Source organism: Amphiura filiformis, chromosome 2, assembly GCF_039555335.1.
Source record: "Amphiura filiformis chromosome 2, Afil_fr2py, whole genome shotgun sequence".
In the NCBI taxonomy this organism is placed as follows: Eukaryota; Metazoa; Echinodermata; class Ophiuroidea; order Amphilepidida; family Amphiuridae; genus Amphiura; species Amphiura filiformis.
Genome location: NC_092629.1, coordinates 57,079,816 through 57,141,447, shown reverse-complemented (window position 1 = coordinate 57,141,447; position 61,632 = coordinate 57,079,816). Strand labels below are relative to the sequence as shown.

Here is a 61,632-nt window from a genome sequence, read left to right as displayed (position 1 = left end):
TAAAACAATTACAATGTAATCAATTTGTAAAAATGTATGTTCATTTGTTTCAAAATAGTGAACTGTACAAAAATTATTTGCAACTAGGGGTGTGATTTTCGGGTAATTTTGTGCCCGGGTACCCGTCGGATTTTTCGGGCGGGTAACCGGGTACCCGAAATTGCAAAAGTTTTTTTTCGGTTTTGTAGTGTCTCTGGACCTAGACCTAAATGCTAGGATCATTCATGGTTGACCTAAAAAAAAAAATCAAGATGTTTTGTATTTTTAGGTATGCTAGGTGAATTCAAATTTGCCATAAAATTGCATCATTTTATATATCAAATTAAAGCCCTTGAGTAAACTAAGCCAAAACTGAAAACCTTTTTTCATAGCACTTTCCGTAGCAAAGTTACATCTTGTCAAAGATTGACTTTCATCAAAAGATTCAGCTAGCAAAATTCCCCAAAACGGCATTTCGGGGTGTTTCTAGATCTTAGTCTCATGGCGATAGCAGCTTTTTTTAATGGAACTGCTATCAAAATCCTCTAAAATTCCATGTGCGATTTGATTATCACCATAAAAAATCATATATTTGGGTCAAGTGAAGTATAGAAAACATATTTATGTAGGTTTCCTTCACCCACCTATTCTCTAAAAAAAAATTCAAATTTCTATGTAAATATGCATTGTGTTGGGGCCCCGGTCTCGGCGAATTCGCTGACTAGTAAATGTGTTAACTAAGGTTTGCCTAGGTTACCTATATTTTTAATATGAAAATTGATAATTTGTATTCATGTCATACTCTATTAATGATTTCAAAATGCATTCAAATTTTTTTTTTTTTTTTTTTTTTTTTTTTTTTTTTTTTTCGGTACCGGCAAGGAATTTCCTGCCCGGTAATAGGATTCTCGGCGGGACTCACTCACACCCTTATTTGCAACCAGTTTTATGCAGCCATGATGAGATCAGCTGTTGGTTGGATAAGTGTAACATGTGGATTGGATAATTATTTGTGATGCGATCAAGCAAAATCAGTCGGAACTCAGAAATATTGATTATGAGATATAGCCATACAGAGGAAATATTTGCTTTTTTGTTTCCTCTTGTTTTGGAAACTCTTTAATTGCTCATATCTTTGGAACTGGTTGTTCAATTTTAATAATATTTGCTGCAAAATCCATATTTATAAATGCTTTTTACTATCCTGTAAGAAACTGAAAATTTAATATTTTCGAGTTCCGACTGATTTTGCTTGATCGCATTACATTTGTAATTCTGCATTGAATGTCTAAAGTGCTACCACAGTTCGGGCACTCCTTATATACACGGGTACTCGTACTCATCGAAAACTTCACGAAATTAAGGGTATTTTCGGATCAAGAAAACAAAAAAAAGGGGTAATTTTGATACGACTTGTTCTCGAAATTGAAAAAAAAAAGGTGCTCTTCATTTACGTATCATACGAGGGGGTATCAAAAAGTTTTTGAAATCACACAGTAGTGAAAGAGCTATATCAATGAAATTTTGTCAGTGCAATCACTGGTCCTTATGTACACTATGGTGCAAAAATGGTCTCATAAGTATGTTTACTATTTTTACAGGCGCTTGATGTCAGTACCTGCCTAACCGCATAAACCAGCAAAATGGAGAAAATTGAGGCATGCAGCGTGATTAAGTTCCATTTTAAGGGTTACAGTGCCTAGAAAATTTGGTGATTAAATAAAAATTCCTTTCCCAAAAAGCAACAGTGACATATCACAATCACCACCGAAGCTAACTTTCATTTCATCATCGATTTTCTAGGCACTGCAACCCTTCAAAAGCAGGATCTTAATAATGCTGTTTGCCTCAATTTTCTCAATCTTGCACAGTAACTGGGGCAGCAGGTTATTGGCATCTAGCGCCACCTGTAAAAAAAGTAAACATACTTGTGAGACCATTTTTGCACCATAGTGTACATAAGGACCAGTGATTGCACTTGATATAGCTCTTTCACTTCTGGGCGATTTCAAAAACTTTTTGATACCCCCTCGTATGTATATAAATCATCATAGTTTCATGGAGTTTCATCAGTCTTCATTTTATGAATCCGATGCACAACTCATCTTGGTGAGTTTCATTATTCCATTTGGCGCACGCTACACATCACATGACTTTATATTAATATACAATGCATGCAAACGTGAGTGCCGTGCATTATATCCTATACGCGTTTCCATCAGAAAAGGATATTATCAGAAATGTCAATCATGTTTTAGCGAAAAAAGTGGCATTATTGAAGGGCCAACAATTCACGAAATCATTAAAAATAGGGGTGTTTTTATCCTAAAAAATTAGATGAAAAAGGGGGTGTTTTCAAAGTCCGCTGATGAGCATAAGTACCCACGAATACACGGATTGCTGGAACCGGGAGTGCTTCTAAAAGAGGGCAACAAAAAGATTACTCAAATGGGATAGTAACACTGAATTATGATATTTGAGTGCCATATTTAACATAGATATATATCCTTCTAAATGCTTCCGAGCATGAAATTCAGGTGTCAAAAGCATTGAAAATATGTTTTCCATTGAATATCACACATGCGCATAACAGAGAGATCCGGATAAGATGTCCGGATAAAAGAGGTTGGACTGTACAAGGATGGTAAACTTTTATAAGGGGACGGTCACCCACCTGTGCACAGTATTTTTGTGGGGCCTGTGAGTGCATCAGATACATGTACACCAAAAAAAAATCAAAATTTGTGAAACAAACTAATTTTTTTATTTGGCCTTAACACTGCTGAAATGTTCTTGTTTTTCAATTTCTTACATAAACCCCTTTACATCTCAATATTATCAGGCATATTCCAATCTGATGGCAGGTAGGGAAAGGATTTTTTGGCAAGCTGATCGGGAACAAGCTATTTTTGATTCCCCATTTGTGCATTCACCAAATCCACACACACACCCCCTATACCCCAGCAAAAGAGGACTTCAATGAGGACCAAACTTTATCCTATCTAACCGAGGACACACACATCCATGGCCATACCATGGACTTAACCGGAAACACACAGTCCATACTTTCTATCTACCACCCTACCTACAATACCCCTCGAGCGTGGACCTGCAGCATACAATGTTTTTACGTTATTTGTGATCTTGTGAATATAGTCATTTTGCCGGATACCTCAGTTGTTGACTGTACAAAAACAATGCATGAAATCCACAGTTGTTCTCTACACTTTCTGTACATGTCCTCATTTGGATAACCATACAAATGTACCCCACACATAATTATTGCACAGTCTCCAAAAGATCTACTTTTTAACTATCTCAGTTATCAAGACATCAATAATACAGACAGAATCAAGGATTCTTTTCAAATATTTGCAGTTTTGCATTGTTATTATTCAGTTCCCATTCTGTGTACATTATGTAATAACAACAAATTAGTACTACACTTGATTACAGTATAGACCATTCCTGTTATTGGCATTTTACTGCCGTTGATGGCGTGAACATCAATATGATTATGAAATACCGGTAATAAAAGAAGGGTAAACAAACTTGCAAAATTGTATATTCTAGTATCATATGAACATCATTATATACTTATTCATTACTAGCATAATACGAAAAAATGTCACATGGTATATCGAAAGGAGACACTTTTGGGCAAGATCGTTAATGCAGAAATAGCAAAAAATTCTGCCACGGAGGGGGGATTTTTTAACAATTTGGGTTTGTTGCAAATTTGTGATGTTAATGCTGATATCTCAATTTCCAATTCTATAATACTATATCTTACGAACTCAATATCTTCGCTAAGGAATGTCCGATTTCATTAGGGAAAACGGCGTTGTGGAGCAACATATTTAAGATATGTAAAACACTCAAAATTGTCAACCTGCCCAAAAGTGTCTCTTTTTGATATACCACGTCACAAATGTTCCCACATTTACGGTGTCTGGTGGAGTCATATATTTGACTTTTAGACTTGTTGGCCTCGCTTTCATTATTTTATAATCACCTGATATTGATATTCACCCCATCAATGGCAGGAAAGTGACAATTAATTATAAGAATGTTTATAATTCGAAAAAGAAAATTATACTTTGAGACATGTTAGTTCGAAAGACTTGCAAAGGACTGAAGGAAATCAAAATTATTTTAAAAATTTGGTACAATACTATCTTTCATTTGGGTAATATTCCAAGTTTCTTGCACAATCAGGTTTTAAACCCACAATTATTTGTCATCTGGAAGTAGTTGTAAGTACTTTCTTTGTCCAACATAAGGCCAAAAAAAAAAGGGTTCGTCTCAAAGCTCGCGCTCGCGTTTGTAAAATCCCACGATTTGACAAAAAACAAATGCGGAAATTTTTTTTATTTAAAAAAAAATCGGCGAAAATCAGACTTTTTTCTCAAAATACTAAAAAAATTTTTTTTTTAATCGCATTTCGCATTGGTTTTTAAATTTCTTGTGAGCTTTGAGACGAACTTTTTTTTTTTTGGCCTAATCGGGTAGATGCAGCAAATCCAATTTCACATACCTATGTGAGTGGGTCGCTGAGAATAAGCTTTTTTTCCTTGCCTACTGTGGCAATGAAAGTTGTGCAACACAGTCATATCCACACAAGGCTGTATCTCTGAGGTTCAGAAGCCTTAAAAGTTCAGTCACTTCAAGGGTTTGACCCAACTTACAGTGATCACAAGATAGTTGAACCTCCAAGTTCTCTCAGAGGGAAGTTGGAGGTTTGTGCCCTGTGAACACATGTATATAATTTTACTGTATGATTATGTAGTGATTGGACAATTCCTGTGTCTAGTTAATTCTACATCCCAAACAAATGTCAGTGATTAAGCTTGGAGTTTTCAGATGTTAAACTACCATGTGGACACAACAGAGGGAGATATGACTCAGGGTGACCGTTTCATATATACATCTGGGGTCCATTTTACTAAACTTTACAAAGCTTCGTAAGTCTCGAAATCATTTGTAACTAACAACTCGTGGTAAGTTCCATTTCACTAAACTTACTTACGAATGGTACCCTGTGTAAGTAATAGGGATTTACTGCAGGGACCCTTCATAAAGTTACGTCTAGTATTGAGTATTCGTAACTTTACGAACGGTTACTTGAGTTACGAAGGGTTAAAAGTTTAGTAAAAAAACCTAGAGTGTCAAAATCTTGGAAATTCAAGCCTGTTTGAACATGAGTTATGATATGATACTGTGCTTATGATATGATACTGTGTATTAATTTTGATAATGTCCTTAACATTAGGGTGTGGCAGAGAAGAACAATATCTTACACTTCCCACAATGCATTTCTTCCATGCAACGATTTGCTATTCAGTGCAACATGGGTCAATAGTGACAAGAGATATTGTCAATTGCAACTGGATGAGCTATGTTAATTGAGGGACTTTTTGTCACTCTAGGCCCATGTTACACTGAATAGCAAATCAGTACAGGGAAGAAATGCATTATGGGAATAAGATATCTTCCCTGAGGGTGTGGTATACTACATCCTCTGATTGTAATTCTTGTGACAGGTTGCTTGTAATTATCCAACCCATTATACCAAGGTGTTAGAGCACGAAACCCCTTCTGCAATAGCTGCCAGGTGTCATACATGTATCAGGTGTACAATATAGAATGCAGACATTTGTGAAATGTCTGTAAGGCAGCTATTGCAGATCTTAATACCCTAAAGTTACCTTTTCAGAGTCTTGTGTTGAGTTGCAACATAGTTTGCTACACCATCATAGCATCTTCATTCAGTATTGTAATTACCAGCGTTCGAAATTTTGGTTGTCCGTTCGCCTGGGACAACTAAAAAAGTTGCCGGACAACCAAAAATATTGATTCGGTTGTCCGTCGGACAACCACAAATCTAGCCAAAACTCACCTTTTTAGGCCTACGGACAACTAAATTTTTTAGATGGACAACCAGAAATTGTAATCTGGCTGTCCGTGGGACAACCATTTATTTTTCCTTAATTCGAACACTGGTAATTACCCACTAACAAGTAACAACAGTTCATTGTAACAGGCCCAGATAGATTCGTAATCTCCAGGCTTTGATGATTTTTGATTTCAAAATTGTTCCTTGTGGCGATGACATCCACATTGCAATGCGGAATGGAGATGCCATGATGGTGTCTCCCAGGCCCGTATGCAGGATTTCATTTGAGGGGGGTGCTGATTTTGAAAAAGTGGACTTTTTTTCCAGGGGGGGCAATTTTGTGAAAAGTGTACAAAGTTTTGACCTTTGTTGTCCAAAAAAGCATAAAAACCTGATTTTTTTTTTGCTCGCCTGGTGTCTCCAGCTATGGTACTGCTCCACATGTTCACACAAGACTCTGAAAAGATTTATGACATTCTGCTGATGTCCTCATTAACAAAGTTCCTTTGTTTAAAATCTCAATTGGGGAGGGGTCAGGTTTTCGTTTTAAAGGGAATTTTTATCTAAGGTTCAGTTCTAAATTGTTTTATGAATAGAAATTTGATAAAACCAGTTAACCAGAGATATATTTGCTTGCTCTTTGATATGATGATACACTGGCTTGAGGGCAGCCCTCGAGTTAAGGATCTGAAGGGGCACAGCAACTTTTTTAGGGCAAGTTGATAATTGCCTTGGATTTTCACTGAAAAGGCAAGGCAGCACGGCAGTTTGTAATATTTCAAGAGGGCATCAAGGCAATTTCTCAAAAGTGAAGAAAACACACACAAACATAGATAGATAATTCTATAATGAAGGGGCAGGGCTGGGGCACCGACGGCAACTTCATTAGAGGGCACGGCAAGTGACTGCTTGACATATTTTGAGGGCATTACGGCAGTGGAGTGGGGATGGGCACCCACGGCAAAATGCCATGGGTGCCGTGGGTTAATTCGAGGGCTGCTTGAGGGAGCCTGGTCCTATTAGGACCCAATTGTGTCTCTGAGCTCTGTGCCCGGAGAAACTGTTTAAACAAACAAACAAACACAGGCTGTTAACATTTTTCAGAACAAAACATTTTTAATTTGAACAATTAAAAAGCAAAATTGAGCTGACTCGCATTTAAAATTCCTAGCATGACCCAAGTGCCAGCACCAGGCATGTCTATCTTTCTATTTTTACAGAACAGATTAAATAAAAAACTTCTAATCACTACTAATACATGTAGTAGTTGTAATATACACTATACATAACACTCACTATACATTAAAACATGTTTAAAATTGAATGCGGCAATTACGCAAACAAATATGATACTAGTATTCAGGGTATGACAAGGAAGGCAGAAGGCCTATTGCAGAGAAGGTGAGCTTTGACAGGCATGTTGTAAATTCGCAGCAAAATTAAATCGCTTGGGGTTGGCATTTTTTTAATTTTAAAAATCAAAAAAAAAAATTTTTTAAATTTGATTTAAATCAGTTTTTTTTATTTCAAGAACTGCTATACCCATGATAAAGTCAAAAGAGACCAGTAGAATGCTAGACATATGCGCAATCCTATCTGGTATTTACAAAATCAAAACATGATTTTATATGTGAAAATTTCAAAGAAAATTTAGCAATCGATAAAATGACATCAAAGATGTATGTATTTTATTGTATCCAAAAGGTGCAGAAGCATCAGAAATGAATTAAAACAGTCAATTCAAGAAAAAAATTAAAGTGGATTGATCAAAAATAGTAAAAATTTAAAAAGTTGATTTGAATCAGTGATTAAAAAAAAGTCATTTGATTTAAATTAATTGATTTAAATAGAGCCAACTCTGCCACTAGTTAGTATTTGATAGAATTTTCACCCAGAGAGCCTACATTTTGAAAATTGTCCCCCAGATTTGCACCAAAACACCCCTAATTTTGGCTTAACCATTCAACCTTTTTGTACTTAGAAAAATCAATCAAGCTTGCCAAGCATTGAACAGAGCACCTTTGTCTTAAAACTAACTTATACAGAAAAATTAAAAGTAGAGGCCCCCATTGCAATCCTACTGGAAGGCTCGTAGTAACATGGGAAAATATTGAGGCAGCTATCAAGCACTGGCAGCCCTCGAATTAAGGATCTGAAGGGGCACAGCAACATTTTTAGGGCAAGTCGATAATTGCCTTGGATTTTCACTGAAAAGGCAAGGCAACACGGCAGTTTATAATATTTTAAGAGAGCATCATGGCAACTGTTAAAAATTTGAGAAGGGCACCAATGCAATTTCTCAAAAGTGAAGAAAACACACAAACGGTCTGATAGATGATAATGTTGAAAGGGCAGGGCTGGGGCACCGACAGCAACTTCATTAGAGGGCACGGCAAGTGACTGCCTTGGGTAAAGGACATATTTTGAGGGCATTACGGCAGTGGGGATGGGCACCCACGGCAAAATGCCATGGGTGCAGTGGGTTAATTCGAGGGGTGAGCACTGGGCTATTCTAGTTGGAAACCATACAACCCCTGGATTACCTAATTGGGTACATCCATTGGTCTTTCCTGCCTTTAATTCCGTAGGTGTATGGATTTCAAATGGAATAAAAGTAGCCCATTTTGGGACAGCCAAAATAAGGTTTGTGTTCAAAGAAATACATAACACATTTACTCACAAATTTGAGCAGCTGCACTAGCTTTCTACGACACTGCCCACTTTGATTAAATGGGGTAAATCATATGCAACACCAAGAAGTCTTCTAGTATATAATAGTCTGTGATCACATTGATTAAAATGACTAATCATAAAATTTGAGGAAAAAGGTTAAAAATAAAGACAAGCCTGGTGAGCACCAATATGGAATTATGCCTGCTTGGACTGAATGGACTATTATAGTGAATCCTCATCTTGTATTACATGTATAACAAAACGAAGTATATGAATGTGTAAATACTGTGAAATACTCCATCACAATCACTTTCTCCAATGTTATGAATCTCAACACATGCCGAGTCCTACCGAAGCAATTGGGTTCCCCTTTTGTAGCATGATACTGTTCAAGTGTAGCAATTCAGCACAATTGTGTTCTACTCTGAAGTGACTTTGTTTTACTAAGAGATTTTTATATAGAATATTATAACAGTTGTAGATCTTAGCCACATCAGAGACACATAGATCACGAGTTGGTCCCAACGTCCATTTTGTCCAGGAGACTAAGTGTTCCTCAGGATCAAGAGTTGGCCCAATGGCTGTTTTGTTTAAAGGAGTATTTCGTGATCCTAGCATCCTCTTTTTATGACATTTTTCAGTACATATCCACGAAAAAAGCATATTCCCAAAATTTCAGTTGATTCCGATTTTGCGTTTGCGAGTTATGCATGATTATGTGTATTACACTGCTCCATAGACAATACGTTGTAATTTCGCGATATCTTTGCTAAACGAATTAATCTGCAAGAAATATTTTGTACAAAAACATTATGTAACCAGAGTATTCCAGTGATATAAAAATCTCAACTTTTTTTGAGAAAAGTGGGGGGATGAGGCTGTGGATCACGAAGTGCCCCTTTAAGAGACTATATAAGGTGTTCCTCAGGATCAAGAGTTAGTCCCAATGTACAGTTTGTACACGTGACTAAACAAGGTGTTCTGCATTATCAATAGTTGGTCCAAATGTCCAGATTGTACGTGACTAAATAAGATGCTCCTCATGTTCAAGTGTTGGTCCCAACTCGGACTCAATATATCAATCAATTCACATGAATCAATTTGACACTCACTTGGTCCCTAGCTTCCATATGCACAGCAGCTTTATACCATTTCACAGTTTTGGCAGGATAGTGGGTTATAGAACTTAACACAGTCTCCTGAGCTATTTTTGGGAAGAGAAATACCGTAGTAGAGTACTGTTTATTGGACGGTGCATCCGGGACATGAAACACTTCATCACGATACCTTCGATACGAACTATTGTTGTAACAAATTTCAGTACTGCTGTATCGGGTATCGGTGGGTGCGATTCCTGGTTGAAATCTTACTTCATCTCGGTAATGCCGTTCCTCCTTGTACACACACTCGCATCCATAGCTAACTTGTTCATATGATGGGATATGTGTTAGAGCAATACTCTCGCTATATTCCACAGGACGAGGAGCCATATTGGCGTTACAGTTATTATGCTGACAATCTCCGGTCCAATACTGTGTGTAAGAGCCTGAGGACGGAATGTCACCGGGTTTACTGATATTGTTGTTTCTTTCGGATTCGGTGAACTCCTGAAAAGAACAAAAAGAAAAAATAACATTGTTATAAACTTTGATGTCACCTGATTGATATCCACATAATCATCCAAATCAACCTGCAAAACAAGTAAATAAACCTTTTAAATAATTACAACACTCTTGCAAGATTATTCACAATATTATTCAAAAGGAACTTTTTGTCCTCTGAGGGTACACTTAGGATCGACTACATGCTCATCTATCAAGGCACAGTTCTTTAACCCCAATACATTTGCACATTCATTGAATGACCTTTGAAAACTATTGAACTATGCCATTGGGATGAGGCCATTGTAGTCATAACCGTTGGTTCTTAATAGAAGAACCACATAAGGATCTTGGGACATCTGAAGATCTTGACTTTTTTTGGTTCTCTGAAACTCATGTAGAACTTAATCATGTTAATTGATTCAACAACAGGTTCTTGGATTTTCATGAGCCTTTTGAATTTGAAGGTTCTAACATGTCTAAGGGGACCTATTCAATCCCTTAAAAATGTTTATGTTTTTGGAGAACCAGAAAAGTTCAAATGTTTGAGAACCAAAAAAGGTTCCACAGAGTGTCCTTTTATGGTTCCTCCTAATGAAGTAGAAAAGGGGACTTTTTTCTTATAAGAAAATATGATAGTTCACATCAAATCTGAACATATTTGATGGGAATCAAGAAATTGGTCAAATTTCTAAAGAACAGCTATATACTCTAAAGTGATGGGAGAGTCTATCGGAATTGACGATGGCAGCTTGTCACTCCTACAAAAATGTAGAATCATATTAACTGTGGAGCAAAGAACATACAATGTAACATGTACAAACAGACAAAATGATACATAAACTTAAATTTGATACTCTTAAGTTTGATACTCTTAATGCATAATGTGCTTATAACTTTGTTAATTTGTATTCAGGTTGGTATTGATCATTGTAAGCAACTCTGCTCACCCACCCCAACAGTCTAACAGACCTGAAAATGTCAAAAAATGTTTTCAGAATCTTTCAGAGTTAATAATTGTTTAGCTTACCAGTACCATTTTGCTGTTGATTCCTCAATGTGGGAAAATCTTGTTTTTCTTACAGATCTCACAAGCTTCAACAAATGCAGCAACAGCAGGCAAATTGAGATGTCGGTCGAGACTGCTCTTGTGCCACATATTTCCCTGAACTATTTTGATGAATGAATTGAAAACCAGAAAACTAATGGTCTCATACACAGGGCACGTTTGTGGTACGACCTCACAAATGGTACAGTCTCAAGGGATGTCACCTTTGGCATTATTGTGATTTGTCAAAGAGGTAGGCACGAGTTCATTCCTTATAAGTTCATTCCAGGTCACTTCTATGAGTTAGTTTGAGGGGGAAACACTTCCTTTTTGTTGCCAAAAAAGTACTTCAACACTGAGAATCAACAGTATTACTTTGGAATATTGTATAGGCATAATTGTGTCTTTTATAAAGAAGCATAAAATTGAGAGTTTTGTGCAATTGTGCTCATTCGGAAAATCGCAAATTTCATAAAAAATTCATTTTTTGCATCTTTGTTTAGTAGCATGTGCTAACATAGCCTGCTACATGTAGTGGTTTAAGACAAAATGGACTTCACATGAAACTAAATCCATGCCTGATGTGTGACAGGTGTGTGATTTGCTCCACAGCGACGCCCTCAATTTTTCTGGCTGCCTAAACATTTCTGCTTCAGGTAGGAATTTAAAAATGGCATTGGTCAATCAAGCTCTGTCTTTTAATTTGAAATAGGCATCATGTATGTTTGGGCACCCCCCCCCTCCGCGCGCCACCACAGATTAGTAACAAAAAGATTTGCGTGTCAACTCGATCGGATATAATACACAAATGGTGTTTTGTCCGTCAAATGCCTATACAAAATACAAATATACCATATACAAATATAACGTGAATGGTTCACTGCCATGACTACTACTTGTACACATATGGTGCAGTAACTTCCTTGTTCCTCGTTTAGCAGGTGCATGGGTTTCCTTGTCGATTCGAATTAAGGATACATTGCTAGTTTTAACCATGAAGAAAATAATGAATGTAGGACTGTTGAATGTAAGTGGCACGTACTGTTCTTTCATAAATTCCTATAACACTTTGCACTGCACCTACCGTATACGCTATAGCCCTATTACTATAACCCTAAACCGGGCCCTAAACCCAAATCTGATTGTTTACATGTACAGTTGTCCTAGCCAGAAGTCTTTTAAAAAACAAGAAAAAAAAACAGGGTACAAGGTTTGAACTTCCCAGTTGAAAGTAAGAAGTCGACTTTTCCCCATTATTGATTGTTAGCGGACTTGTTTGACCAAAAGAGCAAGCGTCTTTGGCGGATATGACCGTGTCCAAACTGAGAGCAAACGTCTTGTTAGCGTACGTTTTTGGACTGCTACACAACCCCACCCCCTAGATTACTACGTCCCAAATGCAACTATTATGTAAGATGCACATGGACTGAGCTGCTATTATTTACCATTGATATATCTTTTGTTCTGTACACATTAAAACAAAGAAAGCGTATTTATACATCTTGAACAAAAGACAGCCATACAAACAACTAAATAAATCCGCAGATCGGAAGTCTGAAACCTGTTACCATGCCACAAGATGTTTTCCTTAATAGACTATCTGCATTGTGAGTTTGCAATTGTAACCTTTTGATGACTACGGTAACCCTGTTGAACTTTTAGAGATACAATTTTGATAAATATCATTCAAAAAACTTGTATCTGTCGTATGGCATATTATACATGTGTCACATACAGACTTTATATCCCAGTCCTGACTGTATATCAGTAACACAAGTCGAACAGGAAATGATTCAATATTGTTAAAACTTATTTCCACGTTTGTCTCAAAATATGAAATCATCAGTTGGCGGAAAAGTTGAAAAATCATAAATATATATTCTGAACATTCGAACAATACATGTCGGAATTAGGCCCATACCTTAGAGTCTATCTTCCATAGGCCCATATACCTTAGAGTCTATCTTCCAGAACGAATATACCTGCACATAAGCCTTGTATTCTTCATGTTGGATTGAGGATATACCGTAAAGATTCGCCTAATGGTGCTGCGGGTTCCTTTGACATAACTGGAATGTTAGGCACAAACTAAAAGTGCCCTCCCATAGAAATCTCATCCTTAATTTTTGTTGGGATTTTCAGAGGAGGAAGATCTCTATTTGTACATGAAATTTACCCCAAGGCAGAGCCTATTACTAGCGAACCTTTATGGTATATATATATTTTTTTTTAATTTTGAAAGCAGACCATTTAAGTTGCTCCTATAAGAAAAGGCTAATATATAGGCCTAGTATCTACTAAGTAAGATAATTGCTGTCAAGTTCAAGCTGAGTAAATGCACTTTATAGCCAGGCAATTATTATATTAGTATATCCAGAAACGTGACCGGTAAATATTGATTAAATATGCATGGGTTTAATGAAATAATGGATCCTATAATAATATGCATGGTTGTTGTGGTATAGCTTGAGACGAAATTTGTATCACTGAGCACTGCAGCATAGCCTATGACGATACTTGTTAAAGGTGTATGGCCCAATCGTAACACACGTTTTCTACCTTGCAATGAGGCCTATCTATCACCCAAACAAACCAAAATATACGGTATATCACAGTGGCCCATGATCATAGCCAGTACATATACGACTCAATCCGGGGGAGGGGGCACCACACAGTGTCATCGACCCTATATCTTCATGGCAGAAATCGCCATGGTAGGTTGAATCCACAGCCACGATTGGCCATTTGGTTCAGACCTTTGAAGCTCTTTGAGACGAATAATTAGTCGAGGGACATGACTAAGGCTACTCACAATAGCCGGGTAATTGATCTTGGTTGTGCGTGAATAAGCTTGTATACCCCATTGAGGTCAATGGTCATCGACTTTTATACTGCCTAGTAGTGAGTGCAGCTGTACTACACGCTGTAGTCCATACAGGACCAACGCAATATAAAACTATTAGAATTTTGGTCAGATTTTGAGTTCAAGACGCATGGCCGTTTGTCAAAGCGCAAACTAACGACTTTCATATCTGTTCAACACGTATTTTCAAGTGTATGAGACCACATCTGGTTTCTTGAGAAAAAATCATTTACGGGAGATATTCATCATTTTCTAACCCGGTATCCGAAGATTTTCGTCTGATATCAAAATCGTGCATAGCAATTCACGTGTATCGATCCCGTGTATTCATTTTAGTGTCTCTGATGCACCAATCTGATGTCGGTGTGCACCAACTACCATATTTTTGTTCATACCATCCAAACTAAACATATTTTGGAATTTTATGCCCAAAGTTTCACAGAGTGCGGAGGTGATGAGAAATATATGAGCTTCCCCGGATACCAAAATACCCATTTTGATAGGTTAAAGCGAGGGGATGGGGCTATCAGTTCGGGTCATACACCTTTAAAGTCTCATTATTAAAAGCATTAGACATAGACCATGACCTTGATATAGCTTTTCGTTAAATGAGCATGATTCGATAGATCACGAAGCCTTTTGTCAAGGACACTGTTTTAATTGATAGTAGTTCAAATTCAATGTGAAGATGACTGAGAAATAATGTTTTAAGTTGCGCCATCATGAGCTTCTCAGTTTTAAATCCAATTTAGTCGATTTTTATTATAGACTTATAGCAAATTATTATATTTTTAAAAAAATTCATTGTTATGTCGCCAAGAATTTCACAATTTTCCACATAAATATGCAAAAATCAAAATTGCAATCTATAAAATTGTTATAGACAGTAAAAAACTTAACTTAATGATATATATATATCCACAATTAATAAGGGTGATTTGTCCAGACAGGGCCGGGACCAAAATATAATTCCCCTCCTCCTCTGAGTCATAATGCCAAGTTAATACTGCATACTTTAAGTAGCCTACAGCACATTTTACACACCTTTTCGCACCTGGTGATTTGGTGTTACGTTAAACATAGAAAAGTCACTCAAAGCAAACCGTCATTAATATAGGCCTACCCGAGTTACAATTGGGGGTAAATCCAGGGTTAATCGCAAACCAGTCAATGAAACCATTTTTGATTGTTTTTCATGAACTTCCTACTTGCATGCTCCGAACGAAAAGTTATTTTTTCGGCAGAACATTTCAATGTTATAAACTATGCATTCTTTTTGGATACTACAAATATTCACAATTCTGATTTCACAATTCAATATAAAATCAAGTTCTCTTAAGATCCGTGTACATAAAACTGTACTTCATCCATCATACTCAAACAGTCATATATTTTATAATAGCAAACGTATGTATTTATATCGTGCAACATAATAGGCCCCCTGTATATGCCTATACATTCAAAAACATAAATGCGCGTGACTCACCATTTTTAGCGCGAATGCCTTCAATATTCCTTACATGAAAAGACACATGTGCAGCACCAACAAAATCCAACAAACACTGACAAACAATTGAAAATATTCCGATTTAGGGTTAAATCCACATTCAACTCAACCTGCCGGTATGACTGCCATTTGATTTGTATAGACCAGCGATATATAATACTGAACTACACTCTATAGTCTACTCGCACACATATCAAAACCTTTCTGCTATGACTAATGAAAATATACAAGAAGTGGCAAGTTGAGCTGCGCGAAGACGGATATCGTCCAAATTAGGAAGTTGTATACATGCGAGTTATCAGATTTGTGAGTTTAGTACCAAAATAATTGCCTTAACGGTGTCGAAGGTGATACTACACTCTCAAGGAAAGAAGGACCGAAAAGGGTTAACCATTATACCGGTAGTAATGCCATATTATAACATTTACATACTAAATAGATTAGTAGGCCTATTTCTTAGCCATAAAAATGTTATATAGCTTTTACTTAATTTTGAGCCGAACAACTATAGGAAAATTGGAATTTACTGCATGTCGCCAATACGTATCACTCCTTCGGACGTGATATCATCTCTGTTATGGTACGATCACTTGTTGTGTAGATCACCGTCCCGCACGCCATGTACGTACTGTGTTATGAACATCGCGTACGGCGTCCAACAATATTTCCAGCGTAATAATAAAACCACGGTTCCTGCGTTTATTCCAAATCTCAGATTTTGACAAAACTACAGCACCTATAGGGTCTTGATTTTTGCAGGGTATGTTGGTGTAAAAAACGTCCTCCTCAGCAAATGTTTAATGTTATAATATGGCTTTATTAACATGATTAATCAAAAGTCAAGTTAACTTCACTTCAGTAGGCCTACTTCGTTACAATCATGACAATTCAGTGGATAAAACTTGCTTGATATTGATGTATCTTATAACTCACTGATATTTATAACTCGGTCGCAAAGAACTCTCTTTTTGTAAATCCCCGCGGCTACGCGAGCTATTGAACCTGTTGTACGCTCATTACACTTGTTAACCAAACTCAATACCTATGTCAAAATTAACTACAGTTTTAATAATTCATGCTCGATTGCGCAAAACCATTTTGATGAAATATGTTTACAATTTTACAATTAAACATTTGATTTAAGGACACGCACGATGAATGTTCCATATCCCCTGAACACATTTTTATGATTTTCGGCTTAAATTTGGTACCAGTCCGAGTGAGAGTTGTAAACAAAACGAACAAGTTGTAAAACACTATAGACTATGTCATAGTCGATTTTAGCGATGACTATAACATTTTCCATGCCCAATGAATAACTTGATAAAAATGTTACAACTCGAGCGAGTCTTCATAATATTATTGCCATTTTTTTAACATTGCACGAAGATTTGCGGCATAGTAATAAGTTTGTATTCTATTATAAGGAAATTATTAAAGGAAGGATTCAATTGAATCTAAACGACCAGAAGGCAGGTTGCGGCTGCAGCGTATAAGTATAAAAATAAGGTCAAATTGAATTAAAACTGCTAAATTTAGTTTTATTTTCGTTCAGAGTATAATAATATAGAAACCCATTTGGGTAAAGTCCCATTTAGTGATCCCGTCGAAAGTATAAAATTAAAATTGTGTGTAGGCCTATCTAAATTCCTTAAAAGTGAAGGATAAGTCGTTCAAATTGTTTTGTAAATTTTTCAGAAATGAAAAATTTTGGCAAAAAAACAAGGGAACAGCATTATTGACAAAGTTGAAATACATGTAGGCCTGACCTAGCTAGTTTATAAATTACAGATTCATGTAATTCATGTAAGGCCTATATACACGGCTTTCAGCTGAACTATAATCGCAGGCTATCGAGATCCATGATGACACTGACAAAGGTACCAACAACCAACATTTAACCACATTGCCGTGTATGTGTTGACAAGAACAAATGCCTCAATTTGAAACTTGTTTAATAGCAATTGATCAAAGTTGAAGAAGAAAAACAAACCCACGAAGTTGAAAATTTAGAATCTCGACCATGTCACTTTTATTGCAATATATGCCTGCTATTCATGTAATCGTGGTTATTAAGCATACCATTTCGGAAAATTTATCTCCGGGATTCACTGCACATGAGGGGGGTAGTCACTAACATACAGTGTCATCGCCCCGATATCTTCATGGCAGAAATCGCCATGGTAGGTTGAATCCACAGCCACGCATGGCCATTTTGTTCCGACCTTTGAGACGCATAATGAGCCGAGGGACATCCGATTAAGGCTATACTGACAATAGCCTGGCAATTGACCTCTCTGTATGTGATGTATACGACATGATGAGGTATCTGCTTTTAGACTGCCTCCACGGGAGTGAGTGCAGCTAGCCTACGCTGCGCTATAGTTCGGCACATATAAAATCAGAATATTTTTGTCAGTTTTTTAGTTCAAGACGCACGCTTCTTTCTCAAGACGCTAGCTAACGACTATCACATCCGTTGAACACATATATTCAAGTGCAAGGAACAAAATCTGGCTTCTTTAGACTAAATCAATTACGGGAGATATTCATCATTTTCTACCCCGGTATCCAAAGATTTATCGTCTGAATTATATCAAATCGTGCATAGCACATTCAGGTGTATCGATCCCGGGTATTCATTTCAGTGTCTCTGCTGTATAATGTAATTATTAACCGGGCGATGTCGGTGTGTAACATGTAGGGCCTTTATATTATTTAGCCTGTTGAGGTTCACCTCATGCTTACATTCATGGAATATTAATTAGAGTGCCCTAAAAATTATCGGTTGAAAATCTTTCTTGTGATTTAAGATGTGTTTATTTTTGTTGTATGCCTATAATACGGGTAACTGTCGAACTTTTAGTGTCAAGTTTATTTACACGGTATATAGTCCTACTTATTATATCGTTTTCAAATAAAACAATTTTCCGTTAATTGTTTATGCCATCTGAACTGAAGGTCATCTCGAATCCTCTTTTATAATTATTGCTAATTGGTTACTTCTTCAATGTTTTGACTTAAAAACTATAATTAACGCAGCGGAATTCAAGTTTCAATCAACGAGAGGGGGATATGCAAGAGGATATGTTTGATAATTTTGAGTCATATTGAAATAATTTAGATTCTGCAATGATTGAAATGCTATAAAAGTCCAGATGGATTTCATTTCAACTATAAAATTGTAACCAAAAAATAAAAATTAGGATACAGAAAATTCTTCAGTGGAATTCTTTTCCATGTTTCTGATGTTCCGTTCTTTCTTTCCGTTCTTGTACATCAGGTAGGCCAACCGAAGCCCCAAATCATGAACTTTGTCTAAAATATAGGCTCCAAAAATCAAATATAGAAGGCCTGCTTTTGGCCACAATGGAGATTTCTCTTGAACATTTTGAAAAGGTCTTCATTTGGAAATTCCGCACCCACTTAAAATTCTGGCTATACCGGTGCCGGTATACGGGCCTGCGTGAGATTCAGTATCGCCCTATCTCTTACCTCTATACGTCACTTCGAATCGGAAGAACTTTCACTTTGTTGCGGTCACTTCTTCACCGGCTTCTTCACAATCAGAATCACTGACCAATTCCCAAGACGATTCCCGTTTGTACTTCCTAGAAACACTGGGGGAAAGTTTGGAGCGAATTCCTCGTAAAATACCGGCAATTTTGGCGCTATTTTTACCACTGTCTTGTTTCGTGTCTTGATCTTCGGATGGTAGTAGAAGATATTGATCCGATTGTCCCTTCATAGTTAACTTGCGGAGGAGTTGGAGAGTTGTATGAATCATAGATGGTTGATAAAATACGGACGATAGATGCTGTGACTTTATACCACATGCGCGCGTAAAATGATCAGCAAACTGATCTTCTGTCGTCTGCTGACAATATAGTTCCGTCTGTGTCGGCTGCTCGTGCTCCGAAAGTTGTAACGTTTCAAAATGTCTTTTTGCGTCGTCTGCTAACGTAGGCCTAGAATTTATATGTCGGCTGCAAAACTGTTTCTGATGTCGTCTACTAATATCGTCTGCTTTTAAATACTCCGAAAATCTATTTTGTTTTTTAATTTCACATCAGCTGTTACCAAGCAAGGTCTGAATCTGCGTTGGTTGTGTCTTTTTTCGTCGAATTTCATGCAGTTCTGATTGAATATCGGTATTGTAGCAGCTTTATATCCACGTAAATAGACACCATGTTGCGATATGATTATTATACCAATTTTGGAATATCATAATAAATAACCTGGTCATATCACAGCTAGTTTCTGTCCTAACCTACGTCATATTTAACCTCAGTTGGTGGCCATACTTTGTGAGTGAGTTTTGATGATATTTTTGATGGGGAATCCATGCTATGTTGGTGTTGCCTAAGGTTGTTTTGGAGACAAAGAGTCCTTAACTTGTTAAGATGCAGGCTGAGTTGGTGATAGTTTTGTGGGTATTTTTGGTATTTGTTATTGCATGGAATTATATAGCACTAAAAATATATCAGCTTAAGCATGCATCTATAACTACAGTCTATGTTCAAATTTAGATCCCAATTTTTCATGCACTGATTCCAAAGACATGTGTTCATGAAGACTAGGCGGCCTATACCATGCATCTTCGGCTCGGGACTGACAGCGAAATCTTCATCAGTAGAATCCACTATCTGATGATATAATTACACGCCGGCATTACACAAAATAAATAATGTAATTTTTATTATTTGTAAATGTAAGCATATTTTGGACCGAGCATTTTGTGCAGAAAATAACGTTGTTTGGACCTTGGAAAATGAGTAATTTTGCCAAATTTCGAGGATATAGTGGAATTCCTTACAACACTTCCTTTCCAAAAATATTCTTATAACTTCTATGATCCCCAAAGCATCTAATTTCAACCCGAGATGATGTATAGTCTAGGCCGGCTGGACACAGATTTGGAAACAACTAAGGAAATGTGCGAGAAACGCGCAAAAAAATTCTTATAGGCCTATTGAAATATTCACCAAAAAGGCAATTGGTTTGATTCCTACTCCCTCCCTCCCCTATAGCATCGGCGGTCTCTCGTAACTTCTTTCTGTAGGGGGTCATGATGTAATCCTACTTAGGAGTATAGGCCTAAATATCCAATGTCACTTTTCAAGATTTTTGACTTAGTATTAAATACTTGCACAATATAGTTTGACCATCTCATCTGTCATAGTCGAATCCAGATTTCAAAATGACAGATTGTAGCCCCGCGTTAGTTGTCATAATATGAGTCATCCAAGTTATATATAATTATGTTGTTCTATATATCGTTTTGACATGTTCATAAACATTCAAACTTGTGCTTGGCAATGACTCAATGCTGCATAGAATTTCAGCAACGACTGGTTGAAAGCAGAGAATTTCCTGTTTGTCATGAATGAACTTACGGAACGTTATAAGTGCCATCCTGATAATAAGCGTCCATATCCATATCTTGTCGACATGGTGAAATAATTATGTCGCCATGGTACGGTTAGGTAATTTCGAAGTAGTGGGATAGTCTATTATATAAAGATAAGATGATAAAATAGATGTCGACTTGACAAGATATCTCGTCCTAGTAATGAATGGCACTTATAGCGTTCCGTAAACTTGGTCATGCTGGTATAGGCTGTGTTTGCAACGGGCCATGCCAGAAGGTAGTATGAGTCATTAGACTCGACTGACAGCAAATGAGGGGCAGCGGCCGTTCTTTCAAATTGCGGGGCCGTCCACATGCGTAACAGCCGAGGGAAAGGGGGAGTCCCCCTCCCATGATAGTTCCCAGTTGCCCTCCCCGGCTCGAAATACCGAGACAAAAGCAAATTTGCGATGTCAACCTTTTTTTATCCTTACTTACGCCCATTTTAGCATTAATAAAATTGTTGATTTTCTTGCATTTTGCCCGGATTTGTCCCGGTAAAGTAACCCTAAACCTCTAGGATTTGGCTGAAAAGGGACCCCTAAATGGCGATGCCTCATGAAAAAGTACCCCTTTTTCAAAAAGACGTCGACGACGCTGTGTGGTGAAAAACATACCCTTTTAGTTTTAGACGTTTTTCTTGGACGCGGTGCGTAGCAAGGCAAGTAGTGAGTGACCAGTACATTGTATTAGGCCTAAAAATATATAGGCCTATATTTTTAGGAGACATATTTCCCTCGTGTGCTGTCGTAGGCCTACTCAAGCGAAACGCTCCTTTTCACCTCCATATTTATAACCAGACAAAATTCTGGTACAAGTAGGCCTAATGGCCTTTCGGTCAGATCACAATCAATGGGTCAAACTACCCAGCAAACAAAACTTTTTAATACAACCAAAACATGTTTATAACACGTTATAACGTTTTAAGAACATTTTTGTGTTTGCTGGGTAAGCGGTCAAACTTGGGGTTCAGTTGAGATCTAGTAAATTAATATAGGCCACCCGGAATAGGGCCTACATGTTGTAAACTTTGTAGTAAAATTAAACATTTCTACGGGATTTCTACACGGAAATCGTAAATGATCAATACCATCAAAGGCCTTATTTATTGCGACGAACAGGACAAACTTTATAATTCACATACATTTTGGCAACCTAAAATTAGGACAGGGTTCACGTGAGGTCACAGTTATAACAAGTTTGACCCTGAGGAACTCAAATGCATGCTGTTTATGCTGGTTCCTCGACGGTGCCGATATCCCCAAATGACGTATAATGTAGTTACGTCGTCGCCTGTATGGGAGACCAATTAGCCCCCGGCAAATTGAACTTGAACTCGAGCTAAAAATAACGTAAATCACGTCATAACGAGGTGGGAGGACTATTCAGTCCGGGTAATTTGCTACTAAATTTTGATACTGCTCAATTATGATTACAAAAAGATGTGATTTTATTTTCATGAATGGGCTAAAAATAACTCCGTTTTCGGAGTACAGACCCACTATGGAGGGTCTGTGATGTGATGTAGGCCTATAGGATGTGTAGGCAGTATGTTATCCATTTATAACGCGATGACGTCAAAGTGGTAATAAAGCCCAGAAAAGTTTATAAGGGCCTATTATTTATTATTTTATATTATTTTGAAACTTTGTCAAAACTGATAAATATTATATAAAGCTAAACATAGATCAAATTCAAATCATGGGTCAACATGGATCAAAGCGTCAATTACACCACTGACATGACTGGTCCGCTTTTCGGCCACAAACACTGAACGATTTTAGGCGATAAAATCGTTCAGTGTTTCAACGCGACTGCACCAGTGACGTTGCCAGGATTTTTAACGGGCAAGGTGGAAATGTGACTTTTATGGGCGAAATTGGACCGAAAATGGTCAAAAAGGTTATGATCTGTGAAAAAAATTTAATTAATAATAACTTACATGATTGCGCACAATTATTATCACTGCACAATGTACACTCTCATATGTGGAAAATAATGGTTCTTGAATCATCTAGAGACAGGGTTTTTGAAAATTGAAAGAAGTAACCCCGTGGTTTCTAGAACACTTTTCAGGTCTAAAATGGTTCTTTCTAACCTTTCCAAAACCCTTTCTGTTCTGTGTAGAACTATGTTTTAAAGGTTCCACATACAGGACAGCTTAAAGGGGCATTTCGTGATCCACAGCCTCATCCCCCCACTTTTGTCCAAAAAAATTGAGATTTTTATATCACTGGAAACCTCTGGCTACATAATGTTTATGTACAAAATATTTCTTGCAGATTAATTCGTTTTGCAAAGATATCGTGAAATTTGAATTTCGTTCTGGTGCACCAGAACGAAATTACAACGCATTGTCTATGGAGCAGTGTAATACATAATCATGCATAACTCGCAAACGCAAAATCGGAATCAACTGACATTTTGGGAATAGGCTTTTTCGTGGATATGTACTGAAAAATGTCATAAAAGAGGATGCTAGGATCACGAAATCCTCCTTTAAGAACCATAATTTGCAATGACCGCTGGTTGACATCGGTCAGCAAATCAGCATTCATAAACAATGTAGTACGGTATAATTATTTATAACAAAATTCTTCGCGATCCAAATGTGATTGTTGCTTATTTATATAACTATAAAATTATCATCATTTATCATAATCAAATTTATAAACAATTTATGAATCTATACGTTATCATCATCAGCAGAATTTCTGGTTTCTGAGGTCAAGACTCCATCAGTCATATCAATGGAATTTTGACTACATTAATTTTTCTCAAGATGACCCCTTTTTTCTATAATTATTTTCTATTATGTTCTATACGATAGGCCACGGTTTTGGGGTATAGGCCCTTACTGGCCCTACCTTTTCAGCGATGTTGGTGATCGATGAGTGGGTTTCAGTGCATGGAGACTAATGCGCCTATTGGGCTCATTTTGGCAAATAAATCCCAAATTATGGCACTGAAATCTGGATGCTTTTTGTTGAAAATTATTATACTCTAATAGCTTCTAATGGGTACGGTAGCGAAACCAACAAAAAGTATAGAAAGTCAGCGTGGCACACCACCGTACAAAAATGTTTGAAGACCCCCCCGACCAATTTTTAATAGGCCTAACCAATTGAAAAATTAAGAGGAAACACATCCTAGCAACGAGGTGAATTCTCCATCCCCTGACTCCCTCATCAAACTTCCCAAATTATTTAACACAATTTCACATTTTGTCGAAGTTAATCTGGCTCTTATATATAGTTGAAAATATGGTTCCAAAAATAAGTCGATAAGGGACCGTTCATTATTTATAGGGGAGGGGGGCCGGGAGGATTTCAAAATTGAGTTCATAAAGTAATACAACCCCCCTATTAGCAGCATCTAAAATTACATAACCCCCCCCCCCTATTGTCACCAAAAAACCCCGTAACCAGCACCCCCCCCCCCCCGACATCGAGAAATACATTTTGCTGGTATACCATGGCCGGATTCACCTTTTTATGGCCCCTGGGCATGGCAACATGATTGCCACCTCTGGCTCTTCGTATAGAAGACACCCCTCTCCCCACAATTGTAATCCAAGTTTTTTTCCAAGCTGTCCCCAGAAAATATGCTATTTATGCTAAAATTCAAAGAGAGATGTACCGGAGTCACCGAGCCGGGGGGGGGGGCAAAATTTCCAAATCATCCCACTGATCTGCTACTAAAAGAACATTACTTGGAGAAATGTGCTCGAAAAAAAAAAAAAAAAAAAGCTAAATGAACAAATTGCATTGAGGACAATAATGTGCCCTAAAATCATTCCAAAGGATGATGCATATATAGGGCTTTCACAACTTTTGGTTAATTTTAAATTTAGTCCCAGTGTTTTGATCCCGTATACAAGTTTGATGCTCTTTCCAAGCATCAGAGGAGCTGCCCTATCACTCATATTTTAATGATTTACATTATAGAATGGATGGAATTATAACTCTCATTTTTGAAATTCGTGTTCAAGTTCAAGATGATAAAAACATCAGAATTTTCAAGGGCATGTCTCGCAGATCTACTCACAGAATGGTATTTCTGAGATAAATGCGCGCGAAGCGCGCAGTAATTTGGCATTTTGATACTAAAAATGGGGTTAATTTGGGGTCTAAAATAGACCAAAAGAAAGATGCAAATCATAAGTTTTGTCACAATACATCTGTCGACTGAGCAGGGGAGGAGACTGACTTGCCACCCTGCCATATGGCTAATGTGCTGATGAACAGTGGTATAGATTTCTTTTTGACATGAGGTGGTTGGAAAAATTTCTTCAAGTATTATGTGAATCCAGCACCTTTTGGTGAGAGAATAAGTTTATGACACAAATGCGTCCAAAGCGCACAAAAATGTTGCCATATTGAAGCTAAACTCAAAATATGGTGCAGGAATAAATTGACCTTTTTGTGGCTAAAATAGCCAAATATGAGGTAAAATTGTAGTGAATCATAATCATAGTGAATAATTTAATATTGAATTTCACCTGACCCCCCCCCATCAGGAAAAATAAAATCACATAACCCCCCCTGTTTGTTAAAGTGAAAATCACATAGCCCCCCTACATTTTTCCCGGCCCCCCTCCCCTGTAAATAATGAGCGGTCCCTAAAAATGACCCTTGCAATTGTAGACCAATATTTATCTAAAAGAGGTCATAGTTTGCAGTAAAAATGATACCCTGAATCATATTCCCGTATAATATGGTAAGTCGTACATACCCAGTGGCTGCGAAAATCCCCCCAAGTCAGAACTTTTGCCCCATCAGTTATCCCCAGTAAAACCCAAAATCACGAAAATCATCAGTTTTGCAGCAATTTTGCGCAAAATTTGATGATTTTACCCCCCCTCTGAAATTCACTTTGCCCTTGCCCCCTTCCCCCGAAAAAACTCATGACGCCGCTATATACTGCTAATACCCCCCCCCGACAATGCCGAACAAAATAGCGTTGACATACCAGCATATTATCTTCAATGTCAATGTCATCATCAGCATAGAACTTGCTGTCTTTAACCATCATGACCATTGTCTCCTTATTGTTGTATGAATTCTTCTTAGAGATGAGCAGTGCAATCATGTAGGCCTACACTCTGTGCCAAGTCCGTAAAAGTCAAATACAAAATAATAGTATTGAATAGGCCTATATCCACAAGGGCCTATATGCAACTTTTGTCGAAATTCAAATTCAAATGGTCATCATCTGTGTGAATGAAAGTTTTTTCTTGATCAACCAAGACATATTTCAAAAAGCTGTCGGTCAGACTGATGTGATCACCCAAATAGAACCCGGGAAATAGAACTATTTTATTCCTACTTGCATCTTGTATACAAGTCCTTTCGTACACTATCCCGTCATACAATGCGGGGCGACTCTTTCAGCGATTTTGTATATAGGTAGGCCATAGGTTTTCAGTGAAGACCAATATCAATGCACAAAATCATGGGGCATCTGAACAAAAGTGCAGCACCCAATTCGGACAAATTTGGGTGCTTTTTGTGAAAAGTTGGTACAGCTAGCTGATGATGCAACAGCAAAAGTATAGGCCTAGAAAGTGAGCATCCAAAAGTCTGCGTGGCAAACCGGGGTGGCAAATCACCATATACATTTTTTTCGAAGACACCCCCCCCCCCTCGATATGATGACAAGATCTATACGCAAGCTATTATAGGCCTATGTTATGTTATTCGATATACAGTTGACCTTTTTGGACCGGCCCAAAAACATTAAAAAAAAACCTTCTCGCTCGTAAAGTGGACCTTTTGGCCTTTGGTGATTTTTTTTTTTGGGGGGGGGACTGCCCTTGCATGTCTAAATTATAGAAAATTTGAAATTATTATCTCTCGCACATAGCTTCAATGTACAGTACACTAACCCCGACACTAAAACACCAGGCCATGTGACACCTTAATATGACCGTGTGCCGCATTGCATACAGGGATATCTGACTAACTTGGCGTGGGTTGGCATGGCGTAAGGTTCTTTTTGACAAGAACTGCTCAAGGGTGAAGGCAAAACGCTTACCTTATCACGAACTTGACATACCAATCTATTCTTTTATAAACATAATGTCAAACTTGACATTTCAGTGAAACTTGATATGCTTTAGCCTATTTATGACGATTAGGGCTCAGGCCGAAAAAAATGAATGCTTTAACAGTTCTCGTCGGCTCGTCCCCACTCGCCTCAATTTCTAGAATTTTCAGATTTTTTTTTTAATTTTTCGAAAAAAATAGACTTTGGACGTGTATGTGGCTCTCATTATTGGGGCCCCGTTGTATAATAATGGCCCTTTTGAATCAATTTTGATATAAAATGTGTCATTTTGCAGGGAAAAAATCACCGAACGCTAAATTGCGGTAAAATTGACCGAGCTTGGGCCCGGGGAGGGGTTAACTTTCTCTATATAATATATATACCTACCTTTTTTCTGTTTTTACACCACATTAGTATACCACTTTTTTACAAAAAGCGCCCAAATTTGTCCAAATGGTGCTTCCGATCCCGTACACCTTTCAGGAATCCCCCACCCCCGGAGCTTGTGCCAAAGGTTGGGTCACACACTAATAATCCTATGCCTATAATTCTCCAAAATGTGCCGATTGATAACCATTATTAAATGTAATCATTTTCTTTGTGAGGAATACTGGGTCCGAATCTATTTTATTTTCATTTAGGCCTGTAGTATATTTTAATTATTGCCGGGAATTATTGGTGACATGGCACTGAGTCGGTGAGTAGCAGAGAAGATCTTTCTCATCTTCTCTGGTAGCATCCACAATCGACAAACGCCGAATTTGTTGAAACACCATTACACAGTACAGAGTGGTGGCGGTGTTACAACTGTCTGACCTGCGTCAGGGCATGCCATGCACTACCCGGCTGGTTGAGTATATTTAATACATTTTTAAATTTACGGTAAACATTCATAGGCATACTGACCGTAGGGGAAGGGAGCGGAAGTTCCTTTGACTTGAAATACTGACAAAATTAACCAAAAGTTTTAATGTGTATCATACCTTTAATTGGCCAGGTTTTAGACCACAGTTAATGTTCAAATATCGACTTATTTTAGCGTTGAAATATCAGATTTGTCACGGAAAAGTCATTTACGGAAGGATTTGCAAATTATCCCCCCCCCCCCTCTCCCATGGCCCGGTGGACCCGTTACTCCCCTGTCCCCCACCCTGTATTTGTCATTTGCCAGTGAAAGTGTTCATAAATTGTGTCGATAAGTTTTATGTCCGAAATGAAATTTAATCAATTTCGAGTTCAACACTGTTCAATTAACAAGTGTCGCAAATTAGCGCTAGATTCGGAAGATAATTTTTCAAAATAAATGAGGCATATCACAAGTTGGAGCACCACTGTCTGGCAAGGATCCTTTATCTGGCGTTCACACCAATGTTGCATGACCCATAAAATATATAGGCCTAGTCCTAAAAGTAGGGATCACATTTTGATTTTTGAAATTCTTCTAATTAAAGAGGTATAGGGTTAGGTTTTATTGCAGCCCAATATGGTTGCAAAAAATAACACGCGACCCGGGTGGCTTTTTTTAGCACTGTCACCCCGGACTGACTAACATGCCAACATCAAAAGATGTTTCATATTTTCCCTATGAATTAATTTTGTTGATAATTTCACTATCTCATGCATGCATCCAACCTTTTTTTATAAAGATTGCAGAGTATACACCAATCCGAGAAGCGTTTACTGTATTTGGCCCTCTATTGACGGCAACACAGATGTACCAGAGCGGGAGATTTAATTCGTAATTCAATACTCATGATTGTGTATTGAATATCACTGTTGTGTACAATTCCCGGGTACAATTTTGTATAGCACACAATAAATAATGGATAGAACCCCCGACCTCGGGACACCGCAGTTTTACATCGGGGACACCGCAGTAATGGCGAAGTCGGATAGGTGTATAATATGAAAAGTCAGTCATCTAATTTGACCATTTCGTCCTATAGGTTTGGCTGTCCCTTTGCACGGTCCACGAGTCCAGACAGTTTAGGTCTATCGCACGGTATCGGCATCGGGGGTGCGCGCACAGCAACCCGGACAGCAACTGGGTCTTTCAGGGGAAAATAATCTGTTTCGGGGAGAATTGAGAAAAATGGTGCTATTGATGCAAAGGGGGTCTTTGCATGAAGATTTTATAGAAAGGACCTATTGCCATTGGAGTGAAAGATACCCAAAATAAGGGTCCCTGGGGTGGATAAAAAGAGGGTGTCTTAAGGACTGAACATAATGCAAACTTTAATGTTGAGTGTGCCCCCCCCCTCCCTTTCCTATAGAAGAGCTAGCTGAGCAGAATTCCTTGCAAAATGCCTTATTAATATTAGCACTACTATCAGCTATACTATAGGCCTACTTCCACCTATGGCACAGATTCAAGATTGAACCCACTACCGTGTAACAGCTTACAGGAAAAACGTTGTTAATTTATTATGTTATTGTTTATATACCCTCTATGCACCATTTGCAATTTGCGTCAATATAATATTATCAAGGTTAATTTTGTCTGGCTTTATAGTTGCGATGAAAATCATATGCCAAGTTTTTTGCCATTACAGAAAGAAATCTCAATATTGGTGCTGAAGACGTTCAAAATGAGGTTACTCTTTAATTTATTATAGACCAGCATGCTTAGATTTTTAGCCTGCATGGCTTGAGCACTTTACTTGAATGGTCCACCGTCCCATCAAGGCCCTAGCGTGTGTCAGCACGCGCAGAGCGACTGTTCACTATAAACAAGTTAAACAAGCAAACACAGTAGCCTACAGTTTGCGCATGATGAAACCATCTTTTGCGTGCGTGTTATATTTTTGCAGTGAAAAGTATTTCTTCTTTCAGAAACTGCATCGAATTATTGATATCATGTGCGGATTACCTCAAAATACATAACATATCCCATTTTATATGAAATTCATATCGAAAAATAATTACTAGTATCATCTGCAAATGACATGTGAAAGGTCAGTACCTCATACACTCATACCGTACAGGGCAAGATATTGTCTTAAAACTGGCGTAGATTTTAAATTAGGCCCTATGGGTCATACTGTCATGAAATGATTTAAATTACTTTAGCAGATCATACAGTATCTTACAGTGGAGCTATTTGAAACGGGGGATTGGACTGAATGCTTTATTTGTTCCAAAGTCACGAGTTCGAATCCAGCGAGTGACGTAACTGAAGTGCCCATGGCTCGGCATGCCCGGGCGCAGATGCACCCTAAATATGTTTGTGCGTATCACATGGGAGCTATTTTACTCTCCAGTGATCCATCCATGCATGTTTCAGGCAACATTCTCAATTGATTTCGGTTCAGAGACGGAAATTACATGCTATTGTCATGCCGAAAGAAAGATATGTAACTTTAATTAGTCATATTGTCCTTGGCCTATAGGTCCTACCCGGTCCATGACTGTAGTAGTAATTCGGAACGAAAGTACAATGTTAGGCCTATATGAAGAGCTTTTTTACATCCATTTGCCCAATTTTGAGAACACTTAAAAAAATCATCAAAAAAAAAATCACTGATATATGCTTGGGTAGGATGAGCATTCTGCCAAAAACGGCTTTTGTTGAAATCCCCCTTTATTTATCAATGATTTTCTTGATGAGTTTTTGATGTGTTCTCAAAATTGGGCAAGTGGATGTAAGGGGTTTTGCAACAAAGCTCTTCATATATCAAAATCATACATGGGAAGACATTACGTCATCACAGGGACATCATCATGACAATGAATGCCTATATACTGACTTTGTGTCCTTTTTATGTTGGACTATGAGCATAATAAGTTGAAACAATATTAGGCCTATATAGTGGTAAAATAACCTTTGGAAAACACAATGGTTTCGAATTGTATGCAAAATTTTGTTAGAAAATATGTAGGCACGTATGATTTTAAAGGGATCATCCCTAGGCCTACCTTTAAGGTGTGAGCTATACTTGGGGACCCCGATTTCCCCGTTCTTACGCCTGACGAATGTTTTGCACTTTTGAAATAAATCGGGCTACGTGAATTCAGCCCACGCTCTTAAAGATAATTATAATTTATATTAACATTGACAATGTAAAGAAGTTCATTCTTTCCAGTACATAATGCAATTCACAGTTTATACATTTGACATAAAACTCATGAATAGGCCTACATCAAAAATATCACAGAATTTATCAAAGGTAATGTCAATACTTATTTAGGGTATAAAATTGCACTTGACATACTTGTTTAGGGGTGCATTTTCAGACCTCGTAAATTGGTCACGCATGATACCCCCTTATCAATGACCAGTGCCCCCCGGGTAACAATATGTTTTTAATTCTAAAATGTTGATAGATGAATGAAATAGTTTGTTCGATGTTAACTATTTACAAATCATCGACATTCAGAGTTTTAAAAACACTGCTCTCTTTATGATGTAAAGGGTCTACCAACAGTCACGGTCTCGCGTTACTGGCTGCGAGATCTTTGTCATCACCTGAATCCGCAGAGAGTTGGTATAATTGAATACGAATTTTCCCTCCACCGGCGGGGATCGAACCGGGGACCTTTCGTACCATTGGTCAATATACAATCACGATGGTTCAATTGAGGGTCGGGTATCGTAACGTTGGTGACATTATAGGTCAAAGAATAGCTCCTACATTTGTTCTGGTCATATGGGATGCCTAAACTATATTATAGACGGACTTTGGTTAGAACCATATAACACAACAGCAGCAGCAACTTGAACAGCAGCAGCAGCTGTAGCAGCATAATGCAGTCACTAGGATCCACAACATGCTCATCTGCAGGACAAAGTTCTTTAACCCCAATACATTTGTACATTCATTGAATGACCTTTGAAAATTTGGGTACAAAAACTCATAATCTGTAACTTGAGGTCAAATTTTGCACTATGATTGTTTAATAGAGGTTAGTGAACTATGCCATTGGGATGAGGCTATTGTGGTCCATAGTGAGTATACTGAATGCACAGCAAAAACAAAGTTCAATCGTAAACAAATTATAACAGCAACTACATTGTATCTGCTTTTATATTTGGGACACCCTGTAGGACCAGGAAACCACAGCATGTGGAAAGTTGGAAAATAGAAGATACAGTTCATAGACCCACCAACCCATCCTTGGTCTGATATGCTCATCTGTCAAGTCGCAGTTCTATAACCCCAATATGTTTTCCATTCATACAATTATGACCTTTGAAGGTATTGGGTATACTTGAGGCCAAATTTTGCGCTAATGAACTGTGCCATTGGAAATTCGACCTTTGTCATATAGTGATGCGATGCGTAATATTGATTCGCAAAATGAACTTCTTTATCTGTGATAACAATTACAGAGGATAGGCCTACGATTACTGAAGAAAGAGGAATACATTGGTATCGGTTTTTATTTTAACCAGTTTTGATTAACTTTGAAATTCCACCCCTGCATAATAAGCCATATAGCGATAGGCATAACCTGCCAATTTGGATTAATGCAAATTAGGCACTGTCTTGGAATTTACTAAACGTTTGATATGTTTTTGGGTGAGCTTTTGCGAGATGGATGCATATGAAATATATTTTGTAATTGCAATAATTGGTGGGTATGTTAAACCCAGGTTTCGGACTATAAATCTGAATATAAATAGCCTGCATAATGATTTGTTTAGGAGGGCTGATGCAAAAAAAATTCATCGCGAAAATTTTTCGGCCCCCCCTTTCGAGATCTCAAAAATATCAGCCCCCCCCCCTTTTTTGTCATGAAAATTATGGGTCAACCCCATAGAAAAGCATATAAAATCAATTTTCCCAGGAAAATTTGTGGTCATTTTATTCAAGGCCCCTTAGGAGGGTCTAATATTTTAAGCCCCCCTTTTTGCATCAGGCCCCCTCCTAACAAGTGTTTGTGAACGGTCCTTAACCATCGTCTCTGATATAACATGGGACACCCTGTAGGGCCAGGAAACTGCAACATTTGGAAAGTTGGCATGGTTGGAGGATAAAAAGCTAAAGTTCATATACCATGCATATATCATATAGAGATAGATCCATACGTGATATTGATTCGCTTTTAAATGAACTTCCTTTTATCAAATCTGTAATAACAATTACAAAGGAAACCCTTGCTTTAAACCTAATTAAATCTCCATATCTATATAAATATACATTTTGTTGCAATAAACCTTGACCATAGATTTCAGGTCCTCATAGATAACACTCATGATTCACTGAGTGTTCTTGTTTTGCATTGGCTTCTTATTTCATATATTATGAAATTATAGAGCCTTTGTAGCAACTTGAAAGTAGGCCCCATGTCACAGGAAACTGCCCAAGGTTGTCAAGTTACTCAAAGTTCCAAAAACTTGCTTAAAACTTTCTCAAAATCGCGTCAAGTTACTCATTCTCAAAATCGCGTCAAGTTACTCATTCTTAAAATCGCGTTGTGAAGTTACTCAAAAGTTTCACAAAGTTGCTTAACATTTTCTCAAAAATATTTCATAAAGTTGCTCAAAGTTTCACAAAGTTGCTTAAATTTTTTTTTTTTTCAAAATTGCCTCAAGTTGCTAAAAACACTCTCGAAAGTTTTCAAAATTACTGAAATGTTTGGACATTTCCCCGGTGACTCGAGTTAGGGCCTGTTTATCCCTCTTTTGCGGATGCCAAATTTGTGGGTTCCCAATTTCCGAACTTGATGTAGATACATGTCTTAAGTGTGTTACATTAATCCTAAACACTGCTATCAGAAGGTTGAGAAGGAACGAAAAAGGAGAGAAGATGAACAAAGAAGTCACTTGGAAGTTGTAAACCCCGGAATTGACCCTGGGACCCCTTGCGTACCACGCACAAGATCACCAACCTCATGCCACGGTCGCTGGCCCGGTCAGCGATTCCGTGCTACAAATCAAAATCAAAATTCTGTTCATTTTAGAGATAAAAGATAAGAGAATATTTGGTGAGAGGTTACCTAAAATTCGTTCCGTTCAGATTCTAATATTGTTATCAACATGAACATAAAGTTACTATTATCTTGTAGAGCCAGAGCTAATTGCAAATCAGAGTGGTTCAAGTATAGTTCAATGTAATACATTGACCCTGTGTACACATGACCAATCAAACAAGTAAATAAAATCTAATTAGCCATACGCTTAATTAATTTTACACATATCAGAACTATGAATTAATAAACAAACAACCGTCAATAAGTTGATCGTGATAGATGCATTGTTTTTGGTCAAAACGCCCATATTTTTGTACCCGAATATGCCAAAGGGTTTTCCTTTAGAAGATTGTGATGAAAGACAAACAAATTCCAAACTTAGATTAAAGGCTCTTCTCCAATAATCTAAATCTCAACTAATTTGAATAGACTTAAGTATAATTATTAATCTTACAGTTTAAAATTCGAATCCGTTTCATTGAGTTTTTTATATGACTTATAGGGTCAGAAGCGCATTAATCATGTGTTTTATAATACCTTACTTTGAGAGTGATAATTCGGTCAAATTAAACAATTAGAGGGTGGTCAGTATAATACTATAGCGATTTGAGTATAGTTGCAGCATGTTTTAGGCCAAGTAAAAAATAAAACATGTTTCACGTCCGGATTTTCGAAAAAAAGGAGGAAGAGGGGGCTTTTTATTTTCTATTTTTTATCGCAAAATTGGTGTAAATACCCATACTTAGAGCTGTTTTAGCGTAAACAATAATGCCTGGAAAAAGGAGGAGGCCCTTTTTTATTTGTTGTTCTGAGAGTTACACCCCCTCTAATGATCACAAAACCTTCCTAAAGTGTTTCTGGTATCTTAACAAGGCTATAGAATGCATCCCAACTTCCTAGACATATTTTTTGAAAAGTTATAACTGAATTAAAAAAAATAAAAATATATTTGAGGAAACCTCAAAAAAGGAAGCGGGAGGGGACGTGAAACATGTTTATTTTTTTATTTGGCCTTATATAATACTTTTATTTGGATGTAAAAAACGTAAAGTGTAGATTTTCCAACGAAGTCACCTCATTTGAAATTCACTGACACTTCCTATGTGAGATTAAGATCATGTCTTCCATATGGGGTATGGATTTCAACTGGAATAGCGCAATGTGTTGTTTATTTACAATGTATTTGTGCTTTAATGATAATCTATGCATGGTTGAATTGTCCAAGTGACCTGGACCTTTTTGGCGACCACTAGGGTCATCGGATCACTGAATTATACTAGTAATAGTATTTATATGGTATCAATGTTCTAATTCACATTTACTTTACTCAAAATCCGGGCTCAAAATTTGACCTCTTCAAGATGTAGAGCATGAGATTTTGTACCCAAAAGGTCATTCTATAGTACAAGCATTATGGTTAATTTTTTTAGCATAATTATACAAATTAAGTTAATATCATGATTTGAATAGGCCTACTATTAGTAATACACTAAATCTAAAATTATATAGTATTGCTATTTTTTTTAAATGCGAGATTCTGAGAGATAAATCTAGGCATTACATAACTATGCCTAAATATATTATCATTATTCATATGAAAGTAACTCTATTATCAGCTCGTAGCAAATAACTAAAACTGCACTCAGTTTTTCAAAACATTTGCATAATATCAAAACAAGGGATCAAAACACATTGCACAGTGCACACAGTGTGCAACAAATTGAACAAAATTATAAGCATAATGATTATGTAACTATGTGCACGTGATAAAAATATTAGGCGCTACAAATATATTATATAGGCCTAACAAAATACTGCACATAAAATATGAATAACATATCCCGTATAGCCTTTTCATCATACCGGGTGTATATGCAGTACATTATATAATACTGGAATTGTATGCACAAAGGCTATATAATAATATGTTATTATTTGATACTAATCATTATGTAATATTGATATACTCACCGTACAGAGTACCACAATCCGTCTTTGCACCGCTATTTTCACCATCTTGCCGTTATCAACAAAAATTCAATAATATTTGTATTAACCAATATCTTAAACAGGTCCGTTATATACCCGGTACCATTCAATATGATAATAGTACGTTTAGTAGCTGCAAAAAACACTGCTCTGCTTACGCGGTACCATCTGATCTGGCGTCGATATGATAACAATAGCGATGATGAGATTTTTTTATTGTTTTAATGAAGCACCTCTGATGGAACAGATGTTGAAAATGCCTGGTCTAGCGATGATTAATTATTAATTCCAAATTCAAATTTCATATATTGCACACAATATCCACATATCGGTAGTATTACCACATTGCAATCAGCAGCATGGAAGCTGCTTACAAAGCTATATAAAAACACCAGTGCCAATTTATCTCTCTCTCGCGTAAATTGCTTTTCCTCTAAAGCAGTGTTGCTAATTTGTCATCACTAAAGTGGCGATCTAGCGATTAAAAGGCGCCCATTACATCCACGGTTCCCTTTTCACAGAATGCATAGCTTTTAATCGTGAACATTTTTTTACAACTGTCTGGATAAAAAATCAACGTTTTTCTTGAACTTTGCACAATGTCTTATTAAAAACGAGCCTAAAATCGGGCAATATATTATCAAATATGACGCCCAATTTGGCTAGTAAAATGTAGACTTGGCAACCATTATTTCCTCTGTAAGCACATGGATATGTATATGAAGGGTTAGTCTTTGACAAAGACCATTAACCCGTCGTGCATGCAGTAAAGCTTGCAAACCACCTGCATGGAAACAAACATGCACACGCTTGCGTAGGAGACTTGCCTTTGTGTATAAAAAATCTTTCAAGGGGCGTGTGTGTACACAAAAGGATACAATACATCACACTATACTTGAATTTTTGAGTAAATATAAATATTAACAATATTTATTTTAAAAGAGATAGATAGATAGATAACAATCTTTATTCAGGGTATTTCATTCAGTTTACAAAAACTGGTCTCCCATGAGACCCTGATAATAATTACATAATACAAGATTTTAACAATTTTTACATATCAAGAGATAAATTACATAATACAGAAGAAAAGCAAAATTGAAAAATGTTTACATACATGTACATGTAGGTAATATTTACAAATCAAGATGGTAAAATGAATTTTATAGACATGAATTTTATTTTAACAAACAGGTAGTGAAATTTAATACTAACAGAGGTGGAAAGGTGTGAATTAAATGCTTATCGTTGATTTTAACATATTCACATTCATTGATGTAAGATTACTGCGAACATCCGAAGACAGTCTGTTCCACACTGAGGCACCTCTGTAAGAGGGTAAATGTATTTTGTGAGTTGCGAGTTGTGAGTACGAGTTGCGAGATGCGAGTTGAAAATCTGCGAGTTGCGAGTTGAAATTTGCGAGTTGAAAGGGCCGTTGCGAGTTGAGTTGCGAGTTGGTATTTGCGAGTTGCCAAGGGTAGTTGCGAGTTGATTTGCGAGTTGCGAGTTGCCATTTGCGAGTTGAAATTTGCGAGCTGCGAGTTGCAAATTTGCGAGTTGTGAGTTGAAATTTGCGAGGTCTTCCGAGTTGCTAATTTGTCAAATTTTTACAGAAATTGTTTTACCCCCTATTGGAATTAGACCCTCATTGCCTGTGCTCTAGTTGCATGCATAACGTTGGACAATATGTTGAGAGATAAAAATACGACCATCGTCTATGATTCCCTGCTCATACCTCAAGCTCAACCACATTATAGTGTTTGATTATTTTCAATTATATAATGAGATGTAGTGGGGTATCAAATTTTCCAGACAAAGGAATAGAAAGGTTCAAGCATGTGCTACTGTAAACATTGTTTTAATTGAACTGACTAATGTGATGTCAATTCCAAACAGTTTTTCTTCTCAAAATTAGACAAAATATAAATGTTCACCAGTTTTGTTATAAAAGAGAGCAGCCCTGAGAGAGTAGTGAGCTTTTTAAACAGAGGAGAAACAATATCAACACACTCACAAATATGTGAACTAAAGATTCATTTTGATCATGTTGATAGGTGACCTGACTCTATACAAAATATCGGAGATGGGTTGCATTAACAATTATCACTTCAAATTATTTTTATAAATGGATGTCCTATTGAATTCCTCATCTATTTAAAAAACACCTCTGAACACGATCCAGCCACCTGAAAATCTAGGTGAAATGTGAACACAGAAAACACATTACAATATATCAGTTATAACATGTATGTAGCAGGTAGCACAAAGGTTTCATACTGTTACATGTACGATCGGGGTATCCAGAAGTTTTTGACATCGCCCAGAAGGAAAAGAGCTATATCGATGAAATTTTGTCAGTGTATTCACTGGTCCTTATGTACATTATGGTCCAAAAATGGTCTCATAAGTATGTTTACTTTCTTTACAGGTGGCACTAGATGGGCAGTAGGTGCATAACCTGCAAGATGGTGAAAATTGAGGCACACAGCGTGATTAAGTTCCTGCATTTGGAGGGTTAGGCCTACAATGCTCAGAAAATCTATGATGAAATGAAAGCTATCTACGGTGACGATTGCCCATCATATGGCACTGTTGCTTTTTGAAAAAAAAATTCCAAACTAGCCACATGTCCCTCACAGATGAGCCAAGAAGTGGACGTCCATCACTTACGGATGATGCGGCCACAGTGAAGAAACTAAAAAAGTGGAGGATCTTATCATGAAAAGGTTATGTGCCTACTGCCCATCTTGCGCCACCTGTATAGAAAGTAAACATACTTATGAGACCATTTTTGGACCATAATGTACATAAGGACCAGTGAATACACTGACAAAATTTCATCGATATAGCTCTTTTCCTTCTTGGTGATGTCAAAAACTTTTGGATACCCCCTCGTATGTACAATGTAGGATGGTGTATGTGTTACGTATGTAACATGTACACCTGTGCAACCAGGGCCAGATTTACCGATTTAACACATGCACACATTGTAGCTATGTACACTAAAAATTAAAAAAAAATTAAATAAATAAATGTTGGTGATTTAATGTGTGCTTCAGCTAGGCATGACCTAATTATCAGCACACTTCAACAATTCCGCTAACATTAGGATTATCAGAATATTTCCGCTTTACCAAGTGCGCAACTGATGTGCAGGTACTGTCAGTGACTTAGATTGTGATTACCCCCAGCAGCTCCCCATTTTACACCTGGGTGGAGTAAAGCAATTGGGAATTAAGCTATCTTGTTCAACGACGCAACTCACTGGCTTCAGTGTGGCTTGAACCCGCAATCTTTCGATTATGATGCTCTCACCCGAACCATGGGGCCACCGTGCTTCCCATACACTATACATAAATAGGATTGGTTCAAATTCATCTCTATTTGGAGTCTTTGATATTATGTTCATAACTTTAATTTTGAACATGGACTCGGACTGAGTCAGGACTTGAGCCGGACTCAGTTCATATAGTTTGCTGGACTCGGACTTGGCTCAGACTTGGCACCCTGGTCTGGAGTTCGGACTCTGATACAAAAGGACTCTGACTTGGCTCGGGACTCAAATTCTAATCAACTCAGCTCGACTCAGACGAGGTAGACTCGGGCACAAGTCTAGGTAATTTATAACCTGTTTGTGCAGATGTGAGAGAATCAACGATGCATGACACCACTAGAGCTCTTTCCTGTTATAGGCCTATATGTAGCACAGACTCTGTGCTGTACTCTGATACTTATGATGATCCAAGATATATTCCACCAATAGTAGCCCTCGCTAAGCTCGGTGCTCGCTTCACTCACAACTAAGATGAACGCAACCCAGCTTGATAGTATACTACTAAAGCAACAGAGCCCGAAAGTAGTGCTACACAATGTGTACTTGTGATCACCACAAAGTCACCTGCAACTTTAAAGTTAAAGATATCGGCCTATCATACATGTATCATATGGAGAAATATTTTCAAAGCAACTGTCAATACACTCAATTGCATGTAGTCTTGAATTAAATGCCCATTGTGAACAACACTCGTAAATCATCTCGAAACTCTTCTTAGCAACTCGCAAAATTTCAACTCACAACTCGCAACTCGCAACTCGAACTCGCAACTCGCATCTCGCAACTCGCAACTCACAACTCGCAACTCGCAACTCGCACATTATCCATACCCTCTGTAAGAAAAAGTTCGTTTCCCTGAATTGTTATTCCAAGATGGCAAGACAAGTGTATTACAAGATTGACTTCTGGTACATTTTGAATGAATTGAAGAAGTAAAAATAAATTGCCATGAGAGGTAAGAAGGAGCATCATGATGAAGACATTTAAAAACAGTTACAAAGAAGCTGTTTATCCCATCTTTCATTTAATCTGTCCCAGGAGAGAGTGTTCATCATATCAGAAATGGGTGTTCTAATGTCGGCAGACAAAAGAACACGAGCAAGTTTGTTTTGAAGAATTTGGAGAGAATTACAATGTTCAGAAATGCAGTTTGACCAAACAGGACTGCAATAATCAAAATGTGGGAAGACCAATGCATTGGCAAGTAAATTTAATGTGACTGGAGGAAGATAGTTAACTCTGCGAATGACACCAATACGTTTGGAAATAACAGAAGAAATATAATTGATATGTTCATTCCAAGTTAAGATTGGATCAAATATGGTATATACATTGTATATAAAACGACCAATAGATCCTACTATCATGGCGTCAGGTCATTGGTTCATCATATCCCGTATGTTTCTTAAAATTCATTCATATTTGAGACAAATTTCTGTGCCCATTTTATAGGCGCACAGGTGGATCCGGTTTTTTTTTTTCAATTTCATTTCTTTTGATGAAACAATTAAGGTTTTCCACTGCACGGAGGCCACTAGGTGATACTAATTTAATGCTATTTGTAAATGAATGCGGATTCCCGGTTGTTGTTTTTCCACAGTGTGACAACTGTCCACCCATCCAGACAACATCATAACATGATAAAACGTCTGTATTTGTACGATGAGTAAATATTAAACTGAACTTTGCCTTGGAACATTGTGTAAGACGGTGTAAGATTTTGTGGGCGCGCCCTCAACATTATTATCCTCTTTGTATCCGTAAATGACATGCATAGACTGTGTGAATTCTATGACGACTACTTATAGTGCATACATTCTGTTAATAATCAAGAATAATAACAACGCGATACGCGACTGTATTTATAGGGGCTAACCAGTAACCACTAATAATTAATAATGCCGGGTAGGGCCTTGAGCGACTCGTGTGGGTAAGGACGCTTAGGACGGTGACCAAATCTCCCAAATTTCACCGGGGGAGGGGGCACTCAAGTATGATAGTGTAGACTCCAGCACATGTTAATGACGCAAAGACAGTTGTGGTAACACCATGGTCGCAGACCTGCAAAAACAGATAGTAATGAAACCAGTTTTTATTTTCCTTGCTCTAGCGAGTTCACAGAGAAGGTGTTTCTAGTTCTTTGCAGCGTCGGACTCTAGCTGAGAGCGTAGCCTAAGTCCAAACGGACTCCAAGAAGGGCTCTCCATACACAAATGAACAAACACAAGGAGGGTAGTCTCCTCCGTGACCAGCTTGATTTCGATGGAGCGAAACCAAATTGGCTGCAGAGGAGACGGGTCATTTTGCTATGCAAATGAGTTGAGTAGCATAGCGCTGATATGATATGGGTCTGATGATTTGAAAAGCAAAGTTGTATCATCAGCATAACACATTTACAATCAATACATTCAGGAAGAGAATTAACAGGAAGAGAATTATTCAGGAAGATAATTAAAAGCCTAATAAAATTATGGCAGCGTGAAAGAGATCAGTCCAAAGCGTCTCTAATTTGCTATGGCCCTGAGAACTGATGTTTTTGAATTGGTCATTAGGCCAAGTAAATAAAAAACACCATGTTTCTCGTCCCCTCCCGCTTCCTGTTTTGAAGATTTTGCATTTTTAGTCTTTTTATTTTGCAACCTTTCTATCGTAACTTTTTGTAAAGATACTAGAGAAGTTGCAACTTCTTCTTATAAGCCTTTTAGAAGCATTTGTGAAGTGTTTTGTGATGACCAGAGGGGTTGACATCTCAAAACAACAAAATAAAATTTCAGCTTCTAATCTTTACGCTATAAAAAGGATAAAAGCGTCTAAATACTATAGGGCAATTTAGGGCATTTTTTCAATAAAAAATCAAAAATAAAAAGCCCCTCTTCCTCCTATTTTTCCAAAACCTGGACGAGAAACATGTTTTATTTTTACTTTGCCTTATAAAAAATAAATTGCATCTATTTAGGAAAGAAAAAAGCAAGGTACACATGGTACATCAACTTGATGTGCAAGTGGGGGAACAAGTAAAATGCAGACTAGACAGTATGCAGGGGGACAAAAACAGCAAATGTAGGCATCATGAGATGTGGCAACGTTCGATAGCCAAAAATTACCAGTTCCAAGGCCGTAAGTGCTGAACCTGCAAAAACAACAAGGATCAATGGGAATACAAAAGTGCACTAGAATAAGTGATGAAAATCACTGTGCAAACAGACATGCTAAACCAAACATCCAGTGTAGGCACAAAAACAGGCAAAGTTCGATGACCAAAAATTGCCAATTCCAGAGCACTGTTTTCCTGACACTTTTCGATACGCACCATTGGTCATCAATTTATATAAGTTGATGATATTTAAATTTTGAAGAAGATATATTGGTTAGACCTGAGACTGGTTTACTATAGGCCCATTCTCAGATAAAGCGTCCAAGTTTGGGCTCAGGAATTGCAAAATGCCAACCACGAAGAATTCGTGAAAATCATTCAGAATCGTAAACTTTAATAGTTTCAGAACATAAAACAATGCATGGGTGATTTTTCAACAATACTTCATTTTTGAGCAATATTACTTGTACGCATTGGGGGTAACGTATCAGTGGTACCGGGGTAACGTATCTGTGAAGCCCTTTCCCACTTTTGTCTTAATCGTGCAAGTGTAAAAACTTACCGACTTACCCATACTTGATCAGTCATCACCCAATGTACTAAAGTCTGGTATGGTATTTGGCTTCATTTATCACAGCGTTTTTTCCGAGGGGAGTAGAATTTAGGTAACGTATCTGTGAACGCATGAACGTAACGTCAGGATTTTTTGCCATTAATAGACCTGATATTTTAACTTTGAAACCATTGTGTTATGTACCACATATATAATATAACTATAGTGCCTGCTTGATCCATAACATATGGGAACATTCATATAGCCAGTTATTTTGACAGGTTGTTATTCATTACATGTAGAAATATGGTAACGTATCTGTGAACAATTTTGGCGACATAGTCTCAAAGACCTGTTGGAAAAATTTAATAACTTGCGTTGTGATGTTTTATACTTTATAGTTAGGGCATGATACCACTAATGAAAAGTACCTATATTCCATTATTATGCGCGCATGTTTAACGAACAGGGACACATTATACGGAACGTACCTTGGCTGGCGACATGGAGGAAAACAATGGACATGCATAATCAGCTTTATTGTTTTATACTTTCTAGGCATGTTACAACCTCCAGCCCCACACATTTTAGAAAGCAACTCCTAAGTATTAGTTATATTAATAAAAGTCATTTCTTTCTGACGAAACAAGTATGAATACGACTTGACACTATGGGCGACACAGATTTGGCTTTTTGGACACTTTATCGGAGAATGTGCCTATAGTCTCAGGTTAGACTTAAAAACAAATGCCAAATCGTGAGAAATAAATCACAAATATTTTTTATGAAAGCAATAGGAATTCAATAGTTTCCTGCTTGAATGATTATAACTTTTCGTGCAATATAGGGCCTAATTATATAATCGGATTTATATTATCAATAAAAATTCCTTTAAAAAGGAATGGGCCGCCCAATGTGAGCTTGGTCGTGATGTGGTGAATTCCATGGTGTTTAGATTGGTATTATTATCTGTTCCAAATCAGACCTGTCGATAGGCTGTAAGAGGGGATTTTTAAAAAATTTTTTTAGCCTTTTCCTTGATAAAATCAATATGAACTTTCCAGGCACGAATGGGGCCATATATAAAGAAAATTGTGTGCCTATTTTTGCATTTTTCTCAAAAATTATAGCGCGCGCGTTGGTGACAAGTAAGATATGTATATTATAGGGGCAAGGATTACAACTACTGCACTGGAAATTCAGCAACTCAAGGCAAGTAGTTATTGATTTATTGATCAAATATTGGTTTCCCTCATTTTTGACTGTAACTCCACAGCTGTTGTCTGTGCTGAAATAAAATATCCAGTGCAGTAGTTGTAGTCCTTGCCGGGAGTCCTTGCCCTATATAGGCTATAGTATTATACATATCTTAGGGAGTGTTCAGAAATACTTTGGTGGGGGACAATATATTTTTTCAGGTTCAAAAATTTTTTTAACCCCCCCTCTTCGTGAACCCAAAACTTTTTGACCCCCTCTTAATTGACCTAAAACTTTTGACCCCCCCCCTCATATAGGTTCAAAACTATTTTGACACCCCCCCCATCTTAATGTACCATTCTACTAATTAAGTTATACTACCATTCAAATTGCATTACTAAAATTTGTATTCATGTGCAATGAAATTGTACCCATGTCATTGATATAAAATATGTGGAATTGTGGAAATGTTTTCAAGTAGCACGCTAAAAAATTTGCCATTTGGAAGCTAAACTAATGAAATTTGATGTAAAAGTGGATTAAATACGCGCAAAGAGCGCAAAAATTTGTACTTTGGGGGCTAAAATGGCCAAATAAGAGCTTAATTTGGTCACAAACACACATACAGGCATCAACATTGGGGGATGATTGTATGGGCCATCCCCCGGGATCTACGCCTATACTTGGACTTTTTGTTGCGGCGAAGCTCGCAAAAAAAAAAGACTATTTTAGCCCAAAATACAAGGGCGTAGCCAGTTTTCTTGGTCGGGGGGTGAATAAAATTTCGGGGGCACAGACGAAAAAAGAAATTGCAGTTGCAAATACATATACCGGTTTTGGTTTTTAGAGAGACTGTACATGTATTTGAGCTTCCAAAAAAGGCTTTATTGGGACAAAACGTGATGTGCAAAAATTGTGTATTTCGCCCATGATGTAATGAAAATGCCTTCATTGTGACAATGTGTGCACACAGCGTGCAAACATTTTGTAATTTACACTATTGGCCCATGATTTATATGGAAAAGGGTCTCCTTTCTCCTTTTCTTTGCCCTCCAGATTTTCTCTTTCATTTTTTGTCAGAGGGGCACTTTTCTCTTTCATTTTTTGTCAGGGGCCCTTCCACCCCTGTCTACACTACTGCCGAAATGGTGTGTTTTGCTATTAAATTGATGGGCCAGTTCGCGTGATCGCGAAGCGCAAAATTGAGCAATTTTACCCTATTTCGGCCCAAAACATGGTGCTTTTCGATGTGCTAATAAAAGTTGCACATGGCAATTATTGCTTTATTTTTTCTTCTTTAAGGATTTTTAGGAGATGTCCCCCATGGAAAAAATTAGGGCGGGGACGTGTACCCTGGTTCTCCAAGCTTCCTCCGCCTATAATTGTAATGCAACATGATTTAATTGTATATAGCAGTGATAATAAATTAATAATCTGTACTACATACATGAAACATTATTGTAAAAATTGTCAACACTAAAGAAGAGCAAAGATATTGCAGCTTTTAGTGATTTAAAGAGCTGACCAGAAAGAACTGACACAAACCTCAAAATTAAGTTTTAGACGACAATTTTTAACACTGGATCATTAATGTATTTTTGTTCTGGTTTAACATGGGAGCATTTGCGCGTGCAGCGCGCGAAAAAATTTTACACCCCCCCTCTACGTGCCGAAAAACTTGTTAACCCCCCTGTTCATACACCCAAAACTTTTTTAACCCCCCCTATTCAGAACTCTCAAAATTTTATGACCCCCTACATATTTTTCAGCCCCCCCCCTACCAGAGTATTTCTGAACACTCCCTTACTAGTCACAAATACGCTATAATTTTTGAGAAAAATGCAGAAATAGGCACACAATTTGCCAGGGGTGTAGTACCACCTTTTGTACGATTTCCTTCAAATTTTAAATTTGTTATTATATACTCAAGTGCTGGAATAATGCTAGTAATAATTATTGGGAAGGGTTTCTGTCCATTTTTAGCTGAAATAACAAGGTAAAGAAACCCTGCTGGTTATTTTGGCCGTTTATATAACACGCAGTTCTATATAGGAGGGCATAATGTCATAATAGCTCATAATTCTTGACATTATGTCGAACTTTGCTCTGTTGACCTACAAACACAACAAATTTGGCTGATTCCATTTAGGTGCAAGTCGGACATGTGTAAACATTACAAATATGCCAAAAAATCAGGTGTGAAAAAAATTAACCAATTTCATATTATAAGATCGTAGGCTACATTATGTATGGCTTTATAAAGCATAAAACCCTGATTTGTATTAGTTTGTGTGCAATGGATAGATTTTCACAACTGATCTTTTCAGTCACCTAAGCTTACTACATGTACCTTACTTATGTTTGTTAGCTTCCCAAGGAGTTAAACTCGGGGATTTCGCGATTCACAGATTCCAAAATCAGAATTGTTCATAATTGAAGGGCCATTTATATAATCAGTAGCGTAGGGGGGGGCACCGACCATGATTGGGGGCACGGGTCTGATTGGGGGGCACAAGCCATTTTTGGCAACTTCTTATGGGATTTTTTAGAATTTTGCAATCGATTGGTACGTGCCCCCCCCCCCCTCCCTATGACGCTACATACGCCACTGATGCAAGACATGTTGCATTCAATACCGGTAACATACCGGTAGGCCTCCGTATGTAGGCCTATACTTTACTTAAGTGTCACTAAATTATATAAACTCTTTATGACCATTTTTACAACCATAAAAACTGAGCACTTTAATAATAAACATCAGTAGCCCCCACCTATAGGCCTATTTTTTTTTTATTTCAACGGAATTCATTCATCATGATTAGCCTAATGATGCCAACTGAACTTACCTAATGACACCGGGTTTTTTTTGTCAATAGCCTACACAAAATGACCCCCTTTCTTGAACAATAATTATTTGTCCTCAAAATTGAAATTTCGGCGTTTTGAGCAAAATAAATGAGTTTAGTCTGTTTTGTACTGTAAAATTGTGTAAAAAGCTATTTTTGATTGTTATGTGAAATTTTGGGCGCTCCCATACCAAATCACCCCATTGACCGTGATTGCCAACACCGAATGACCCCCTTTTTCAGTTCCGAAAATTCCTACACCGATAGACCCCTAGTTTCGTACGCTGGTGGGCACAGATACGTCACTTTCACATTCGAGTGCCCCCCGGTTCTCAATCCTATATAGGCCTATATACTATACTTCCTTCTGTCCTTCCATGATGCAGTCATGTCTACAGTAGAATTCATCTCGACCTTTGCAGGACTTAACCCCATTAAAAGCTACCGTAAAATGGGGTAACTTTGGGCACTTTTCAGAGTTTTTAAACCACTGCTTCCAAACAAAACCAATTATATTTCTAATTAACTCTTTTTTGTGACATTAGGGTTCCTTCTACACCTTGAAGTTGAAAAAGATTTTTAATAATTTTGTAAGGGTGCCCTAGGGGTTCAAAATGACCTGACCAAAGTTACCCCGCCTTTAGGGCAACTTTGGTCACAGTATTACATTCCATGAAGGAAAAAAAATCAAAAAAATTGATCTTCGCTGAATATGGGCAAGTTGTTGTTTTTTGTGACATTTGACACCTTGCAAAATTAATCAAACACACATCCTTGCTCACAAATATCGATTTTATTTTTTCTGAAAAAATGTAAAAAATGCTGATTTTTGGTCAAAAATCCCGCTTTTTTGTAAATTTCAAGGAAATTACACATGAGCGACTATTATTTCTTCCAAACATATTTCTTAACAAATAGACACCAAATATGACTAAAAACAATATTGCTGTACGAAAATATGACCATTTAAAAAAATATATTTGACCGACCAAAGTTACCCCGCTGACCGAAGTTACCCCATTTTACGGTATTAAACCAAGATAACACTCATTGAAACAGCTCAACTGATAAAATCGGATCTTCTCTGGTTGTGCACAAGTGTCTGTTTTCATGTGCGATATCGCAATAAAGCTGCACTGAAAACTTTAATTGGTCAGCTTGACTAACGTAAAGTTAGTCCAGATGGTGCCCATCTTGACTAACGTAAGGCTAGTCAAGCCTGCTTGACTAACGTGCTTGACCAACTTGACGTTAGTCGAGCCGGCTCGACTAACTTGCTTGAGTAGCTTGGACGTTAGTCAAGCCTGCTCGACTAACGTTAGGTTAGTCGCTCGACTAGTTTATGACTAACTTTAAGTTAGTCCAGATGGTGTTCATCTTGACTAACCTAACGTTAGTCAAGCAGTTCTAAGCTAGTCAGGCAGCTGCTTGACTAGCTTGCTTGACTAGCGTGCTGCAAACCACGTTACTGGTAAAAAATTGAAAAAAAAGAGACAAATGTGGATGTTTATCTTGTCTAGTGGGATTTATTCTCATAGTTTTGCGTTTTGAAACTGATATATTACTTGAAGAAAATCCTCTTACCTGGTAATGATGATGACAACACATTTATGACCACTTACCTTCATTGGGAATTGAACTCGGACCTGGAGATTACAACCCCTATACACTCACCACTAGACCATGGAGGCACTTACAAATCATGGAACATAATATTAGAACTTATCATGTTTAGTATGCTTACATTTGATTTTAAACTCTGTAATCGCATGTGAATATCCAAAATATCACTAAATTACATTAAAAACCATCAAAAAACAATAGTGTTGTTAACAATGATGATAGTGCCAGGTTGTCAATTCTAAACTTTCCATTCCGATAATGTTATTTAACTATTACTAGACAACTACGTATAATGGAGTAGCCATTTCAAAGCAATTTCCTATGTGTTGAACATGCACGTGCAAAGCGGTTGCGCAATTTAGTATTGTGAAATGAAAGTTACGAAAGTCATTGGCTTGACTAACCTAAAGCTAGTCAAGCCGGCTTGACTAACCTAAAGCTAGTCAAGCCGGTTTGTATCATCAAGTTAGTCAAGCCATCGATATTGTAAGCTAGTCAAGCACCGTATTACACGTTAGTCAAGCAGACTTGACTAGCTTATCAAAATTGCAAGCTAGTCCAGCAGGCTGGACTAGCTTGAGCTACGGGCTTGACTAATGTTAGGTTGGTCAGGCGGGCTGGACTAACCTGCTTGACTAGCTTTAAGTTAGTCTACTTGGTACTTGGTGGTTGTCCTCTCTAGTACTCCGCAAGGAAGTCTGACGAAGAGGCCCTGGATGAGTGGCGCTAAATCTTGCTTCTAAATTGGTTGTGGTTGGGGGCGCTAATAACTTCCTGCGATAATTTGTTCCACTTTCTCACTGTTCTTGGCAAAAATGACTGAATGTAAATGTTGGTTTTGCTGTTATTTCATTGAACTGTGTGTTGTTACCCCTGCGTGATCTGATGCTCTTGGGTTGGATGACATCCGGTTTAATATGAACAATGTTGTTGATGATTTTATAGAAATAAGTGAGTTGGTTTGATTCCTCCTGTCTTCAAGGGACGTCCATCCCAGGTCAAATAACATTTTGGAGACACTACTCCTCCTCTTGAAGTCTCCGCAAACAAAGCGGGCAGCTCGTCGCTGGACTCTTTCCAGAGACGAAGTGTTCTTAGAAGTAAATGGGTTCCATGCAACACTCCCATACTCAAGGTGAGGTCTCACCAGTGTTGAGTATAGTTTCTCTTTGACTGTTTTTGATGCTGGGTAAAAGTTACGCATAATGAAATTGAGAATGCGTGTAGCTTTGAAGGCTGCATGTTCAGTCTGGCGATTCCAGCTCAAATTATTCTGGATAATGATGCCAAGATATGTGATTTCAGATTTCTCTTCCAAGTTGACACCTTGCATGGTGTAGTTCGTCTTCCCTGGGTTTCTCTTTCTGGAGATTCTCATGATGTTACATTTACTGGGATTAAATTTCATCCCCCAGGTATCTGCCCAGTCTGCGAGGGTGTCCAGATCTTGTTGGAGAAGAGATTCGTCAGCTGACGTCTGGATTTTCCGGTATAATAAGCAATCGTCCGCGAAAAGCCGGGTTGTTCCACCGACTGCAGCATTTATGTCATTAATGAAAAGCAGGAACAAGTGCGGGCCAAGAACTGTCCCCTGTGGGACGCCGCTCTCCACCTTATGCCACTCGGATGTTTCACCATTGACGACGACTCTTTGCAGTCTGTCAGACAGGAATGATTTAACCCACTTCTGTACGCTTCCCCTAATGCCATAGTGACCAAGTTTATGGATTAACTTTTGGTGCGGTACCACGTCGAATGCTTTGGAAAAGTCCAACACCGCGATATCTGTAGTAATCTGACTGTCAAAGTTGTTGGTGAAGTCTTGCATGGTCATGACGAGCTGTGATTCACACGATAAACCCTTGCGAAACGCGTGTTGATTTCCGTTCAGGATTTGGTGTTTCTCCAGGTGTTTCATAAGCTGACTATCAATAATATGCTCTAACAATTTACAGCTCACTGACGTCAGTGAGACGGGCCTATAATTTGCTGGGTCAGTTCTGGAGCCTTTTTTAAAAATGGGGGTCACATTCGCCTTCTTCCAATCAGTAGGCAAAGTCCCTGTGTCCAAGGATTGCTGAAAGATGACTGCAAGCATAGGAGCAATGGCATCGGCCGCTAGTTGGAGTGCTTTATTTGCAATTGCGTCAGGTCCGGCAGCCTTACTTGTTTTTAGTTCTTTCAAAAGTTTGGCAACACCATCAACAGATACTGTGATATTTGGCATATCTGGATACGGACTTGGAGGTAATTCAGGTTTTGAATCAGCCACGCTTTCTTTTGTAAAGACACTACTAAACTGGTCAGCCAAAGTCTCAGCTTTCCCTTTATCAGAGGTGATATTTGTATCCTGAACTTTGAGCACTTGAACACCTGAACTGTCCTTGCGGCTGGAGTTTATAAACCGCCAGAATTGCCGCGGGTTCTCAGAAGATGTCATTTCCTGGAGATGAGATCTCTTAGCTCCGCGAATCTCTTTATTAACCTTCTTCTGCAGAGTTTTGAAGTTATCCCAATCTGATGGCAGTCCACTTTTCACTGCTTTAACATAGCTTCTTTCTTTCTTTCTGCACTGGCGAACAAGGTCTGTTGAGAGCCACGAAGGTCTTGGTTTTCCCGAGCAATTTTCTGAGGCACTGTTTTGTTGATAATGTTCGTTAACCCATCCTTGAAGAAATTCCAGTTCTCTTCAATTGGTTTGGACTTAGGCGAAGATCGCATAAACTGAGTCTGAAGCTTGGACACAGATTCAATAAAAGTCGCTTCCTCAACGTCTTTCCATCTGAAAATAGTTCTGGGCGCTTTCGACACTCTAGGAGCTCTGATGTTGATGTCTGCTAACACAGCTATGTGGTCGCTAATTCCAGAACTAGGTCTTGTGTTTTTAATCAAAGACGGACGAGTTGTGAAAAGAAGGTCCAATATGTTCTCTGTTCCAGAAACTGGGTCTTTTCTTGTAGGAAAATCAACTCTCTGGTCGAGGTTATAGTCATTTGCAATGTCTAAAATCTTACTTTGAAGACCATTCACAGGGAAAGTAGTATCATCCACTTTCCAAAGCATACCTGGTATGTTGAAATCACCACCTAACACTATGAAAGGTACATTCACACTGCTCTGTAATTTGTGTAAACTCTCTTCAAGACCATTCAAGGTTTCGGGTTTATATGAATCAGTTGATCTATAGTATGCTCCGATGAATATGTCATCATCCTTGGACTTGAGGGACAGCTGACACCACAGTATCTCGCAGCCATCAACTTCCAGATCTTTACGTTCAAGGGATGTAATATTGTCTCTAACCGCTACAAAAACACCACCACCTCTGGAGTTCCTATCTCTACGGTAGACCGTGAAGTTGGGGGGGGAATACTTCAGATGACTGTACAGAATCATTCAACCACGACTCCGATCCTATGATGACATCGGGATTTTCGAGGTCAACAAAAGCATCAAACAATGCAGTTTTTCCACTGATACTACGGCAGTTTATAATGCCCACCTTGATACCATTGTGCTGGATGGTTTTAGTCTTTTTATTTCTCTGATTAGGTTTTATTTTTGGTTTAAAGTTTGTTTTATCTCGGGTTGAAGAACGGTTAATCGTCTCTGATGAACCACGATCGGTGCTAGGAAACTTTGGCACAAACGTAGGTTTCCTGTACCCAGCACCATTAACTTTCTCCTTACCAAGGGGGCTAGAGGTAACCCCTGGATTAAATGTTTCTCTGTTTACTTCATCTGTCAAACTATCAAAGGAGTTATGCACATCAATCTGATCAATTGAAAAAAGTGAGCTAGCAAAGTTCAAAACCTCACACGATGGGCAAGTCCAATTGAAGTTTTTCATGGAAATGAAAGTTTCATAACTAGTGTCTGTAACCCCTGAACATTTGTTATGAATCCAGTTTTTACAAGAGTCACACTCAAGAGCAGCATCATTGTTTTTAACAGCGTATTGACAAAGCCCACAAGGAAACTTTGGCTTTCTCCCCTTCTTTACCGGTCCCGGATTTGTTTCTATGTCCCCTGCAGCAACAAGCAAACTAACACCTGCATGCAAATTGTACTGAACGCCTTTACCGGTTTTCTTTCTGTGGATTTTGTAGAGATAATACGTACTGACATAAACATTGTACAAGTTCTGTTTTACAATGAAAGTTATGTTGCCGTTAGTCGGCTGGGAAAAGTATGGGCGTGGCGGCTTGAAATTATCAAAGTTCTGGTCGGAAAAATTTGATGAAGAAAAGTGAGAAAATGGATATCTCCTACCATATGTAATCCAGTCTTCATTTGCAGTTGAAAGATACCTCTCCGTCGAAAAATGTAAACCACCAAGTACCATAGCCAACAGGATGAAGTAAAATTGCGACGATGTCCCGGCGGTATTGCGTAATCCAGATTTCAACATGGTGAATTCCAATAGCTTCCAATTTCAATGACGACACTGATTTAAAAAGTTCAAATTTTGTGCTTGCGAATCGCTAAAAAACACCAAAACGTGCTTCAACTACTAAAGGAAATGTCCAATTTAATACATATATCAAAAATAACTAAGGATGTGCGCGGTAAAAAGATGATTTTTGAAGATTAAAATTCTAAAGGTGCAGAGTAAAAAATTTTTGCCACTCTCCAAGGTTAGGGCGCCCTCTGAGTCAAGCAACTGTCTGACTAGTTTAAGTTTTCAGTGTGGTATTCATAGCTTCAGTTGGGTAACCGATTATAAAGGAAACGAAAGGAAACAATGGTATGTGTGGCTTTGTTCACGAAATCAGACAATGGCGTGCTTTTTGTAAACCAGCATTCTTGAAAATGAGCAACATAATGATTGTTGACTTAACACGGTTTGGAAATAATTTCTTCATATTTTTGGTGTTATCTGTCGTTTACATGTCCTTCCTAAAACACAAAAGTACGACCCTCTCCAAACACCTAAATTAGCTAAAAATTTAGGACATGTTACAAAACTAGGCCTATAGGCCTATTGTCTAGAATTTTAGAAGAGTACTTTTAATATTGGCCGGTTATTTTTCACACAGCGACGTTAACTAGGCAATGTACTATTACCTATAACATTAACACCAAAGTACGAATATTTCCAAACATCTAAATTAGCTAAAAATTTAGGACATGTTAAAAAACTATATTTTCTAGAACTTTAGAAGAGTACTTTTAATATTGGCCGGTTATTTTTCACACAGCGACGTTAACTAGTCATATCCCCATACTTTTAACGTAGGGCTATTTGTAGAGGTCACGCGTCAATGGGAAAGAGCACTGTGTATTGTGTATAGGAAAACGGACAGTAACTGCAGTATATGCTTGAGTCCTTCTTTCCTCCAGTTTCCTTCTCTTTATTTCTTCCCTTTTACATGTCTTCTTTGATTGCCGTTCTTCTTTAACCATTACTGATTTAATTCCTTGCATCCTTTCTCTCTCACTGTCTTTCTCTCTTTCGTTCGTTTTCTTTCTTTCTTTCTTGCCCGCTTTTTTGCTAAAGTTGCAAGCAGTTTCTTACTCTTTTATTTGTTCAAATTTCATTTTAAATAAAGCCGCTCACTTGGTGGCGTTTAATGGGCTACGAGCTATGATGTAAGTGCCTACTAGCTGTCTCTACCATTCTGGATTGCCGAGACTGCCGAATTCCACGTAAGCATTTGTAACACTGAACAATATGGAAAACAACATTCATAAATCTCACATTTTGCCCCCTGTTTTACTTGAAGAAACTGTTCGTTCTTGGTTAAAAGAAGACACCCCATCCTTTGACTACGGTGGTATTGTTGTTGGTGATCAGCAAGAGTCAGCTGTGCTTTTATGCAAGTCTGCTGGGGTGCTCGCTGGTGTACCATTTTTCGACGCTATCTTCACTCAACTCAAATGTACTGTTGTGTGGAATTACCCTGAAGGAGCCTCTTTAAAACCCATTTGTGAAGTCGCTACAGTTTCTGGAAATGCGAGAAATATACTACTGGGGAGAGGACCGCATTGAACTGTTTGACCCGGTGTAGTGGAGTAGCGACAGCGTCAAGAAAATACGCAGATATTGCTGAATCAAGGAAGTGGACTGGGGAAATTGCGGGGACGAGAAAAACAACACCAGGGTTTCGGGTTGCTGAAAAGTATGCGTTATTGGTTGGTGGGGTGTCAACGCATAGACATGATTTGTCTTCCATGATTATGCTTAAGGATAATCATATTTGGAGTGCTGGAAGTATTAAACAGGTAACTTGCTTGAGAAGTCTTACTTAAAGTTTGCTCACGATTCTTCACACATTTAGCTAGAGTCAACTGCTATCAAAATGTAGTAGAAATCAATGATGCATGACATGATGACACCGTGTAAAGCAATAGAAGTTTTGAAGTAAACACAGCCGATCGCGGCGGGTGGTCGTATAAAAAATGTTGCTAAAATAGTAAATTGCGCTTCATATATTCAACTAAATTTTATAAACTGTTAAAAATAGGCAACCCCGTACCCAAAGATACAGTTGACTCATCAAATCAAAAGAGCTTTCATCCAACTCTAAACATCGGCAGAATAAATAACAGGTGCTACAAAAAAATCAACCTAAAATTGATAGCAGTAGACTCCGGGACTGCAAGTCATGAAGTAAGACTTCAGTCTAGTATCATAAAACATAATGATATCTACGGATCTGAAGTCTTGCAGCAGTACATCATGACATACGGATGCACTGTACCTTCAAAGTTCAAGCATCAAGAAATACGGTATTAGTCAGATGAGTGAGATGTTATAGACCCTCTAGAATGCTGCTCAATATGATTTAAATCAAAATGTAGAAATTTTGCCACACAATATGTTTGACCACTTTTGCACCAAAGTAAATGAAGATTTCAGGTTTTGCCAACTCAAGAAATGTGTTGAGATTAGAATCAATGTAGTTCTATTATCTCAACCTTGTTGTGTGAGTATAGTACAATGGGATTTAAATCATTCACAGCTGACCAGACCCAGATACAATGGGATTACAATCATCCATGCATGCCCAAACTGTCCTTGAGACAGTTCCTCAGCTACATCCTTGGAGCCCAAAGTGAGCCCACATATTGTGAAGTTTCTTGTTTGTGGAACAGATGTCGATAGAGCCCCTGTAAGTTCAGTACTGGTATAATAACGTCCAAATGATAAATGAAGATACCGTTCTGAGTTACAGTTACTGGAAACTGGAACTAGCAGACTCTAGTTTTACATCAAATGTGTATAGTGCAAATTCAAATCTAAAGTTCACAAGTAACATTAACCCAGATAAATTTTTTGTAACTTGTGACTTTCATTACGAGACTTAAAAGTGTTTCCTTGCAACTTTTGTATCACCTACATACTATAACATTTAAGAACACGAGGCAAATTTTTGAAATTGAATTAATTTTGTTCACAGGCAGTAACTGCAGCAAGGAGAGTGGGTGGTTTTTCAACAAAGATTGAAGTAGAATGCCGTAGTTTGACCGAAGCTAGAGAAGCAGCAAGCTCAGGAGCAGAAATTGTCATGTTAGATAATTTTGAGCCAAAGGTATCTAAAAATGCAAAGCTTATTAGGGTCAGAATTTTGTTTCACAGTGCGAGAATCAATCTTGATTCTTGCAGAATAAATTTGCGGGAATCATTTGATTCTGGCAAATCAACTTCTGTGTACTGTAAACCACAAACGTTTGCGGTTGATTCCCACAAATCTGTTAATGAGAATCTTTGCGAGAATCGATTATCTGATTCACAACGAAATTCTGACCCTGCTTATTATCATTATATTTAAATTATATTACCAGGGAGAAAAAGCTCAGGAGCTGAGATTGTCATGTTAGATCATTTTAAATTTAAACCAAAGGTATTAAAATTATATTTTTATAGTTTATATATCATTATAATTTATCAATTATACAAATGTACAGTTCAACCTGAACTGACACACAGCATTGGATTTGTAGCAATTTCCAAATTTTGCAATTTGTATACCGGTAGTATTTATTTTGTATTTTTCAAGGGGAAAATATTAGAGATCTATACGCAGACATAAGCATTCATGATATGATAACTGTTGAATTTGGCCTAAAAAAACTGTGTGTGATCATAACTTTGAAATGAAACTGTTTTTTGTTTTTGCATCATATTTTTATGCTATGCAAAAGCAAAAATGATCCAATGCTGATGACACATGCAGCCATTTTATTGTGGCACATGTTAAATAAAAATGCCTCCGGTAGATGAGGGTTAGTTTCATTGTTCTTGACAACGTTGTAATAAATTACTGTTTCAAATTCAACAAATCTATTAAAGTATATACATTTCATTGTTGGTCTATTTTATTTTCAGACAGCTCATGGCGTGGGCCGCAACTCTGAAAGGCTTAATTTCCGCACCTGATTGTGGAGCTTAGCGGTGGAGTGAACGAAGACAACATAGCAGGTTATTTCAGTCCACACATCGATGTCATCTCAAGCAGCCAACTCACTCAGGGGTATTCGGTCGTCAACTTCTCATTGAAAATCTGCAAATCAGACAGGGATCCTACGAATCCTATGGTTGGACAATCTTAATGTGGTTGTTATATAATAAATCAGTGGCGTAACTAGGGTTGGTAGCGCCCGGGGCAAGAAACAAAATTGGCGCCCCTACACCCCCACCCCAAGAATATCTTAGATGCGGGCAATTCTTGAGACCTCTAAGCTTTCATTTCATAAATTTAATAAGCGACCTCTAAAAAATTAGTGTCTTGGACACCTGGGGCATTAATTTGGTTGAAACTGATGAACAGGGTAGTTAAGGTACTTTATAACACCTTGCGAGTGCAAACACATCTTATGTGCAGTAATTTGCCGTAGATGTGACTTAAAGCCATATTATAACATTTCTTTAAAAATAGATTAGTATTAATTTTCTATAAAATGTTAGCATTTACTGTCAGATATGTCCCCTTTTAATTTTTCTTTGACAGCTATGGTTCAATGCATAGGTACCGTACAGCGTGAATGTTGTAGTGCAGACTGCAGGGCGATATATTCAAAGTTGTATTCCTCTGTTGCTATGGTAGTTAATCCGATTAATTATGTCACTTCTACGGCGAATAGCACTGAAAGAACTCAGCTCTCTGTGTGCAGGGATATAACCCCATCCCATAACAAAGGAGCATGTGGTTTATATTCTATAATCAGGGACAAGCAATTTGCGTGGAACTTTTTTCCGCGCAATCCCGCGCAATTGGCTATTTTTTTTCCTATGGGCAGGGATACATGATTTGCACTGAAAAAAAGTTCCGCGCAATTTGCTATTTTTTTTCACGCAAATCGCCTGTCCCTGTCTATAATGTAAGGAATATCATCAAATGTTACTTGTATTTGACATTTTTTATTTAATTTATTACTTTCTTGTTTTAATTCAAGGGTTTAATTAGTGCAAGAAGGTCTCATCTGCAATAGCTGCCAAGTACCATATTATATAGATGTGACAGTAGTCCTATACAATATAGAATGCAGAAATTGTCAAATGTCTATAGGGCAGCTATTGCAGTTAAGACCTTCTGGCACTAACCCCTTATGTTAGGTAAATATACAAGGTAAGGCCAAAAAGAAAAAAAAGCAAGTTTGTTTCCTGTGTGCCACAAACATTATGTTTTTGGGAGTAATTTTACCATATTTTGTTGTTTTATTTGAGAAATCCAGCAAAAATTACATTTTCAAATGACAACATTTAAAAAAATATTTTTTCCTTTTTAGTTTACAAGCAATGTGAAATCGCTAAATATCCTATGTAAATCTATCTATAATTTTCCTCAACTGTCAATTTTCTTATCTTCAATTTTACAATAAATAAAGGGTTCACAAAAAATAACTCCCCCCTAAAATTACAAAACATTTTTTTGCATAACTTGACATACATTTCGTGGATTTGAAAAATTTAAAAACCTGTAAATAAAGGTATTGTTTTTCTACCCTCCCAACGTTCTTTCGTCTGAAATTTTTTTTGTTTTGGCCAAAAATAATCATGTTTTCTAAAAATGATGCTTTCAGAAAAAGTTGCACTTTTCAACATCCTCATTTATGTCAAAATTAGCTTCAACAAATCATTATTTTGCACTACGTGATGGTTGTATGGGTGACTAGGGGTTCCGAGACAAAAAGGAGAAAAAAAAAAAACACAATTACATCAATCATAACATGGATACCGAACAAGTTTTGTACATTACATGTATGGGATGTTCAACTTTTTTTAAAGCATCATTTTGGAAAAATGTGATTATTTCTGACCAAAACAAAAAAGATTTTGAGAAGGGATAACTTTGGTAGGGTAGCAAAAAGATGCCTCTATTCACATGTTTTTAAATTTTTCAAATCAACAAAATAAATGTTAAGTTATGCAAAGAAATGTTTTGTAACTCCTAAATTGATTTTACCATTTTTGAAACACCGGCTCAATAAAATCTTCTAGAAAAACCTCGTACATGTTAATTAGTCATTGTTTTATACTGCAAGATGATTGCATGGGTGACTGGGTAATCGTATACATAAAAATTAAAGAAAAGAAAAACACCATTAAATAAATCAAAACATTGATATCGAGAATGTTTTTGTACATTAAATGTATAGGATGTGGAAAAGTGCAACTTTTTCTGAAAGCATCATTTTTTGAAAATGTGATTATTTTTGGCCAAAACAAAAATATTTTTTAATGAAAGAACTTTGGGAGGGTAGGAAAATGATTCCTTTATTCACAGGTTTTTAGACTTTGCAAAACAACGAAATCTATGTCAAGTTATGCAAAGAAATGTCTTGTAATTTTAGGGGGGAGTTATTTTTTGTGAACCCTTTATTTGTGATTTGAGGCATACATTCTGACTCTATACTTTATGACCATACATTCTGACTCTAAATTTAAAAAAATTAAAAACTCCTTTCAGTTTTCAGGCAGGCCACCTACAGGAAACAATCTTGTTTTTTTTTTAGCCTAAACTACTAAAGTTTGTTTGGCTTATATAAGGAGGAAATTATTCGGCTTTTGTTACTGCGCACATCAATAAAGTCCCAACTCACGCTGGCGTAAATTTACATAAGCGTGCACCAGTCACGCATTGCACAAGGCACAACCAGCATAAGCATGGGACCAGGTGTTACGATACATATTCCTCGCCGTCTGACGTCACAACACCTGACGTCATCGCAACATCTTCAATCAGATGCCTGACCATGGACGTACTTATTTAGTACGTCCATGGCCTGACGAAGTCCAAAGTTTTCGGACGCAACATAGCAAAGTGAGTTGCAAATTTTAGTTCCAGTATTAGATTTAATTTACAAAATAATAGCATTGCGCTGCGCCCCAACAGCATACACGCCATTCTATATCAATACACAAGTCTTATTTTTTCCACCTTATATAAGCCAACCAAACTTTACACTAGTGAGTCAGTATTATTGCAGAGAAGATATCTTGCCCATCCCAGAATCCTTTGCAACATGACGCATCACCTCATTACAGCAAATGACACTCCTATTACTTTGTACAGGTTTCCTTTGTTTTCATGTTGAAAATTGAGTGGCTAAACATGGGTCGATAGTCAAGAAATAAACATATTTTGCATGATCTGGATGTGCTCTGTTCATTGAGGTACATTTCGTCACTATTGACCCAAGCTGCACTAGATAGCAAATCAGTACAGAAAATTAAAATGAAAGAAATGCATTATGGGAAGTGTAAGATATTTTCTCTGGTATTATCAGGGCCGGATTTACCATTGGGCCAGATGGGCCCGGGCCCAGGGCCCCCAAATTTTTTTTTGGCCCCCCAAATTGTCCTGTGCATCTTCCTATTTAGCCCGAAAAACACCATTTTTGGCCAAAATAGGGTAAAATTGCACAATTTTGCATGCTTCGCACACACTGGCCCCTTATAGTAAAATCCACCTTCATTTTGGCCTATAGTCTGAAATTGAATTTTTAGCACGCTGCGCGCGCAAATGTCCTAGTAAAATCTATGTTCGTCTCCCTCTAAATTGCAATGCTACCTCTGCCACTGTCGTTCTTATACCTAAACTAAAACTTTGCCATTGAATGCACAGGCCCTCCTCACGGTGAGTTGGGGGCCTCCAAATTTTGGCCCAGGGCCCCCAAAAAGGTAAATCCGGCCCTGGGTATTATTCTACCAGGAACAAGGGTCCACATTCTTGCCAGTCACATTTATATCAAATTAACTATTATTTTAAGATAAAAAGAAATCTGAACATTAGTTCTGATAATGCTCTGAAATCTGATCTTAATGCTCGGCATGCTGGCCATAGGCTTCAACATAAAAAGTCCAATATTTGAGACAGTTTTCTCAAAATATCAAGAGTTACCTCAAGAACCACTTATATAATGTTTAACCACTTAAAACCTATTATTAGTGGGCTTGCTTGTCATGATGATTCCAAATATGGTCAAGGAAATGTACAATGTGTTTAAATTTGAATTTTTAAAGAAAATTTGGGACTTATTTGAATTTTGTTAAAGACAATTTGGGACTTGTTGTCTGCATTTGACACTTGTGTGGAGAGGGTGAATTAACTAATCCTAATTCTAATTTGGTTGGAATCCTAATCCTATATCCTAACTCTAATTCTAATGATGGTTGTTTTCAGAAGATGGCAGTCTGAGGGCCATTTGGAATGATATTTATCTAAAACTTTCAGAAAGCGATTTAAGACCTAAATGAATCAGACATATTATTTGTAATTGCATACATGCGTGCTTCTTCAGAGCAGTTATTTTTGTATTTTTATACTGTTATTATGCATATTATGTTTTGGTCATTTCACAGTATAAAGTTTAATACTTATGAGGTGACTATGTCAGAGTTGATTTTTGATCATCAGTTGAACTCAAAATTGTACAGATATTTATCACAAGTAAAGTATTCTTTAAATGGTTATAAAAAAGGATTTATATAATTAGGGACAGTAAAAGAGTAAAGTTTACCATTATGTATGTTATCGAATGAAACATATCTTGGCATAATTATAACGAGGGCTCACTTATTGAACTTACTAATTTTGGGATCTACCCATT

General features: G+C 37.5%; 2 protein-coding genes across 4 annotated transcripts; one reads left to right on the top strand and one right to left on the bottom strand.

The window, feature by feature from the left end:
- Nucleotides 1–3,337: 3,337 nt before the first annotated feature.
- Nucleotides 3,338–35,989, bottom strand: LOC140146431 (refilin-A-like). 3 transcript variants are annotated; one of them, XM_072168278.1, is made up of 2 exons: nt 35,909–35,989; nt 3,338–10,155 (listed from the first exon to the last, which is right to left on the bottom strand). In XM_072168278.1, the coding sequence occupies exons 1-2, from the start codon at nt 35,951–35,953 to the stop codon at nt 9,631–9,633; spliced, it is 570 nt and encodes a 189-aa protein (XP_072024379.1). In that variant the 5' UTR covers nt 35,954–35,989; the 3' UTR covers nt 3,338–9,630. The 3 variants fall into 3 exon arrangements, with proteins under 3 accessions (XP_072024379.1, XP_072024378.1, XP_072024380.1); XM_072168277.1 differs by lacking the exon at nt 35,909–35,989 and adding an exon at nt 25,949–26,121; XM_072168279.1 differs by lacking the exon at nt 35,909–35,989 and adding an exon at nt 11,180–11,320.
- An 18,261-nt stretch (nt 35,990–54,250) lies between these two features.
- Nucleotides 54,251–57,099, top strand: LOC140146430 (nicotinate-nucleotide pyrophosphorylase [carboxylating]-like). The gene is given in 4 exon segments (XM_072168276.1): nt 54,251–54,545; nt 54,548–54,801; nt 55,980–56,111; nt 56,909–57,099. Coding segments are annotated over 4 exon segments (732 nt in total). The 3' UTR covers nt 56,960–57,099.
- The last annotated feature ends 4,533 nt before the right edge of the window (nt 57,100–61,632 follow it).

Coding starts and splice junctions, on each gene's coding strand:
- LOC140146431 (XM_072168277.1), bottom strand. CDS start 26,068: ATGATTGCACTGCTCATCTCTAAGAAGAATTCATACAACAATAAGGAG. Junction 10,156..25,948: donor ACATTGAAGATAATATGCTG/GTATGTCAACGC, acceptor TGTTCTTTTCAG/GAGTTCACCGAATCCGAAAG.